A 72,089-nucleotide genomic window follows, 5' to 3' on the forward strand; every position below is an offset into this window, starting at 1 on the left:
TCTTAAAAAATGTATAACTAATAAAGATTACTTTAAAAAAAAGTATACATTCTTCAAAGAAGAAATGAAAACTGGAGTGGAGTGCACTAAACTTTGATCAGGTTTACCAATCTTTTTTTTAAAGCTTTAATTCTGATAGAATTTTTTAAAAAGTGATTGAGTGATGAAATGTTCCTAATGTCTTATCAAAATATGCTGTGCCATGAACAGAATTGTAATGCTGCATTTTGTATAGAGTTTATTCACCATTTTATTTGTAATACTTATTGCTGACTTGCAACAACAATGGTGGCACCAGCAAGATGAGAGAACTACATTTAACCAACATTGCTGACTTCAGTATCTTTCTTTCTTACATTTTGGCAAAGAAGAAATTTGTGTAGAAAAAGGGGAATCTACATCTTTCATTGCTCCAGAGAATTTTTCAAATATATTATAATGATAAAATAATTTTATTTTCATTTATTTTTATTATATTATGTTTAATTAAAATAATTACATTATAATTACCCAGTATACATACATAGATATATACAAAGGTTGATTTAACATACAATATACATCTCATAATTGCATATACAATTTTAGTAGAGTTTTCATTCGTTTTGCATAGGTAGATTTAACCCATGATTATATCAAACTTCATTTTTTTTTGCCATTTTTTAATTGAAAAGTTTGAAAAAAAAAACATTTACAAATGTTTACCTCCCTCCCCCTACCCTACCCCCCCAGCCCTCCCCCTCCGGCTTCCCAGAACCAATACAGGGTATAAATCTTTAACAAAGATATTCTAAGATAAACTTTAAAAAAAAGTTAGTATCATCTTTCATTTGAGCTTTAACTCCTCTTTGCTAGGCTAGCTCTAAACAGATTATATCATTCCTTGTTTCTTCAGTCATAAGCTATCTGGAATTTCTTAGTCCCATGTTTATTTTGAGTATAGTCAATCCATCTTCTCCACTCTCAAACTCAGTTTTTGTAAATAAGACAGTAAGCAAAAGAATCTGATCAAGCATTTCACATGGTGTAAACCAGTAGTTTGAAAAGTGTAGACAGTTCTGGGGATGGAGATAAGAGTGAAAAATTAATAAGGGGCCAGAGTTTGTGCAGATAAAAACTCCACATGCACCAAAATCTGAGGGAGCATTGAACACCAGCGATCAGAACACTTTTTCAAAGCATTGAATATTTAATAGCATTTTTGGGATCTCATCGTTTCTTCCAGCTCACTTTGGCATAAAGCTAACCTACTGTCCATTTTTAGAAGACATGACCTCATGACACAACCTTTGTCTTATTCCCAGTTCATTAGGAAGACAACCTAAATTTGTCTTCAGCTATTCCAATTTCAGGTAGTGTTTTTCATCTTCTCCCAACACAATTCTTGACCTACTAATTATCTACAAGACTGAATTCATAACCTTGGTCTTAATTCAGTCTGCACCTGGCATCTGCCAAGGACCTATTGGGTAAGTGAAGATGCTGTAGCCACAACGTTTGGACACAGGATGCTGCCCTTCATGCCCATTTTGGCCTGGGCTTCAGGAGAACCTGAGCATCGGGTTTGCACAGAAGCACCTGCCCTTCTAGGGCCTGACCTGCACTTGGCAATCTGCCTTTTGTTCTAATCTGTTTATTATTACGTATCTATTAGATTTTTATCCTGCCAAGGTGGCGAACATAGCTAATGTTCTTTCCTTCTATTTTCCCCACAATAATTGTGTGAGATGGGTTGGACTGAGAGGGAGTGACTGGCTCAAGTGATTGTTGCTTTGCCTTAATGTTTCCCTGCACTTGGCTTTAAAAAAATCAGAGCACCATTGTTCTTCCTTTACTTCTTCTTTTAGTTTTGGCCTAGCATCCAAGCTACATACAAGAATAATCTATACTGGTTAAAGGGAAAACATATGAAGTAAATGGAAGAAGTTAAAAGGCTTGAGACCCATTGGCTTAAACAAATATAAATAAGCTCATTCTCTTTAATCTTTTATTACTGAAGTTGTACAGATAGTGCTTGTTTGCTAACCACAATTGGGACTGGAAACTTGGTTCTTAAGTGAAGGAGTCCCTAGTGAAACTGTACTTGGGCTCGTGATCTTACTTTGGCTTTTTTTCCCCTTACAGACCTGCAAAGGTCATAAATATGAGAATGAGCCATAAAAGTACTTTTCTATTACCATCATAACTGCAAGTGAGCAATTCCGCACTTTAAAAATACCACATAATCTACTCATAACTATTCTATACTGTTAGGAGGGACCCGTTGTGCATCACACGTTTTTCGGAAGCTAAACGAACCCATTGCTTTTGCTGCTTGGCAATCTTTTCTGCCAAACATTTTATTACAATAGGATCCACTTTTGAGTCAAATTTGTTGGCGAACCAATGCCCGTGGTTGAGGAGCCATCTGAATTCTGCAGCTCCATAGATGCACACGCTGCGAAGATATGCACCAGTGCAGGGAGGGTAGAGCACATTCTCATAGTAGTACCATTTTACCAAACGGGTTTTGATCTGAAGATCTGTGATATCGTCAGCTTCTCTTGAAACCTGTCCAGGTACTCCAGGCATACGAAGAAGAGTTGCCCAGAAATGTTCATCCGGTGAATAAGTATCCTTTGACCATTCAAAAAAATCTTGAACTTGGGAATTGCCAAGAATATATTGTACAAAAGCTCGACATAAAATAAAGTACGCACTGCCTACAAAAATTTTTATATTGTGTGGAGGTGGACTCTTTGGAATATTAGTTTTCGCAGGCATCTTCATGGAGTGATAAAACTTTTTTTGAAGTTCATGGTGATAGGTAAATCTTTGTTTTTTACTACTGCTTGGTCTGACAGACTCCAACATGTTATCTCCATTAAGTCTCTTAAGTTCATCTACCAGCTCAAAGTTTGATCTCAGGGGAAAATCTTGGCCACACAAATTAATTACATACTTCCATGGAACTTCAGATTTCAATAAATCAGAAAAACAATTCAAGTCTGCCTGCACCCTTGAAATATGGGCATACTCAACCACTTCCAATTTGGATGCAATGAATATATTAGAGAAACATTTGGTCAGATTCTCCAAAGCCTGTTTGAAAGTGTTAGATGACTTTTGATCATAATGGATACAGTAGACATTCTGACTACTATAAATTGTATGAATGAGCCGCTCAACCATTATGGCATTTTTGTGAACAACCAGAGAATAAGCTAAAGGGAATTCTTCCTCTTCTGGAGAAACGGCCTTTAGGTGATATTCTCTAATTCTTCGGTATTGCTGGCAGTTACTGGTCATTGCTATAACATCTTCATCTTCTAAATCAATAATCTCTTTTCTCTTTATCGCTAAAGACTTTCCAATCTCCGTGGGATCTTGATCATAGATGTAGGAACAATTAATTGTATATTGGTCATATTGATTTACATGGCTGTACCTGTTTTTCACAAATGACGAGGTGCTTAAAAACAGTTCTACAAAGTACATATCTTGGTGAAAGAATAAAATCCAATCATCTTTGAACAGCCAGAGCAGCACAACCACTAAAAACAGTATTAAAATACGCCATCGTATTGGACAAATATGGAAGCATTTGCATTTCTTCATTCTGTGAAAAGAAAGAGTCAAAGGCAAATTAAAGACCATTCTATATGTTTATAAACAATAAAGATTTAGCAAAGTAACTATTTCAGTGATAACATAAATGCATTCCCTTGTATTTCTCTCCTACGATTGCCAGCAAGATCCTGTAAAATGTATGAACACCTTGTAAAGGTTTGTTTTCTTGATTCAAAATTGTCTTACCTCAGGAATGGGTCATAGATTATCTATTTGGCCAACTTCTTTCACTTGCTTTCTTGCCATACTTTCCCTAAGAATTGCTGATCAGAAATGCCTCTTCTCCATCCCATTCAGCAGAAGTGGCCTCTCTTCTTCCCTATCAGACAATGCCTCATTGATCCTACGAGAGTGGTGGTGGTGGTGGTGGTGGAATTTAGTTTGTTTGTATTACAGAATACACAGTTTTATAAAATCAATTTTGGAGGGAAACCTCCCTCCTCCAAATATTACAGAAAATAATGTTAGATGGACAGCCAAGAGATGCAGTTTGGTCTAGTGGTTTAAGGCACCAGATTGGAAAGTAGGAGACTGTGAGTTCACATCCTGCCTTAGCTATGGAAGCCAGCTGGGTGATCTTGGGCCAGTCACTTTCTCTCAGTCCAACCTACCTCACAAGGTTGTTGTTGGGGAAAGGGGCGGAGGAAGGTGTGCTAGCTTGAGTTATTTGTAAAGGCAGGATACAAAATAAATCAAGTGGAGTGTGCTATTCACTTTATGATGAATACTAGGATCTTGTTGATTGCTGCTAAGATGTCTTAATTGTTCAAAATAGACACAATTCCCAGCTTTTCATTCTGTCCTGTCCACCAATGGTAGAATCTCCTCAAACCTCTCAATGACTCTTATTGTAAGACAAGGAATAGTAATAGCATTTAGACATATACTGTTCCATAGTGCTTTACAGAACTCTCTGGTTTACAAACAGAGGTGGGTTCCTACCAGTTCGCACCTATTCGGTAAAACCGGTTCGTCAAATCTACCGAACCGATTAGAAGAGGTTCCACCAGTGGACCCAGAAAGCAGGTCACACCTACAGAAGAGGTTCCAAAAATTTTTGAAACCCACCACTGGTCCTTGGATATGATTATTCTACACTATCATGCTCATATTTATAAAACTCAGTGCCTCTATGAAAGGTAAGGATGACTACTGCGTTTGTGGTGCAATCAGAACATTGCGTGTGTTGAAGTTGTTTTAACGCAAACCAAAGATGCCTTTTAAAAAACAAGTTTACATCATATTCTTATGCATGCCAGTGCTGTGTGTGAGGTAATTTAAGGTGGTTCTGACAAGTGTTGTCGGTATTTTCATATCCGGTCACATGGGCGGCAAGCCACTCCCATCCGGTCACATGGGTGGCAAGCCACTCCCACAAAGGAGGCCACACCCACAGAGTAGGTTCAAACAATTTTTGAAACCCACCACTATTTACAAATATCAACATATTACCGCCAAATCTCTGTCCTAGTTTTATCTTGGAAGGTGGAGTCAACTTTGAGGCAGTCAGGATCAAACTCCTGGCTATGGGCAGAGTTTGCCTGCAATACTACATTCTAACTAGTGTGCCACCATGGTTCGAGAGAGGAAAAAAGGAAGAGAATAATCATGAATGAAGGTGAATAGATGTATCCCAGGATAATCCCAGGACAATCTCTCAGTAACTGACCCGGATTGGATCCTGCGGAATAAACAGTGTTTGTAATGAGACACAACTCTCATTATTCCTAACTACTAGGAATAATAATTCTCTAGCAACATGTTACTAGAGAGAGTAAATTGCAATCTAAAATGTCTCAAAGGCATTAGATTGAGGAAAGGTGGTTAAATTATCTTTTCCTTTATTTGTGATCTGCCAGTAAAAATAAACATTTATCTTTATTTCTTTGAAAAAAATGCAAACCATGATATGACATAAACACAGTACCTGGATGTGAGCTAAATGTATCACTTTGAGACACATCTAGGTATGATGTGAAGGATTTTGAAAATGCATAGGAAACTATTTATTTTTATTTATATGTCACATTTGGAGACTGCCCACAGAGCTACTGTGAATGAAACTTTGATAAAAATGGCCATTTCCTGACTAGTAGAAAGAAACACACAGCGCGGGGTTAATTCTTATTGTATCCACTCAACATCAGAGAAGACTGCAACTGCTGTTTGTGGGAAAATTTGTTTCCCTGTTGAATTTGCTTCTCAGTAGGTTGCAAAAGGAGATCATATGACCCACCCAGCAACTGTCATAAATATGAATCAGTTGCCAAGCATTTTGATCTTTTGACAATGGGGATGCCACAATGGTCATAAAGTGAATAAAACTGTCAAAAGCCATTTTTTTCTGTACAATTGTAATTTTGGATGGTCACTGAACAAATGGTTGTAAATCAAGGACTACCTATATTCTAGTATGTATGTATGTATGTATGTACAGTACGTATGTATGTATTTGTATTTCATATTTCTTAAATCTCTCTCAGATAGGGGCTCTATAGATACTATAATATTTTTCTAGTATCTTCCCTATTTTATTTTAACAAGGTGCCTTGTTTCCTACGAAAAAGGCTTAAGAAGAATAAAGTGGCCTAATACAAAGATGCCTGTAGAATAATGGCTAAGTATTAATTAATCTAAAATTGTGCTAATGCATTCTCTTCATTTTCTGAAAACCCATCGCTATAGATATAGGCTACAACATTTATATAAAAGATATATTATTTACTTGTGGCCCCAAGAAAACTTTCGTATGTAACCACAGACCCTGTACAATTGTGATTTTTAGTTTTCATAAAAGAAAGCTTCTTAAAGGCACAGTGGGGCAGTGGTTAGAGTGTAGTATCGCAGGCTACTTCTGCTGACTGCCTGCAGTTTTGGCAGTTCAAATCTCACCAGGCTCAAGGTTGACTCAGCCTTCCATCCTTTGGAGGTGTGTAAAATGAGGACCCAAATTGTTGGGGGCAATAGGCTGACTCTGTAAACTGCGTAGAGCGGGCTGTAAAAGCACTGTAAAGTGGTATATAAGTCTAAGTGCTTTTGTTGTGGGAAAATAACCATATTAAACATGGTTAAATTAATTTCCCCCCGTTTCTCATGTCAGGCATATCACTCAAAGGACAAGTGTAGATTTCAACCTGAAAAATGTTAGTTATTGCCATTGAAAAGATCTGTGGCAAACTAGTCCCAATTATATTACGTTTAGAAACAACTTTATAAAAAAAAGGGGGGAAAACCGACCATGCGCACATAGTCAGAATTCAATCCGATATTCCGCCTCTAATATAGTAAGTGCCTGCGCAAATGTTATCAAGAAGGACATGCAAACAACAGATCAGACTCTCTCTAATTTGTTGGAACAGACCGTTGTAAAACACACTGTCAGCAGAGGATACACATACATGGGAATTGGCAGTACAATGGCTTGTTCAGCAATGTTCAGAAAGAAAGTATTGTTCGGTTTTTATTCAAAATCTGCAACACGCTGAGCACTTTGACTCAGATATACTGATGAATGAATAAAAAGTAAACCAAGTTAATGTTTGACTGATTCTGGAATAAATGTTGAATAATACCATCATATGTTTGTTATAAAAACAAAGCAAAATTTGTGCTTTTTTGTTAAAGCACAAAAAGTCTGGATTTAACTGCAAGATACAGCATTTTAACCTTAGAAAGTAGGTAGAGACATCAGGACAGAATTCAAAGATGATGAGACATAGCTGATAGGTAACATCCATGGCCTTCAGATGTTCCTCAACTACAATTCCACTCATGACTTGCCACTAGTCATGCCAGCTAGATCTAGGTGATGGATTTCCAATTTTCCCGACCTTCCTCACTGTTTAGTGTTGCATTCTGCATGCTACACACAAGATTTAACTGCATTACAAGGAGTATAGAGGATGGATACCTGACAGTAAAATAAAGGGAGAAAGAATATATCTAGGTGGCCTGAAAAATGTATTAGGGAATAATATATTACAAGTAATCCTTAATTTACAGCCATTTATTTAGGGACTTTTTAAAGTTACAGCAATGCTGGAAAAAAGTGACATTATGACCACACTTACGATTGTTGTAATGTCCTCAGGGTCATGTAATCCAAATTTGGGTGATTGGCAACTGGCATGTATTTATGACAGTTTCAGTGTCCTGGGATCATTTACGACTTTCCCAGCTGGTTTCCAACAAGCAAAATCAATGTGGGAAGCTAAATTCACAATATTCATGTGATTCAATTCAGCAGAAGAAACTATTGGTTGCCCACTGACACCACTGGATGACATCGCCAGATCTCGCTGCTTTAGCAGAATAAGGAAGATACTCAGAGATAATTCACACCCCGGTCAGTGTCTCTTTGCACTTCTACCATCAGGCAGAAGACATCAAAGTATAGCCAGCCGAACAAACAGGTTTAAAGATAGTTTCTATCCTTGGGCTGTGAGAATTTTAAATACAACCACAATCACCCCATGCACACGCTAGTTTTTTTTCTTTTTCTTTCATTTTTCGTTTCTGTTATAATTTTGCACCAGTGAGGTTAAAGCCAATTTCGTTGTATTTAAGGACAATGACAATAAAGATTATACTTATACTTTAGAGAGGCCAGGGGCTGAAGATGATGCTGTCCCAAGCCCGTCAGGAATTGGGGGAGTTGGTCAACCAGACAGGGAGCTGCCTGCCTTCACAGACACAGGGGAGTATCAGCTGCTGACTGAACTCCAGCACGAGATCGAGATCGGCTCTGACAGACCTCTGATGAGGAAAAGCTGCCTCCTCCACTCAATCCAACGGCAAGGAGACCAGAGCACAGGCAAGCCAAGGGAAGGGCTGTGAGGCTACATGGGAGAAGATTGCCCCACCTCTCCTCACACCTGAACAGCTGGAGTGAATGATTTAAGGATAAGCCATGGGGAGTTAGTCTCTGCCAAGGACAATTGTTTGTTTTGTGTTACACTCCCCCGGCTTTGACCTGTGCCGTTTTTCCTTGCTTCCAGGGCAGCTTTTCACCTTTGCTTTGAGGACTGATGTTTTTCTTGCTGCAGTCTTGTGGACTGTTTTTGCCCTTTGCTTTGCTTTACCTTCAAAACTGCCTTGTTCCTAGTGCCTTATCTTTGTCCTGTAGATTGCCATTTGTCTTATGCCTGGACTTTGCCTTATGGACTTTCCTGGTAATATAATGGCTCTTGTTTGGGGGACTGAAGGTGGGTGGGGTGAAACCTTACTGGTCATTGGAGGGCCATTCACACTTCTTGAGGGAAATAAAGAGCTCTGTAAGGCATGCCTTGACCACCTGGGTCATAAGAAAACTAGAGAATGTTTCTTTGGTAAATATCTGCATTTAAAGGGAATTTAAATGAAATTTCTCCTTTTTTGGCATTCTTTTCTTCAAGAATCATTCCTTAATTCCTAAGGACTTATGGTAAAAATGTATGAAGGCATTTTCCTTCTCCATTTTTCCATGCTTTTAGAAAGTTTTCTTGTATGAATAAGTGGTAGAAAGGATCATTATAGCAACCAGTGAGTCATGTTACCAACTGCTATCAGATCACTCATATTTCGTAAGTGCAAGCACCTTTTTGTAAATTTTGCTCTGTTTTGACACTGTTCTAAATATGCAATCAACAAAGACCTCAATCTTCAGGCAGCATAACAAAGCTTAAAATGTTACAGAGTTCTCTCCACAGAAGTAACTTCTGGAAATGAAAAGCAACCCATATGATGTAGATACTACAGGTAGTCCTTGATTTACAACAGTTCATTTAATGACTCTTCAAAGTTACGGTGTCACTGAAAAAAGTGACTTATGACCGTTTTTCATGCTTCTCCATGGTCATATGATTCAGACGCTTGGCAACTGGTTCATATTTATGATGTTTGCAGTGTCCTGGGGTCATGTCAGGGGTGGGTTTCAACCGGTTCGCAGCGGTCCCTGCGAACTGGTTGGTCAGCGAACCCAGAAGTAAGTAACTTCCGGGAACGGCGAAGGGCCCACCCGCCCGCCCGCGCTCCTTACCCGGTTTTGACAAGTTCTGCGCTTCCACGCATGCGCAGGATGCATACAGCGCCTGCGCGATCCTCCAAAAGCAGCTGGAGCCTCGCACAGACGCTAGTACGCATGCGTGCACCGCGTGCGTGCACGAGGATGCCGCCGGCCCCGTTCCAACCGAACCAGTTGGAACGGGGTGAGAAACCCACCCCTGGGTCATGTGATCAGCTTTTGCAATCTTCTGACAAGCAAAGTCAATGGGAAATCTAGATTCATTTAACAACTGTGTTACTAACTTAACAATTGCAGTGATTCACTTAACAACTAACAACTATGGCAAGAAAAGTCATAAAGTGGGCCAAAAGTCACTGAGCAAATGCTTTGCTAAGCAACAGAAATTTTGGACTCAACTGTGGTCATAACTCATGGACTACCGGTATTTGCTCTATTAACTGAAATTTGGAAGTTTCAATTTTGTCCTGGCCTCTAACTTCCTATTTAATGTACTGACTAAACTTTTAACCACAGATCCATCAGATGTGTAGTGTAACGAAAGAAGTAACGTATTTTTGTGGCATTCTATATGTGAAATACATTTCCGTTCCCCACATCATCATCCAACTGTTACATTTTATGGACACCATGGACAGATTCTTTTCAGTGGTTGATCCATTCTTACTTTCTGTTATTGCTTGTAGAGTTTAAACAGACTCTAAAAAAACCTTTTACTTATAAAGTGGCCCCTATTTGGCATGTTTTAAATCCTGTCTATTCCAAACTAAATTCCAATTGTGTACTTCTTACTCAGAGGTTACCACCAGTAAACATAGTCCTTGTTTCTTAGAAGACATGCATACTTTTAAGCTTAAAAATTGCTTTTAAAAAATCCATCTATTCTTTTATATTCTCAGAGAAGTATGAAATGTGCTGCATAATGTAAAAGGCAACTGCACCTTTATTTTTTTCTGGACAAGAGGTGATAAATAACTTTAAAGTATTTTAATCACTTCATCTGAACCTTAAGCAAGTAATTGGTACTAAAACTTTTTTTCAATTTTTGCCCCCTAAATTTGAAAATACTGATCAGAGTAAATTAATTACAGTGTTGATGTATTCCATATCCATGCAAATAAATCTCTCATAACCACATTTTATTGCCTATGAATAACTTACTTGTAAGGACCATGTTTCTTTCAATTTAAAATCTTACACATATAATGGAGTACAATTCTGCAATTGATCATCATTTGTGCTTGTTAAATCATGCTATTTATTGGCAAAATCACTTGTTATTTCACTATGGTTTGCATAAATTTAAAGGTCTGATTCATAAAGTTTTTATTCCATGAATGGAAGACTTTAATATATTAAAGATACTTTAACATGCAGTCTACTGTTGAAAAATGCAACACTACTAGGTGTTACAATCAAATTCTGTTTCAAGGGACTAAAGAGCAGTGGTTGGTTTCAAATTTTTTTAGAACCTCTTCTGTAAGTGTGGCCTGCTTTGTGGGAGTGGCTTGCCAGCCATGTGACTGGGTGGGAGTGGCTTGGCAGTCAGGTGGCTGGGTGGGCATGGCCAACTTGTAAAATGTGAAACTCACTTAACAACGCTCTTGCTTAGCAACCAAAATGTTGGCTCAGGAACGCTGGCATTGAAGCACGCAAGTCTTAAAGCTGCCAAGTTAAAAGACCCTGGCACCCCTAACCCTTTTGAAAAAAAAACCCAGGGGTGTTCAAACTTGACAGCTTTAAGACTTGTGAACTTCACCTCCCAGAATTCCTCCCCTCGCTCTTCATCTTGATGATGTGTGGATGGGCGGGGGGAGGGAGCTGGAACCGGTTCTAAACGGCACTGCAGATTTGTGGAACCTCTTCTATAGAAGAGGTTAGAACTGGCAGGAACCCACCTCTGGACTAAAGTAACCAAAATTATTAAGATACATATTTCATTTATTAAGCTATGAGTGCATTAATGCTCTATGAGCTGCAGGACATGAAAACTTATCCCTTTTAATAAAATGTACTAGTTTGAAAAAGTGCTACCAGAACTGGATTGAACTGTGATTTTGGAGGGGGAAAAAACCCTGGGAAAAGTCCAAAACATCTTCTCCAAAGACAAAAATAGTTTTTATTTCTTTGTTTATTATACAGTAGAGTATCCAAGCTATGAAGTGTAAATTGTTTAAAAAATGTTTTAATTTTATTTACAAATTATAAAAACATGCCTAAGTACACTAAAATAATCCACATACTTAAAAATGTTTATTTTTAGAGGGAAAAGATTAATAGAACCTCCAAAAAAGGAAGAATATTTTTTTTAAAAAATCCCAAACTAAAAATGAAAAAAATCTACATTTTTCAGAAAGAAGGGATATGATCCTAATGGAACAATTTTACCTATGACTTCATTTGTCATCCAAACATATCCTATGGAAATGTGTGTACGCTCAACCTCATATACAATTTTAAAATTTACATTGTATTATTACTGTGTTTCAACCATATAAAGTATGTCCATACTTTAATTAAAATAAAGGCAATAATATTGTTTAATAATTTAAAAGATTGATTATACTATACAAATCTACATCTATAATACACTTATGTATAGTTATGTTTGCTAAAAAGTGCCATACACTACTATAATATGATGAGTACTAAGTATTATTGTAAAATATCACAAAATCTCTGCCATAGCAATGCATATACATTAACACACTAAAAGAAAAATAAAATGTGAAATGTAAAGTACATTTCAGCAAATTTTAAATTCAGATTTTTAAAAATCAGTTGGAATTTTCTTTACCTTTTCCTCCACTTTCTTTAATGTATTACAGGAAATTGTCCAGTCACCATCTGGTTTAGTGGATTATATCAGCATAGTGTTTTTACATCTTCCTGTTACTTGCACCAATACTATATTGTCAGATGTGTCTGATTAACAGTGCTTTATTAAATATGTAGCTATCTTACCTGAAGAAGACAGACATTTCTGACTGTGAAGAGAAAGAGAAAAAGAAAAAGAGGTTAAGATACTTTAAAGTATTTACAATTTCATTCTTGCTTTCCTATCTAAGCTCTTCTGAGCCAAACAAGAAATATTTTATATTTCTTTATGAGTGTCATTAGAGAGGTAGCATAAATGTAACTTTTTTATTTTGTGTAACATAATCATATTATTAGTATTCACTATAAATATGTAAATATATAACTTTATAAACATATGAATATATAAATATTCACCTTGATATTTTTTCTCAGCTGCCATATATATTAAATTTTGTACTACTCTCTAATTGTTTCTAATTGTTTTATGATTTTTCATCACCTAGGGCCTCTTGTTTGAGATGGGCGGATATAGATTTGAAGAAACAAAACGGCACATTGTAATATAAACAACAGAATTGAAGAACAGAAATTTTAAAACAGTTGTTTGAACAACAGAATTTATTTGCAAAGCTACTGAGCACAATTCATTTCAAATGCCCTGTATTTATCTTTTATTTCACTTTATTTGCACATGGCCTGTGGCAAGCAAATAAATCTTGTTAGTTCACTGGCGTTTTCACTTAATGGAGAAAACATGCCTGGAGATGAAAGTTATGACTATCAATTAGTAAAAAGAGGGTGGTTTCCAGTTTCTATCTTGTTTCAGGTATACACATGCATATATGTAAAATATTTGCTACACTATATCGCTACCATGATTATGAAAACCTATATCCCTGTATCCCTTTGTATATACTACATTATTTACCCATTGAAATGATGGGTAACACTATTTATGCCTGTTCAGTTGCTAAATATATAGTTGCTAAATATACAGTGAAACAATGGTTCTATGAGAAAAATATTTTCTATGGCATCACTATACTGATTCATACTATTCTATAAATCTGTATTTTAGACCAAAACATTTATCTCATACCCAAATAACAAGCCATAATAAATATTTTTCTTTTTAAATCACCCGAGAATTGTTATAATATTAAATATGCCAACCATTTCATTCAAAAGTAGCTCCCACAATTCTTGTCATACAAAGCTGATCATTTATCTGATTTTTGTAACATAACTGTCCTTTGAACTGAACAATGCAACCAAGACAGTGGTGGGTTTCAAAAATTTTTAGAACCTCTTCTTATGTAGGTGTGGCCTGCTTTGTGGGAGTGGCTTGCCGGCCATGTGACTGGGTGGGAATGGCTTGCCAGCCATGTGACTGGGTGGGCATGACCAACTTGTAAAATGTGGTGAAACTCACTTAACAACGCTCTTGCTTAGCAACCAAAATGTTGGCTCAGAAACTCTGACATTTGAAGCATGCCTTAAAACTGTCAAGTTACAAGACCCTGGCATCCCTAACCCTTTGGAAAAAAAACCCCAGGGGTGTTCAAACTTGACAGCTTTAAGACTTGTGGACTTCAACTCCCAGAATTCCTCCTCTCGCTCTTCATCTTGCAGGCAGGCGGGGGGAGGGAGCTGGAACCAGTTCTAAATGGCACTGTAGATTTGTGGAACCTCTTCTATAGAAGAGGTTAGAACTGGCAGGAACCCACCCCTGAACCAAGTTATAAGTAATCAAAGTTGAATCTGTTAACAACTAAGAATACATACTTTCATGCACGATAGATTTAAAGACTCAGACTTTTAATTTTTCTTCAGGACAATCTTGATCACAACAGACAGATCAAAATAAAAACTAAGATAATAATACAGGTAGTCCTCAACTTATGACCACAATTGAGCCTAAAATTTACGCTGCTAAGTGAGACATTTATTGTTTTTTACCCCATTTTATGACTTTTCAGGAAGTCGTAAAAGGGGATTACATGACCCCAGGACATTAGAGCTGTTGTAAATATAAGACAGTTGCTAAGTATCTGAATTTTGATCACATGATCTTGAGGTGTGAAAAACGGTCATACTTTTTTCAGTGTTGTAACTTTGAACAGTCACCAAATCAACTGTTGTAAGTCAAGTACTACCTGTAGATAACAACAGTAACTTCCTCTTTCAGTCTTTATGTTCTTTGTCATTATCAAACATTCTGCACAAAAATCTTTGCTGCTGTCTTTTTTCCTTGTGTTTTATATTAGTTAAACCTTTGAATTCCAAGATAGGCTACTCAAATTATTTGATTTTTTGATAGCTGCTATTATTCCAAATGCTTCCTGTTGTATTCTGAGCATGCGCTGACTAAGAGTTTAAGCGGGAAGCGCTCGACAGCTGATTGGCTGATCGTTTGACAGCTCCTGTATAAATAAGGAGCTGTCCAAACGAGCAGCGCGCGTTCCTATCTAAGCCGGTTCCGAACTGTTAGCTTGTACTTTGAGGGAATAAACTTGTTAGCCTTTATTCCTGTCTCCGCCTCAGTTCTTCTGGCTACCCACAGGTCCTTGGTACTCACCACTGGCGACGATGGTGGGATTGCCAAACTGAGGTGCGAGAAGCTGAAGTCATTTACTGCTGAAGTCACTCGCTGAGTCACTAGAACCGCGCTTAATTCTACCGCGATGAGACGTCGCTGGCTCTGACAAGAATGGCCACGTTAAATTTCGCACCATTCAACTATGGCTCTGAGACATGGGAGTCTTACACGGCTCGGTTTGAATGCTTTTTGGTCGCACACGACCTCACCGAGCTGACGGACGAGCGAAAATGCGCGTTTTTCTTGTCCGTCTGTGGCACAGACGTTTTCCACACCGCCAGGTGCTCCTGAGCCCATCAAGGCCGTTCCGTGGCCCGTGCTGATGGCAAAGTTGACAAGCCATTATGCTCCATCCCCATCCAAGATAGCCCGCCGGCACGCGTTTCACCAGCGGAGCCAAGCTGAGGGGGAGTCCGTCAGCGCCTACGTTGCAGCGCTACGATCGGCCACTCTCCACTGCGAGTTCCGGGATTTGGATGAGGCCCTCCTCGACCGTCTCGTGTGTGGCCTGAGGGACCTCAAACTGCAGAAACGACTGCTGACCAAAGCAGATCTCTCATTCCAAGCTGCTTTCGATGAGGTTCGGGCTTCCGAAATGGCCGCGGCATCCCTAGCTACCATCGCGAAGAGCCGGTCTGCCACTGCAGCGCAACCTGCCAATACGTTCAGTACAGCTACCGGCCTACCAGACTCTGAAAGCGAGGAGTCCGATCTTGAGGACCCTGAGGAGGACATTAACCGCCTTCACGAGGCGAACAAAAAGAGCCTCTCTCAGCGAAAGGGCTACCCTAAAGCTGCATGTAGTGGGTGCGGCGGCAACCACGAAAGAGCTGAGTGCAGATTTAGGCATGCCCTCTGTCAGCGATGTGGCAGGAAGGGCCACATCGCTCGGGTGTGCTGAGCCGCGCAGCCCATGTCCTCCTCCGAAGCTCAAGCCGATCGCTCCCGGCACACGAGGAATCGGATGGATGGCCACAAGAAGGCCAGGATGGACTGCCATGCCATCCTCCGCAATTCTACCCAGGATCTCTTGTGCCACCAGCTCCAAAAAAAAATACAGCTAACTGTAACTGTGGAGGGAAAACCATGCGAGATGGAGCTAGACACCGGCTCCGCAACCTCTATTGTGTCATGGAGCACAATTAAGCGCCTTTTGCCGCAGCTGTCAAAACGGCAACTACAAAACTGTAAACTGACATTACGGGACTATCAGGGAAACCTGATTCCAGTCATCGGCACCCGCAAGGTCAGAGTACAATTCAAGGGGTTCAACGGCCGCTTACCCCTCATCATAGTCGAAGGCCAGTTGCCCAGCCTTCTCGGCCTTGACTGGTTCCAGTCCCTCGGTCTGCAGATCAGCGGCATCCACAATCTCAGCGCATCTGCCCTCGATTGCCTGGTCAACGAATTCCCTACTGTGTTTGATGGCTCGCTAGGCAAATACACAGGCACGCCCGTGTCTTTCAATCTTGACCCGTCAGTGCAGCCGGTGCGATTGAAGCCACGCCGAGTTCCCATCACTCTCAAACCAAAGGTGGATGCCGAGCTGGACAAGCTAGTAGCTCAAGGCATCCTGGAACCAGTGGACCATGAGCTGTGGGAAACACCCATTGTGTTACCCATCAAACCAGACGGCAGCGTGAGAATTTGTGCTGACTACCGCTGCCCTATCAACCGCGCGTTGCCGTCCAACGCATACCCGGTGCCAGTGGTCCAGCACCTGCTACACACCTTGGGCGAGGGGACTGTTTTCGCGAAGCTCGACCTCGCCCAAGCTTATCAACAGCTGGTGGTGGACGATGAAGCAGCTGAGGCACAGACAATCATCACACACCGGGGCGCATTCCGTTGCCGCAGATTGCAGTTTGGGGTGAGCATTGCCCCAGGCCTGTTCCAGAGCTTGATGGAGCGTCTGCTCCATGGACTCCGAGGCGTCGTCCCCTATTTTGACGATGTCCTCGTCTCAGCCACATCAATGGAAGAACTGATGGGCCGTTTGCGTTTGGTCCTCCAGAGATTTCAACAGGTCGGACTTAAAGTCAAACGAGACAAGTGCCAAGTTGCGGTAGCCCAGATAGAATTCCTTGGTTTCCTCATTGATGGCAGTGGCATCCACCCCACGGCTGCCAAGACCAAAGCCATCGTGGAGGCCCCTGCCCCCACTAACAGAGCTGAATTACAGGCCTTTTTAGGCCTACTTAATTTCTATGCTGTATTTCTGCCCCACAAAGCATCAGTCGCAGAACCGCTCCATCGCCTCCTGGACTCAGGCGCGTCCTGGGTTTGGGGCCGTCGAGAGGCATCCGCTTTCCTAGCTATCAAGCATCTCCTCATCTCCAACGATGTCCTCGTACAATACAGCGAGCACTTGCCTCTCGTGCTCGCTTGTGACGCTTCCCCCTACGGGGTGGGCGCCGTCCTTTGCCACCAGTTACCCAGTGGAGCAGAGGTGCCAGTTGCGTATTTTTCCCGCACGCTCTCTGCCTCTGAACGTAACTATGCCCAAATTGACAAAGAGGCTCTTGCCATTGTGGCTGGGGTGCGCCGGTTCCACCATTACTTGTACGGCCGCCCATTCCAAATTGTCACCGATCACAAGCCCCTACTCGGGTTGCTGGCCGGAGATCGCCCTGCCCCTCAGGTCCTCTCCCCACGCATGACCCGCTGGTTTGTTTTCCTCACCTCCTATGACTACCAGTTGCACCACCGGCCGGGAAAGCAGATCGCCCACGCCGACGCCCTCAGCCGTTGCCCTCTGCCAGAGGCCCCGGAAGACCTTACTGCTGTAGCACCTGTGTTTCTTATAGACGACCTCAACCTTCCACTCTCTGCCGCCAACATCGCCCGGTTGTCCGCAAGGGATCAGGTAATATCCCGGGTATTAGACTGGGTTAGGCGAGGGTGGCCGAAAGACCCCGTGGACCCCGTTTTCCTTCCCTTCAAATCACGCCTGGCGGAGCTATCCGTCCAGCGCGGCTGCTTACTGTGGGGCCATAGGGTAGTCGTACCGGCCTCACTGAGGACTACCGTCCTGCAGCAGCTGCATCACGCTCACCCCGGAATTGTCCGGATGAAAGCCCTAGGTAGGAGCTACGTCTGGTGGCCCAAGCTCGACCAAGACATAGCCGACCATGTCGTTGGCTGCCCGCAATGCCAGTGCGCCCAGGCACTGCCGCCTAAAGCCGAGCCGCGAACGTGGGAGCCGCCATCCACTCCCTGGTCCCGGATCCACGTTGATTTTGCAGGCCCCATTCACGGCCGCATGCTATTCATTGCTGTGGACGCCTTCTCGAAATGGGTCGAGGTCGTCCACATGTCCTCCACCACAGCAGACGCGCTAATCGCGACCCTGCGCCACCTTTTTACCACCCATGGCCTACCCGACGTGTTGGTGTCCGATAACGGGCCTCAACTGACAGCTACCAAGTTTGAGGCATTCCTTGCTTCCCAGGGCATCCGACATGCCCTCACCTCCCCTTTCCACCCCTCTAGCAATGGCTTGGCGGAGCGCGCTGTGTGCTCCGTCAAAGAAGCTCTCTCCAAAATGGACCACCTTCCCTGGCAGGAACGCATTGACGCCTTCTTGCTAGCCCAGCACTCCACTCCCTCGCCAGAGTCCAATACGAGCCCAGCCAAGCGTCTCATGGGACGGCGGTTGCGGACAACCCTGGACCGTTTGCACCCTGCCTATTCCACCCCAACACCCTTGGATTCCCAGGGCGGGTCCCATTCCTTCGTCCAGGGGGAGGCAGTGTATGCCCGGAATTATGGAGGGCATCCCTTGTGGCTACCGGGCGTAGTAACTGACCAGACCGGGCCCTGCTCCTACAGGGTCAGGCTCCTCGACGGCAGAGTCTGGAAACGCCACTGCGACCAGTTGCGGAGCAGGCGCCAACCACCAACAAGCCAGCAGCCATCAACCGACCTGCCAACTCCGACAACTCCGACGGGCGATGCAGGGCCCAGAAACGAGGAGGCCAACAGAGGACAAGCAGCCGGAGCCCCAAACCGAAGTGGCGACTTACTTGGTGGGCCAGCACCGTCCTTCGCTCTTCGACGGCCCGGGCGATCTCCGTCCTCCGATGCAGAGTCCTCGGGCGAACATCCAGAGCCTCCAAGCGGTGCAGAAGGGCCTAGGGCATCCGGCCGCATTAGGTGGCGTCCAGCATACTTACAAGACTACGCTTGCGCAAACTTAGGGGGGAGGAGTGCTGTATTCTGAGCATGCGCTGACTAAGAGTTTAAGCGGGAAGCGCTCGACAGCTGATTGGCTGATCATTTGACAGCTCCTGTATAAATAAGGAGCTGTCCAAACGAGCAGCGCGCGTTCCTATCTAAGCCGGTTCCGAACTGTTAGCTTGTACTTTGAGGGAATAAACTTGTTAGCCTTTATTCCTGTCTCCGCCTCAGTTCTTCTGGCTACCCACAGGTCCTTGGTACTCACCACTTCCTATTATTTTTTTACTATAGTACTGCATTTTATTTTCTTATTATTTTCTTCATGCATAAAGATCGCTTCTTCTTTTTTTGCCTGGACCACATTTCTGCAATCAAATGAAATATTAATGGTGCAATGTTTCAGGATTGTATTCTAGCACATGCTTTATGTTGGATTTCCTTAATATTTTCTAAGAGAAGACCCAGAGCTGTGATCCACTACCACTGTATTCGCCGTAGGTTCAATCTGTTTCTTGTGTACATGATGAACAATTTTATAATTCTTCTTCTTGTGCCATATCCATCATCGGACGTTGGCGATCACGTTGGCAATCCTATTTTTGTCAACAGCCGCATGAAAAAGTGCTGCTGAGTTTTGTCCAAACTAGCCCCTTAGGTCTGGTTCTTCTTCTGTCTGGACCTCATTTGCCTTCAATTTTTCCCTGGAGGATTAAGTGAAGGATGCCGTATTTTTCTGGGTGTCGCAACAGATGTCTAAAATATTCTAACTTTTGCTTTTTAATGGCTTTGATGATTTCCCGTTGCTTTTCCAGGAGGCTTATCACCTCCTCATTTGTGATTTTGTCAACCCAGTTCATACGTAATAGCTGTCTGTAAATCCACATTTCAAATGCTTCTAGTTTCTTCAAATGGTTTTGTGTCAGAGACCAACTCTCTACTCCATAGAGCAGGATAGAAAAGATGTAGCATGTGACAAGTCTGATTTTCAGACTGCAATTTTATACTTAAATGTTATACTTAAATAAGTCTATTACACGGCTTGTTGGCATTTATGCATGTAAAACATATTCTGTTATTGAGCATAACAGTAATTCTGACTAATTCATATAAATCGATGGATTATAAAACTTGGAACCATATCAAAAAGCCACAATCGAAACCACATTTACTAGGCAACATGTCCCAGTACATACGTAATCATGAAGGTACATGTTTAAACTGCTCTTATAAATAAACAGATTTATAATGACTTAGTGTTGTAAATGTTTATTTACTCTGACTAAAAGAGCACATTACTGAAGGATCTGCCAATTATAGCTTCTATTTGGTCTGAACACACTTCTAAAAATGCTATGCACTTAAAGTTTGCATACCATGTACACTTTATGTGTTTTAAATACCAAGTATCTAGACTTGTCAGCTGAAACACACTGTATGTTTACTTTGAGTTTCATGTTGTCAGCTCGTCATTAGACTATGTTGATGGGATTAATGGAAATTGGGAAAGGCTGGATTACATTATTCAAGAAGGCTATTCAGTGATCTGGATTTGAAAAGATGATTGTGAAGGGTACGGGGACACATATTACATCCAAACATTTTCTCAGACTCATACTGATGCAGCACAATTGTGAGAAAACGGATGTTTGGATTAAGGAAGTGGCAACAGAAACAAAGTGTGCATCAACATGTGCTTTTCTTTTTTAATCCAGATTAATGCATACCCCTGCTATCTAAGTTAGCTTCTTCTTTTTTGTGAGCATAGTTGTTTGTATCTGACAGTTTTTAGATCAGAATTCACTTCTTCCATCACCATTTTCACTCTTATATTCCTACTATTTGAAAACTGATTGTTCTAATTTAATATTGCATTATTTAAAAACAGGATTTAAATGTATTGTTTAAAGGAATACAAAGAAAAAACATTACAAAATGCTATAAACAAAAACATTTTCTTCCAAATTGTCACAATTGTATTTCAAATATATATTGAGAATAGAATAGAATAGAATAGAATAGAATAGAATAGAATTCTTTATTGGCCAAGTGTGATTGGACACACAGGGAATTTGTCTTTGGTGCATATGCTCTCAGTGGACATTTTAAAAAAAGATACATTTGTCATGAATGCATGTAAATGTGATCAATAAGCTCATTTTAATACCTGGATTTGTTTAAGAAAAAATATATGAATAAGCATTCAAAAATAACTGCACTTTTCCAACGTAAATTAATTCACACTATGTACAGGGCGGGGCATAACCTTTTCCTAGGGGGTCACAGCAAGATCGACAGCAGTTTACAACTTCCGCGACACCTCATTTTAAAGCCCATAAAAAACTGAATTGAATGAGCTATTAAATGTTAAATTTGCTTTAAGAATGGCTGGAAAATTCGATTCGGAAGAACAAAGGATCATTGACAGAATAAAATGCATTGCCTTTCGAGAGGCTCGCGATGCTGGAGCGACGTTTATCAATCGAAAATGGATTGCAAACAAATTGAAACGTCATCCGGATTGGGTTACTGATAATTAGAACAAAACAGCCCAAGAATGTTTCACAAAATTTGGAGAAGGGCGTCCTCTGCAACTGTCCCAAGAAAGCAAAGCCATCATTGCAACTGGCAGTCGCAAACAACGAAAAGGAAACCGAAAAGTGGCCCAAGAAATCCTTCAAATTCGTGGAAAACGAGTTGATCAAAGGACAATCGGCCGATATCGAGAACGAGAAGGTTTGAAGCCATTCCACGTCATTTGCAAACCATTGAAAACTCAAACACACGTTCAAGATCGGCTTTGGTTGTGCGATTGGTTGTCTGAATGGACTGAGGAAGATTTTCTTCATTTGGCGCCATCTGACGAATTCTTCGTTTATGCCATTCGAAAACCGAATTTCCAGAACAATCGAATTTGGGCTAAAGACGTCGACGACATCGCCAAACATGAACGATATTGACAAATCGTTCGCAATCCGACTTGCATCGGGATTTTCGTCATTTTCACAGCCAAGAAACTGCATTGGGTTTTGAAGGATAAAGGGGAATCCTGGGATGGCAGTTATTTCCGTGAGAAAATTTTATTGGAGAATGTCATTCCATTTCTCAGTGATCCAGACAATGTCTTGGTGGTTGGTGAGGCTGTCTTTCTTCATGACAAAGCTCCTTGCATGCGTGCAAATGCGACTCAGCAATTGTTAAAGGAAAACAATGTCGAATTTTGGGGCAATGACGTCTGGCTGGGAAATTCGCCAGATCTCAATCCGGCAGAGAACATTGGGGCCATAATTAAGGATGAAGTGGAAGCTCTGATGATTCAGGAGCAAGGTCAAAATCGATATTCGGTTGAAACTTTGAGAATGAATTTGGAAACTGTGTTGAAAAATCTGGAAAATCGAACGGAACTGTTTGAAGATTTGTTGTGTTCTTATCCACCTCGTTTGAATGCTGTTCGAAGGGCTAATGGTGGTCATACTGACTATTAAATCGTGTCAATAAACTCAGTTTTTGATGGGCTTTCGAATGGTGTATGAATTATTTGTGTTGTTATTACAAGTGTTGCTGTGACCCCCTAGGAAAAGGTTATGCCCCGCCCTGTAGTTATTTTTGCTGAGCCAAGAATTCTGGAAAAAAGCCAGGCTTATTGGCTGTCGAAAGACCTGTAGGATCAGGGCCAGCTGTATATTGGGGAGGGGGTGGGGGCTACATCATTACAAAGAACAGGGGCTGCATGAAGAAGGCAGACCTCCTGAGTAATCACAAGGTGGCATTGTTTCAGAGAAGAGACCCAAAGTGAGTCCTCATTGTGGAACATGTGACATGGGGAAATACTGGGGTTAATATCCTCTCTTCTTTTGTGTACCTTTTTAATAGTCTTTTTTTAAATAAAAAAAAAGATGTGACAGTTTTTAAGTTTGTTTTTTAAATTAATTGTTGTATGCTGCACAGTCCCTTTCATCTGAGATGGAAGGCTATTAAAATACGTTAAATAAATAATGATTTTGAGTCTAGAAATGAAAGTTAAGCATAGTGAAAAACATGGAACTACAATTAAATATAAACAAAACCAGTCAAATGTAGAATATGTAGAACCACTAATTTCAGAATTGACATTGAAGAGGTGGATAACTTCTGCCTTCTAGGATCAATTATTGACAATAAAGAAACAAGCAATCAAGTAGGAGTTGGTATAGAAATCATGAAGGCCTTGGAAAGGGTATTCAGGTGCTGTGATATGTCACTATCTACAAAAAAAAATCAGAATTGTGGAAGCAATGGTATTTCCTGTGCTTTCCTCCATGGAAGCAAAGTTGGACTTTGAAAAAACAGGCAGAAGCAGTATTGGTGTTGTTGAACTTGGGCATTGGAGAAGACAAATAGATCATAGAGCAAGTCTACCCAGGGTTCATTCAAAGTGCAGATGACCAGGCTCAAATGATCCTAATTATCACATATTGTGTGAAGATCTAGCTCTCTGGAGAAGGCTATAATCTTGGGAAATGTGGAAGGAAAGAGAAGAGACTGACCAGCAGCAAGGTAGATGGGTTGTTACAGTTGTGATATGAGCACCACAGGAATATATGAAAGATCAGGTTATGGACAGATCATCACAAAGAAAATCTATGAGATCACTAAGAGGCAACATTGACTTGATGGCACATAATCATAGCATTTGTGATATCTACAGTGATGATGTAAATAGCAGAAATACAATCTGGTCTATTTCTACAAGAACTCATTCTATATTATAAACTGCAACTACTCTTAATAGACAAAGGCCACATACTAAACCAATGATTTACAAACACAAAAATCATTCTATTTAACCATGCTCAATAACTACACTACGAATAACATAAAAGCAATTCTAAGGAAACTAAAAATAATTAAACCTCCTTGCAGAACTTCTATGTCAGTGACTGTGTTCATACAAAATCCATAGCTTACTTAACCATTGTTCAGTCAGGACAATCAGTCACAATTGACCAGTTTCACATCCTACCAAACCATGAACTACAGTCTGAAAATAAAAGTGAGTGAGTTCTCATCACAATAAACCAAAATCAAAACAAACTCATTGGGTGCTCACTTCGGCAGCACATATACTAAAATTGGAACGATACAGAGAAGATTAGCATGGCCCCTGCGCAAGGATGACACGCAAATTCGTGAAGCGTTCCATATTTTTGGCTAAAATATCGGCATATCTCAAAGATCATTCAAATGAGATATATAAACGAGACCGGAAAAAATGGATTGACTATATACAAAATAAATACGGGACTAAGAAATTCCAGTTAGCCTATGCTTAAGATCAAAAATGATTTAAACTGTTAAAAGTCAGTTCAGTAAGAAGAAGCTAAGGTCAATCTAGAATGTCATTAATTTCTTTATTTCTTTTTTCTCAATAGATTTTAGACTGTGTTAGTTAAAAATCCATACCGTGTACGGGTTCTTGGAAGTCGGGGGGGGGAAAGAGGAGGGGGGGTGGGGGATGGCGGGCGGGAGGGGCACACACAACAAAAAAAAATTGTACTTCAATGTCTTAATGATTGACAAATGATGACATATTTGTGTTTTTTTTAAAGAAAAATAAAAAAGTTCTGTTTAAAAAAAAAAAAAGTAAAAAAAAAACTCATTGGGGCTTTGACAGACAGCCACCTGCTCCCTCCTCTCTTTTGTATTACAGGATCAATCAAATTAATCACATAATCCTAATCAAATTAATCACATAAAACAGGAACAGGCATAAATTCTCACTTTTGATAGCAATAAACCAGGAATCTGGAGTTGGCTATCATGCAAATCTTTACAGTTCTAGCTTGATGACTGTGTGAAGGGATTAAGAAAGAAGCTGTATACATCAGCATATGGCCTGCTTATCCTCTATCTAGGGGCTGTGGTGTCAGCTCCCAAATACTTTTCTGACAACATTTCAATATGATTTCAACATATTTAAGAACATATTTATTTCCGTCAAAGAGGCTTACCCTGGCCAGAGCAATACTATAAAATGCTATCCTTAACTAATACTTTATTGCTTATGGATTCTTTATATCATTGCATTTTTACTTAGTAATTTACATGAAACATGGATTTCTTGTTTAATTGAGGTTGTACTTTATTAGGTTGTAATGTTTTTATAATTTAGTTGTGTAAAAATTCATATTATCTAGTTGCTTTGGTTATTTTTAATTGATTACTCATTATAGATTTGTGAAAGCAATTAAATCATATATCATTTTGCACTAAGGAATAATTTCGTTGTTCAATCTCATTTTCCAAATATTTGTCTTCCAGGTATCTCCTTTGAAGATCTAACAATTACCTAGATTGTCTCTTGACTGTTTTGGAAAATAGGTTTGACAACACCATTGAGTGAGAAACTACTGCTCATATACATCATCATACTCAGCCAATCTTGGAAAGTCTCAACAAACACAATTACTTGATAAGATACTTGTAACGGACCTCGCATGTAACCAGTATAAACAAACTATTTTCTTACCTTTACCCTCCTTCTCTCATCTATATTTAAATTCCATACCAGTCTAGACTCTAGACCAGGGATGTCTAACTTGGGGCCCAGGGACCAGATCCAGCCCGCGGGGTGCTTAGATCTGGCCTGCTGGGCTGTCCTGGAAATAGTGAAGGACTGGCCCGCAGGGCCTCTGCCAGCAAAAATGGAGCTCGGGGGGGGGGGCTGTGTGTGGCCCTCCTGAGCTCTGTTTTCACTGGCAGAAGGTTGCAGGAGGCTATCACAGCCGAAAATGGAGCTCGCGAGGGCTGCACTGCCAAGCTCCATTTTCGCTGGCAGAGGTTTGCAGGAGGCCACTGCAGCTGGAACGGAGTGCAGGAGCCCGTTTTCGCTGGCCGAGCACTTGGGCCTCCACAGGCGCCCCCGACATGAGTGACGTAGAGCTGTTCACACCCACCCTGGCTATGCCCCCCCCAAGGTCAAACACAACTCTGATGTGGCCCTCAATGAAATAGAATTTGATACCCCTGCTCTAGACATACTACATGCCTGATGATGTGAGCTGCAGTTTACAAAAGCTAGTGCCTATTAATAAAAGATTGTTAGTTGAAAAAGGCACACCAGACTGCTTCTGATTTTTGCAACAAAAACCAACTCAGTTCTCTTCCTACAATGTCTAGCTAATTTTTAGTTTTATCTAACTGCTCTCAGAATCAAACATACATTCATTATAACCAGGCTCAATATGTCATTTTTCTTTACAGCATGAGAGCACATAAGCACATAGTAGGTACAAAGGGCAACCAAGCAATCCTAGGAAAAAATTGCGACTGTCTTCAAAAAGTTCAGGCAAATGTTCTGCTCATTTGCACACAAGTTCCAAAAGATCTTTTCCAAGTTATTTCTGAAGCACTGCACAGCCTTAATGTGCATATCATTACAGTGGCCTTTTCCAATTTGATATCATTCAGATATATTGGATCTTAATTTTAAGGCTGCCCAGATATGTTCATTGGATTCTCAGCAAATGTGGCTCTAGCATTGAAATTCTATTACAGATAGTCCTCAACTTACAACAGTTCATTTAGTGACTGTTCAAAGTTACAACGGTACTGAAAAAGTGACTTATGACCATTTTTCACACTTACGACCGCTACAACATCCCCATGGTCATGGGATCAAAATTCAGATACTTGGCAACTGACTTGTACTTATGACAGTTGCACTGCCCCAGGATCATGTGATCCCCTTTTGCAACCTTCTGACAAGCAAAGTCAATGGGAAAGCCAGATTCACTTAACAACCATGTTACTAACTTAACAACTGCAGTGGTTCACTTAACAACTGTGGTAAGAAAGATCTTAAAAGGGGACAAAACAACAAACGCCTCACTTAGCAACAGAAATTTTGGGCCAAATTATGGTTGTAAATCAAGGACTACCTGTAGTTGATTTTATCCTTTTAGTTTCGTTAAAAAAAACATTATTGGGAAAAATATGGGTGGTTTATTTCTCCTTCCAAGAAGAGCTGATTTTCCAAAGACAAACTTAATAATATTTAGTAGTATCTGGTATATCCAAAGTAAAACATTATTCCATTGATTTCTCATTATCATAATTCTGATTATATATACCTCAAGACCTACCTATAAAGTATATATAAGTGCTTTCCTGTAACTTAAACCCATCATTTCATAACCTGCAGAGGAGATCCTGATCTCTTTCAATGAGACATCACTGCAGAATTTATAGAACACCATATTTTCCTATCAATCTATTGAAGGCTAAATATGTACAGTTGTTTCACTCTCTCAGCATAAGACTTGGTTTCTTGCCCCTTAATCTTTCTTTTCTGACTCTGTTCCAAAGCACAGAATCCAGATTGGGTAAATCATTACTACTTCCTTAATGTTAATTTAATTAGTGATACAAATGTATTATTTTAGCTATGGTAATTGGGCACGTGTATTGGCCTGGCACTGCACACAAAAAATTGTTCCCCTACTCCTTATGTAGAGAGACAATGGGGGAGCATCACAAGGCAATAAGAATGTTGCAAAAATTGAGGCAACTGCTTGATGAAGCAAAGAGATATAGAAAATCCTCAACTTTTTACTGCCCTCTAGTCATCCCCTGCATTTTTACAATCCAGGTTTCACACCTTTGTCAGCAGGCTGGATATGACTACAGCCTGGATAATTTCCTTAAATGGTTCTTTCTGCCGACAAAACATCCTCAGAAGAACCCAATACCCTTAACTTGCCCTACAAGGCAACTACCACTGTATGTTAGGAGTGCACGTCAAGGACTACATGAGAAGAGGGCATGCTCATGCAACAACATGCTGAATTTGTATCCTGGCTGAGGATTAAGTGCTACATATGGTACATACCATGCAAAGCTATATAAAAACAAAACAAAACAAAAACAGCATGGTTGAATGTGATCTGATTTACAAACTATACTAAGATGATGGCTTATCCCAAGTAGTTGGTAACCATGGCTAATAACTTAGCTTGCAGTACAACCTGATACAGACCCCCATGAAGTAAAGTTATTTTGCAGGCACAACCTAGAAGGGAAAGGAAGGGAAGGGACAAGTATTTCTTCAGCCTGCTGTTATTCTAGCAGCCAATCTCCTAGAGCCAGACTCCCAGAAATGAAGCAAACTTAAATTATCTTGCATTGTAAAAACGGCGAGAATGCTGCAAAAGTCCCAAAGCCATGCTAAAATTAAATTCGGGAAATGGTCAGTCACATCCTCTGCAATCACGGGAAGCACCCAAGTACTGCCTGAGTTCCCGAAACCAAGTGCTGGAGAGCAAAAGCCAAGCCAATTCCAAACGGGGTGGGGTGGGGGAGAATAGGGCGGAAAGCATTTATATTACCGTCCTGAGGGAAATATTCCCAAGCAGGCAATCGAGGCTGGCCAACCTTGGTTTCTAAAGCGAACGGCTCTACTCTTCTTCCACCGGGGCGAAGACAGGCAGATGGAAACTTCTTTGCCCCTCTGAAAAGTGAACTCTACTTCGGAGCAGCGCCGCTGCGCCTCTCCGTCGAAGCGGGTTCTTACCTGGCTGCGCTCCGACGGAGAGAAGGGAGCAGGCAGGGCGTCCCGCTGGCCTGGCCGCTCGTGCACGTGGCCCGGTTCCCCCCGCCCTCACCTCCTGCCTTTTAGCCCGCGTGGTGCCTCTGAGGAAGGAAGCGCGAAGAAACAGTTGCCTTTGCAAGTGAAGCTTCTGTGACGCGGACGAAGGAGGAGGCGCGGCGGTAGTTCCTCCAAACCAAAAAGGGAGGAGCGCAACTGCAGCGGCACATTTCCCGACTCCGTCCCGGGCCGTCGCCAGCAGCAGCCCGAGAGAGCAGCTGCACGAGAGGTTTTGCGCGCCAGCGCTCCTGCGGGATCTGGTCGCCTCTACTCTGATTTCGTTTCGGAGGCAAAGTCCATCTTCTGCAGCCGGTGGTCTTCGAATCGCCGGCCCGCAGATCGTCCCGACCCGATTCGCTTCTTCGGCGGGAGCCAAACCTGCGCTCCGGGTTCATCCCGCAGTGCAACTGGCGTACACAGCCTTGCAGCCTCGGTGCCAAAGCGCCCGCCACTAAAACGCCTCACTCCCGATCGAATTGACCTAAATAGTATCTGTTTTCTGGACAGCGAGCTGGTTCTCAGTTTTGTCCCAACACGCCTTTTACTCCCAGACAAATTGGGGAAATCCTGCCGGACCAGATTTCTGGGATACTTTCAGCCTCTTAAAAAAAAAAAGTGGTGCGCTGGTCATCAGACCTGGAAGGAAGTGGAAGGGGGCTTAGAATGAAGAGGTTGGCGTTCTGAGCAGGTGCCCAGTTGCCCCTTCCACAAGGATTCATTAATGGGTTGTTTTTTCTCGATTTTCATTTCTGCAGGACCAGACTGGATCTGGCCCATTTTTTTTAACTTTGTCTTTCTTTTGTCCCCGTTTTCCCTATCTGACATAGTTTGGTTCAGACTTGGGAGAATCCCAGTTTCTTCACAGAATCTCTTTCCAACATTACATTTACAGTGGAAAGAACAAAAATGAAATGCAAAATTTCAGTTGTGCAACAGTTCTCACATTTCAAAATTTCTTTGGGACTTGGAGAATTACCAAAGTCCAGAGAGACTGCCCTCCTCTATTGTATTCGGCTCCTTGGAGGTCAATGGAATAGAAGGTTTACCTTGAGCAGCAGAGAAACTGGGCTTCTTATCTGCTCAAGCTAGGAAATTGCACAGTTAGGTACCAAAATTTAGGAAATCTATTAATTGTCACTCCATTTTTCTAGAGAGGCTAGAGCAGGGGTGTTTAACTCCAGGCCCGGAGGCTGGACCTGGTCCACAGGGTGCGTAGATTTGGCCTGTGGGGCCGCCCTGGAAACAGCAAAGGACTGGCCCACAGTGCCTCTGCCAGCAAAAAGGGAGCTCAGGCCCTCAGGAGGGGGAGTGGCTTGCCCGAGCTCCATTTTTATTGACAGTGGGTTGCAGGAGGCCATCCAAGCTGAAAATGGAGCTCGGGAGCCCTCTTTTGCTGGCAGAGGGCTTGGGCCCCCACAGGCATGAGTGATGTCAAGCTGACCACGCCCATCATCGCCACACACCCTACCAAGTCAAACAATCCAGATGTGGCCCTCAAATCAAGTTTGACACCCCTGGCCTAGAGAAAGGGATATAGAAAAGAAAGAACTGTTTGGAATTGCATAGTCTTCTGGAAATATACAGGAATGGACAAGGAGTCATCATCTCCAAATATGTTGTAAGTTTGGGTTCCTGCCCAAGAAGGATTCCAACCACACCTACAATGAGTGCAAACTCATTGCATTGCAGCTGGGCATGAAGATATGTTTGGCAATATAGAGACTCATCAAGGGAGATGATGAGCTTCTGGACTGACAGCAGAGAACCTAAACCAGGGGTGTCAAACTCGATTTCATTGAGGGCCACATCAGGGCTGTGTTTGACTTCGAGGGGCTGGGGACTACACGTGGCCAGGGGGTGTGGCTGAGGTGGGCATGGCCCGCTCGACATCACTCGTTGAGTTTTTGGCCACAATGGCCTCCTGCAACCCTCTGCCAGCAAAAATGGTGTCCAGAGAGGCCACGTGCCACCCTCCTGGCCTCTGTTTTCAGCCATAACGGGCTCCTGCAGCCCTCTGCTAACAAAAATGGAGCTCAGGGAGGCTGCATGCAGTCCCATGGGCTCCGTTTTTGTTGGCAGAGGCACCACAGGCTGGTCCTTCGCTGTTTCTAGGACACCCCCACGGGCTAGATTTAAGCTTCCCGTGGGCTGGATCTGGCCCACAGGCCTTGAATTTGCCCCCCCCCCCCCGACCTAAACAATCAAAAGGACTCCATCCCAATTTCCTAAAGAAGCTGCACAATCAGTTTCAGTGCTGAGAGGCAGTATATTGTTGCCCAGATAAAAATATCTGTGATGTGATAGAGAGCTGACTTGACTAAACAGATCTAATGACCATTATACTTTTCTTATTTCATGTTGGAGCAAAGATTACTTCCAAAAAGAACCTGAAAACCATATTGAAGGACTACAAAGAAAAGCCAGAAAGGCAAAAAGGTTTGGTGTAGAGATGATGTTTTTGTCCATCCTTCCAACTAAAAGCCATGGCCCAAGAAAGGTGCAGATTTTGAATTTGAACTGCTGGCTCAAGAAATAGTGTTACTCAGATGATGTTGAATTCCTAGACCATGGTTTTCACAGCATCTACAGAAAAGCTTTTGGTAAAAGATGGGCTGCACCTCACACAAGATATGTAAGCCTGTAAACTGGAGTGGAGAAGATGGATTGACTATACTCAAAATAAATATGGGACTAAGAAATTCCAGATAGTTTATGACTGAAGAAACAAGGAATGATATAATCTGTTTAGAGTTAGCCTAGCAAAGAGGAGTTAAAGCTCAAATGAAAGATGATACTAACTTTTTTTAAAGTTTATTTTAGAATATCTTTGTTAAAGATTTATATCCTGTATTGGTTCTGGAAAGTTGGGGGGGGGGAGGAGGTTGGGGGAGATTGGTTGGGGAGGGTAGGGGGAGGGAGGTAAACATATGTAAAAGTTTTTTTTCAAAAAATTTCAATAAAAAAGATATGTAAGCCTGTGTTTGGAAATGCAGAATCGCCTGTATTGAGTTTAACACTTAGCAATAGGAAGAAATGGTTGAGGAAATGGAAGTTGTGGGAAGTTTGGAAAATAGTGATCATGTGATTCTAGAATTCACTATATTGCAGGAAGGAAGAACTGAAGGTGGTTAGGTTAGTATTCTAGATTTCAAGAAAGCTGGCTTCAGTAAGCTAAGGGGAACTAGGAAGAATTCCAAAGGTAGACTTCCTGAAGGAAAAAAAGTTCAGGAAGGTTGAGAAATTCTGAAAAATAAGATAAACAAACACAAACAATGCCAAATAGAAAAAAAAATTGAGACAAACAATGTGACTAGTATGATTGCATAAAGACTTTTCTGACGATCTTACAAACAAAAAGGATAAATTTCAAAATATAGAAAGGGGGGCATATGACAAAAGCCCAACCTTAGGAAATGGCAAGGATGGAGTCAGGAATGAGCTGAGTGTTGCAGTGAACATCAAAATAACAAAAGGAAAAAGGCTTATGGAATTTGGATATGTGCAGAATAAAGGGTCAGTCTACTGGTTGGGAAACATGGCAAGGAGTGATAGCTCACAGGGAGAAGGTTGAACTGTTTAAGTTCTATGTTCATCTTCCTTTTCACGAAAAGAAAAAGTGGTCTAACCTGTCAGAAGATGTACCATAGGGGATAGAAGTCAAAAGTGGTAAGAATAAGACCTTGCTATTTTTAATGAATTCAAGTCATTGGAACCTGATGGGAACTTGAGTACAGGGAAATTGTCAGAATTTGGAGAAAACATTGTTCCAATCTTACAAAGGAGAGGCGGAGCCAGAACAATATATACCAGTCAGCTTGCTTGATATCAGTTCCTGGGAAACTCCTAGGGCATATCAAGCTGTGAGTTTGCCAGTGTTTAGAAAGGAACAAGGATTACTAGAATTACTTAACTCCTCCCACTTATGACTATAACCTTGTTGCTTGTATCTTTATGATTTATATTGTTTTGTTTCCTAGTATGATTTGATTGCTTATTAGTAACCTGTGACTAAGTGTTGTATGATTCTTGATGAATGTATTTTTTTTCTTTTTATGTATACTGAGAGCATATGCACCAAAGACAAATACCTTGTGTGTCCAATCATGCTTGGCCAATAAAGAATTCTATTCTATTCTATTCCGTTCTGTAATATTCTATTCTATTTGCCAGCATGGAATTGTTAAAAATGGGTGGTGCCAGACTAACTTACTTTTTTTTACAGAGACTAAATTAGTAGAGCAAGGGAATGCTTTGGGAGCAGTATACTTGGAGTTCAATAAGGCGTTTGATTAAGTTTACAATAGCTGCCTTCTTGATAAAATGGGACATTGTGAGATAGACGGTCTTCCACCACATTAAGTATGAACTACCAAACTTAACATGCATCCTTAATATATCTCTATCCACATGGAAAGTCATATGTAGTAGAAATACCTCTGGGTTCTGTCTTCGATCTAGCGTTTGTGATGTAATCCAGACAGGAAGCAGACTCAAATAACTAATTCTACTTTATGGTACGGCTATATATTAACAGAATCTTGCAAATCTGAAAGTACATTTCTTCCATTGCTTTTACAAAGCTTGAGGAACTAGGGAGAGTCCTTCTTGAGATGTCAAACATGCCCACATTCCTGCTGCAGGCTAAGCTGCCTCTTCCAACCACTCCCCTGGCTCTCCCTTTTCTTGATGTCTCCTAAGGTCACTCCCAGATGTTATTACAGTACTCTTCAACATTTTTTTATAAATGACATAGGAAAGAGAAAGGATGGCCAGCAAATTTACCGACAACCCCAAATAGGGATTCTTAACACTTTGGGAGAAAAGCTCAAGTTATAAAGGATCTTGAGAGACTTGAACCCTGGACTGTTTTCAACAAAATGCAGTTCAATGGTGAGAAATATGGATTCTGTAATGAGGTAGAAAAAAATCAGATATACAAGATAGATATTTAGGTGGCTCAGTAGTAGTACTTGTGAGAAGGATGATCCCCAAGGTGCTGCAGCTGCCAAAAGAGCCTTTAAATTGCATCAACAGAAGCAACATAATGTTGAGAGCATGTAAAATGATATTTCTGCTCTAATCTTCACTGCAACTAGTATATTTGTCACAACAATACAAGAAGAATATAGAGGGACTAAAGAGAAAAGCACCAAAGATGGTGAGGCATTCAGAGACTAGATCTTATCAAGAGTAGTTGAAAGAACTGGATATGTTTAACTGAAAGAAGAAAAGACTGAGGGGAGACATGATAGGAGACTTCCAATATTTAAAGGGCTCTCACAAGGAAAGGAGTGTGGATTTATTCTCTGTAATTCACAACTGAAAACAATGAATGGAAGATTTAAGGAAAGAGCTCCAAACTCAAAATAAGGAGTAATTTCTTAATTATGAGAGTTATTAAAAAGCAGAGCAGCCTACTCCTGGAGTTAATCCATCATGGAGATTTTCAAGAAAAGATTGGACAGCCATTTATCTAGGATGGTTTGAGGATTCCTGTCCAGGCAATGAGTTGGACCAAAAGACTTTGAAGATCCCTTTCAATTCTATGACTTCTAACTAAATTACAACAGGAAAGTGTGGTACTTTTAATAAAGGTATCAGGCATTGTTAGCAATGGGAGGCGTTTTTAAAGGAGTTAAATAAAGGATTTGTAATCTCTTTCACACAAACTTTAACTTATCCCCTGGAGAACTCTTATTCGTATTTAGTCAGAATGGCTGTTTACAATTTCATCAGTTTCCAGAATTGTAAAACCACATTTTGCAAAGCTGAAGTTTATCTGTAATAAAAGACAAAACTGCCAATAAGATGTGGTAAATTGTGAAAAGGGGAAATTGTAACGGTTTCTTCTATGTTGCAGTCATGAACAAATTCTGTGTTATGTGACTCCAATCTATAAATAGTATAGGTGCTGTTCTCAGATTTAAGTTATTTTTGCTAAATTTACAACTTTTTAAAAGAAATAAAATAATGCAGGTCTTAGTCGAAGATGGGGAAAATGTTTTTGTGGGATTTGAGGAAGCGAGTACAAAGATGTTATATAGGAGACAGTTTTGAGAAGTACAAAAAATGTTCTCAGTTGTGTCATCGGGCTATAAAATCCAGACTAATACTGGTGCCACCCTGTTTTCCCCCAAATTAGACCTCTCTGGATAAGCCCAGACTTTTGAGCACATGCGCTAAAAAATAAGCCCTCCCCCAAAATATTGCAACACAGCAGCAACCATGAGGCGACCATGCTCGCCGCCTCCTGCACCTCAAAAATAATAAGACCTTCCTGAAAATAAGGCCAAATGCTTATTTCAAGGGTCAAAGAAAATATTTTCAGGGAAACACGGTAGTAGCAGTGATTCACCCAGATTTTGGAATCGCCTGATGTCCAGATCCATTCTTCCCAGAAATCAGATTCTGACAGATTATACAGCACTAAACAGATTCTGTTTAGTGCTATGAACAGAATTTATGATGGACATTTTCTCTCTCGCAAGAAATCCACCATTCTCTGCAAACCTGTAATTTATAAGAGCAGTAGTTACCAACTTTATTAACCAGGCAGGATTCAGTTTGGCAAGAAGCCAAGCAGATTTATATTGATGTTTCTGTTCTGATTTAAGATCTAGTGGCCAAGACTTGTTTTATAGATGTGTCCTAGATGGCACCTTTACTCTCAAATGGAAGAGTCAGGTTTCGAATGGCAGGACATCTCATAGATAAGGAGGTCAGCATAATAGTGGAGACTACTGCTTTTGTGACATAAGCACATGCTGGGCCAGCTGTATGGCCTAAAAAAGGCACCTGGGATAATTAGCACATTTCTTTTAGTCCGTTTTGCTTCTGATGCTTAAGACTCCCTCTCCTAATTTGCTTGCCCTGAACCCTTTGCAGGTTCTACCTTGCCTTTATAGATTTCAGAATTATCATTCCTGATTATGTCCTGATTGACATTATACCTGAGAATGTATCTGTGGCCCTAATAAGAGTGAGACACTTCCTCAAATTATATAGGGCACACATTTTAATAATTAAGCATATGGATCCCAAATTGATTATCAATGCTGCTGATAGGATGTAATGACCTAATGCTTGTAGTATAATATCTAGTACTTTTCCTTTTCTCTCTCATGTGTATATACCTACCTTGGTGTCAGAGATGTTTGGGTATTAAGAATATGTATGTGTTCTGTTTAGTGCTATGAACATTTAATTTGTGTTCCAGCCACACACCTATCTGTTACAAGTGATATCATTCTAAAATATCTGTCCAATGGCTTACAGAAATCTTTTGAATTTTGGTATCTATTTCCAAGAATTCCTATCTGTAAATATCCATTTTGTTTCTTTGTAGATACTTAAAGTATTTTTATTTACTTCAACAAACTTTTTAATATTGAGTGAATTTTGCTTTTACAAAGCAATCTATTTTCTGCATACTTCAAAAGGAAAGCAATAAGGTAAGTTCCATCAAAAATTGAATCTCTAATAAAACAAAAAAAATGTTTTCTGTCCCATTTTTGGTTATTATATGTTAAAATTTAATAAAAATGTCATCAATCCTGCTATTATTTTTGTTATTAGACATTTTTACATACTAGCATTAGATTTGCTTTCTGTTTTGTTGTCTGTAAATACAATTTAAAAAACCGATTGAGTAGAATGTATGTTATGCTTTACAATGGTCTTCATTGTTTTTAAAGTTAATTGACTTATATCACATGCCATAGTCATATAATTTGTTCTAGAATAAATTAATAGCACATCCAAAATGACTAAATGATTTTATCAAGTACTGAAATTAATAGGTTTATTATATCTCAAATCCTCAAACGAATGTACATAGGAAGTTTTGAAAAGGACCAGTTATATCGGACATTTGTAAAAAAAAATCTGTTTTTTTTAAAATGTGTCATTAGGTGAGGTACAGTGAAAAAATATGCAACTAATGAGGCTGTATAACATTTCAGATTCAGTCTTAAAAAGGGGTTTCAGAGCACAAACAGAACACCTACCAGCCACACCTTAAATTATTTCTCCAGAATGTCACACCCGTATTTACTTAGTTAACTCAGATTTTACTGGGAAATATATCTCAATTATTAAAATAAGTCTTAATCTCGTGCATGCATAGCTTGAGTAGTGGAATAAATCTGCTGAAAGCTTATCTACGTTCCATATTTTCCTAAATATATTTATTTATTTAGCATATGGCTTCCTAAAAATAAATATGGCAATTTTTTTTCTTTAAACTGAATGATTTTTTTAAAAATGAAGTGTATATTATTTTTTCTGCCGCAAAGCATAATATACTACCAGCTCCTATAACTGTTACTAAAGAGTGATATTTGGGCACAAATCTAAGTAGTGCTCATAATAGAGTAGGATTGCAAAGGACACTATAATTAATTTAATGGGCTATGGGTAGGTTACAAGATGATTCATACAATACAAAAACCAAAAGAAAAAAGTAAACATATCAGAAGAATCTTCTGATCCAATTTGAACTGTGAGCCATCCAGAGTCATTTTCTGAGATGGATGGCTGTTCTGACTCCCTCTTCCGTCCAGTAACGAAAGCCGAGACGAGCTTAATTAGAATGTACTTTAATAACAAGACTAGAATCTCGGTGGCTGAAATCCAAGCAAACAAACAGATAAGGACCTTGGCAGCAAGTCCGACAAACCTTGGCAGCAATTCAGACAAACCTTGGCAGCAATCCAGCCTGCCAAGTTAGTTACGTTTTCTTTAGTCAATGCATTGTTCTGCAAGAAGGGCGTGTCACAAGCAATCTTTTTTATAGTCTGGAGAGGAGCCTAATGACCATCAGTTGAGCGCAATTACCTCCTGTAATTGCGTAATTGCTCCTGACGCCAAGTAGCTCTTCGATGGCGTGCATCCAGGAACAACTCACTGCTGGCTTCTGGATCACTCTCCCTTGTCTCCTTCCCCATTGGTCCAAGGCTCAGGCGCCACCTGGTGGCCAACCAGTGGCTCCTGAGCCTTGGACCAGTGGGGACCTGGTGGCCAACCAGTCTCTCTGCGCCCTGCTCGGAGTCAGACCCCTGTCCAGGGTCCTCCACCTCCTCCAGAGCCCACTCAGAGGGCCCCTCGCTGTCGGAGTCTGGTGGCAGCTTCAACGGCTCCTGCTGGGCCACAACAGGTGGGTATAGAATAAATGAAACAAACAAATAAAATTGCAACTAACCTTTGCATGAGATTGCTCTCAATCATGTGCATAGTTGTACATCCTGGTTCAAAGCCCCAAATCCCAACTGTTGCTTTAAAAGGAGCTGAGTGCCTGGGGTATTCATCAGGATCCTTTTGCTGTGCTAATTTGTTTTTGCTATCTCAACCATTGCTCAAATTGAAAATATAACAAACTAAATTATGTTTGTTACTTTTTGGTTTTTAATGTATACATGGTATGAATTCTTTGTTTCAATTATGAATACAGTGGGGCAAAGAAGTATTTAGTCAGCCACCAATTGTGCAAGTTCTCCCACTTAAAAAGATGAGAGAGACCTGTAATTGACATCATAAGTAGACCTCAACTATAAAAGACAAAATGAGAAATCAAATCCAGACAATCACATTGTTTGATTTGGAAAGAATTTTTTTGCAAATTATGGTGGAAAATAAGTATTTGGCCAATATCAAAAGTTCATCTCAATACTTTGTTATATATCCTTTGTTGGCAATGACAGAGGTCAAACGTTTTCTGTAAGTCTTCACAAGGTTGGCACACACTGTTGCTGGTATGTTGGCCCATTCCTCCATGCAGATCTCCTCTAGAGCAGTGATGTTTTGGGGCTGACGCTGGGCAACACGGACTTTCAACTCCCTCCAAAGGTTTTCTATGGAGATCTGGAGACTGGCTAGGCCACTCCAGGACCTTGAAATGCTTCTTACGTAGCCACTCCTTCGTTGCCTGGGCGGTGTGTTTGGGATCATTGTCATGCTGAAAGACCCAGCCACGTTTCATCTTCAATTCCCTTGCTGATGGAAGGTGGTTTGCACTCAAAATCTCACGATACATGGCCCCATTCATTCTTTCCTGTACATGGATCAGTCGTCCTGGTCCCTTTGCAGAGAAACAGCCTCAAAGCATGATGTTGCCACCCCCGTGCTTCACTTTAGTATGGTGATCGTTGGATGCAACTCAACATTCTCTTCCCTCCAAGCACAACGAGTTGTGTTTCTACCAAACAATTCTACTTTGGTTTCATCTGACTATATGACATTATCCCAATCCTCTTCTGGATCATCCAAATGCTCTCTAGCAAACTTCAGATGGGCCCGGACATGTACTGGCTTAAGCAGGGGGACCCGTCTGGCACTGCAGGATCTTAGTCCCTGGGCGGCGTAGTGTGTTACTGATGGTAGCCTTTGTTACGTTGGTCCCAGCTCTCTGCAGGTCATTCACCAGGTCCCCCCGTGTGGTTCTGGGATTTTTGCTCACCGTTCTTGTGATCATTTTGACTCCACGGGGTGAGATCCTGCGTGGAGCCCCAGATCGAGGGAGATTATCAGTGGTCTTGTATGTCTTCTGTTTTCTAATTATTGCTCCCACAGTTGATTTCTTCACACCAAGCTGCTTGCCTATTGCAGATTCAGTCTTCCCAGCCTGGTGTAGGTCTACAATTTTGTTTCTGGTCTCCTTAGACAGCTCTTTGATGTTCACCATAGTGGAGTTTGGAGTGTGACTGGAGTGTGAGGTTGTGGACAGGTGTCTTTTATACTGCTAACAAGCTCAAACAGGTGCCATTAATTACAGGTAATGAGTAGAGGACAGAGGAGCCTCTTAAAGAAGAAGTTACAGATCTGTGAGAGCCAGAAATCTTGCTTGTTTGTAGGTGACCAAATACTTATTTTCCACCATAATTTGCAAAAAAATTCTTTCCAAATCAGACAATGTGATTGTCTGGATTTGTTTTCTCTTTTTGTCTCTCATAGTTGAGGTCTACCTATGATGTCAATTACAGTCCTCTCTCATCTTTTTAAGTGGGAGAACTTGCACAATTGGTGGCTGACTAAATACTTTTTTGCCCGTATGTATGTATGTATGTATGTATGTCTGTATGTATGTATGTATGTATGTATGTATTTCAATTGTTTGTTTGTTTTTTAGAAAATTGTACCTTTTCATCCAATGTATTTTGGACTTTCTCCTTGAATTGCAATCCCTAAGAAAAACAGCAGTCACTATGCTAGGCAGTTTTGTACTGATACATTTTGCAGAAAGTATTATAGATTTTGCCTTCAAGAAAAGATACTAAAATCAATGTTTATACTTTAGTAAGACCAAATACAGATAAAATAGGAATTTACAAAGGATCTCTCCCATTTGTAGTACCCAAAAGTAAATTCCTACTTATTACTCTGGATCATGATGCTATGTTCATTTATAAGACGAAACTTAATTCAAAATGTTCCAAAAATCCTGATTGCTGAAATATTGCTGATTTATTAAATGTTCTGAGTTTAACAAACAAAACAGGATAAACAATTACTCGTAAATGGTAAAATAAAGTGTTTGTACATTTAAAGTTCTGTACATATAAAACTTGAATATGAACTAATCCTGAACTGTCAATAAATCTTTTCATTCTGTTTCTTGTCACAAAAGAAAAACACAATTACAGCACAACAGGGTTCAAAGTGGAATGCAATAAGCCCTGTTTAATCTTACTCCTCATCCAAATGTTTTCTTTAATTTCATGACAATATTGGCATTTGAGTTAGAGTTACTTCCAACAATTTCAGCACAAAACATCTTCACTCCTTCCTACATTTTTTTTAACTTCTGTGATATCTGATGTTATGTTGTTGCCTAAGCCAACAATCAATCACTTCAGTACTGCTATTTTAGCCACCATCATAGCAAGCTGTTGAAAGACGACTATGAAATATTCTGCATCATATTGTTGACCTCTTTAGAAGCTGGAGTTCATCTGTATCTTCATTTAACAACTTTAATGTTTTGTTTAATCCAAGGAATGTACATATGCAAAACTACAGATATTCTAGGAAACAAAAGCAATTGTAACACATGTGCAGTCCTTTCGGTGGCTGATACATAGCATAATACTGCTGATATGTTATATAGCTAATACTATACTTAATTCAAGAAGGTTATTCTATCTGAAAAAATGTGTTTTGCTTGGTAAATGTTCATAGGAAAGTTTGAACAAAATACTGATAATTAAGTATCCCTCTTTGTGGACTTAAGAACAGCTATTGGAAAATACATTCCATTTTATCTCACTAAAGTCTTGATTAATGGTGAGATGGGCAGCATATAAATTTAATTAATACATAAAAAACAACAGATAGTATTTAATTATCAGAAAGAGTGAATGGATCATAATTCTTCCCACTGGGTTTCCCTTCTTAAATATTAAATATATTGCCCTTAATGAGTGTGTTAAAGAGCAAGCAAGTATGTCCGGTAGGACTGTCTTGTTGTAAAGATAAATAGCTTAAAAAATAAGCACTTTTGAGATTCAAAAATGTGCATAATGCTCAGGTAACTGGATCTCAAAACTACATACTAAAAATAATAGCAAGCATCACTGACAATATATAAGCATCTCCATTATAAAACAATGCAGCCAACTTTTTTCCACCTTAAGCAATAACTAATTACTCCAGATATGAATCAAAGTGTTTATCTTTACTTTCTCATATCTGACAAAGTGAAACAGTTTTATTCTGCTACTAATTGGTTTCTATGATCAAATTAAATTGAAGATTTAAAAAAATCCCACAAGAAACTTTATTAATTAAAGCTAATCAGTCTTATTAGTTAATATGCATGGGTACATAGAGAAAATTGAGTGTATATATAACTAACACCTGAAAACTACACCTCCTCTCTTTGAATATTCATTTTGTTAATTTTCCTTTAAAATCTCAGGTGAAAACTGAACCATACATTATTACACTGAACAGTTAATTAAAATTGTATTTTCTTGATGACCTAGAAGATAGAGCTCATATGAAGAAAAATCCCACACCAGCCTGTGCTTTAAAGTCTTCATTTACATTTACTGATAGATATGTAAAAAGAGAAAAAGTAGCTATATCTACTTCTATTAGGGTTACTATTTTCTTATAAATTACTGGTTTCTTCAAAAATAAAAAAGTAAAATTTCATTTTCACCATATTTATTGACATCATTGTTGCAGCTCCTGTCTCCCACAGACCATAGTCACAAAAGTTCACTTACATTTTAGAAAAGAGTTATTAAATATATTTTTATAAATTAAAATATGAATAAAACTATTTTAAAAACCTAATGCACAAAATGTTACTTACTGTGGAAAAGGAAATGTACTGGTATATAAGGTTGCACTTTAAAATCCAAAATTTTCACATTTGACATAAAAGTCCCAGTACTGTTCTCCTGCATGCCATGGCAAAAATTCTTCATCTGTTATTAACATTATTTTGTTGAATTGTAGAAAGCAGGGTGTTTTTGAGGAATTCGTCTGATAGGAAGAGTCTATTAAAAACATGAAACACATACTAAATTAATCTATCAAGCCCCAAATTTAAAATGTCCATAAGAGATCCCTTTCCTGCAGTGAGCAAGAGAAGACAAATTTGCAGTCAGTTCTATAGTCTCTATAGTCAGTTCTATAATCTCTACATAAAATACATAAGTTTCAACCAGAAGTCTATTAATCATATTCATTTATCCTTATTACACTAAGTCCACCATATTCAAGGTGAAGGGATTAGGTTATATGGTCATTTTCTTAAAATGCATACAAATTTTATGAAAATTTATTTAATTTCTTAGTAAATATTGAATAGTTCTATAAAATAGAATAGACTGTGACATAATGCTAACCCAAAATGCTTAATAAACAGATATACACATTTTTATCCAAATCTCATTTTGCATTAATGGTTCCTTTCAGACAGACCATTAAATTATGGCATTTGTATAATATGTTTACCCATATTAACTAGTCTAGGGTTTCTTTTATTTCTTTCCTTTTTTTAATTCAAAAATATTTCATTCTAGGAGACTGCCTGGACAAGGTCCTGCAGCTTAGTGAACTTAGTTAACTCAACTCAATTACTGTGTTAACATGCTCTTGGGGAGAAAAGCTATGGCAAATCTAGACAGCATATTAAAAAGCAGAGACATCACCCTGCCAACAAAAGTGCGTATAGTTTTTCCAGTTGCAATGTATGGCTGTGAAGGTTGGACCATAAGAAAGGCTGAGTGCCAAAGAACTGAGGCCTTTGAACTATGGTGCTGGAGAAGACTCCTGCAAGTCCCTTGGACTGCAAGGCAACCAAACCAGTCACTCCTAGAGTAGATCAACTGTGACTGCTCTTTAGAAGATCAGATCCTGAAGAAAAAACTCAAATACTTTGCCTCCCTAATGAGAAGGAAGGTTTCACTGGAGAAGAGCCTAATGCTGGGAAAGATTGAGGGCAAAAGAGGAAGGGGACGACAGAGAATGAGGTGGCTGGATTGAGTCACCGAAGCAATAGGTGTGAGCTTAAATGGACTTCAAAGTATGGTAGAAGACAGGAAGGCCTGGAGGAACATTGTCCATGGGGTTGCGATGGGTCGGAAACGACTTTGCCACTAACAACAACATGCACACTGAACTATCCAATATCTAATGTATAAGGTTCATTATGATAATGTCAGAAAGCATGCAGAGTTACTTCCTATTTCTCTCAACAATGACCATTATCACCAACTCTTGCCCTTCGTTTCCTAGGCCAAGGGCATCAATCAAGTCTTTCTTCTATTAGTAATGGTAATACATTAAAGCAGAATGTTTCAAAACATCTGTCTGTCTGTCCTCCATCCATCCGTCCATCGATCTTTACTGGGTTTTCTTGATGCTTTCCAATATTCTGCTTCTTTGAAATATATTGCCTCATTAAATATGTTACCCACTCTGGATTTTGGACATCAGATGGAATCTTCCAACAGATTTTATCCATCTAATTAAATGGAAACTAAGTGATGATTCTATCAGGTATATTCATTATGATTATGTCAAAAAAACAGTTTATCAATCTGACATCATGTCAAACTGGAAGTGGGATTCAAGTAAAGTGCTACAGTGTTGGCCAATATTTTTCTATAATTTAAGACATAAACTTAAGTAAAAAGGGAATCCAACTTTGGGTCATCCATAAAAAGCAGATGACACAAATATCACAGCAGAGGCTATAAAATACTTTTGATAGAAAATGGGGCAACATTCCATAAAGACAAACGCAATAAAATGTATCAACCATCAAATTAACAAATGCAGGATGAGATCTAACTGGCATTTCAATACTATACAGAAAGTTCTTGACTTATAATGGCAATTGGAACCAGATTTGAACTTTCACTTCACTGACTAGAAAATTCTGGAAATTAAATCCATACATCTTAAAGTTGCCAAGTTTGAAAAACATTGGTCCATATTCTACAAGGAAATGGCTTTGTGGCTAAAATAGTACTAATCTTGTCCAGATCCACATAGAATTTGTTCCTTGATGAAAAGCCAGTGAAAGTATATACTTGAGGTACAAAGATTTTATGCTATCCAACCACTAGTCCAAATAACTTGTTTTGAATAATACCTCAGGGTATGGGCCTATCAATTTATTCTGACTTACTGTCCATCAAATGCAGTTGCAAGAAAAAGTATGTGAACCTCTTGGGATTGCGTGGAGTTTTGCATGAATTGGTCATAAAATGTGCTCTGAACTTCATCTAAGTCACAACAATAGAAAAACACAGTCTACTGAAAATAATACTACACAAACATTAGATGTTGCCATGGTTTAATTGCACATTCACAGTACAGGGAGGAAAAAGTATGTGAACCATAGATCTTCTGAGAGCTCTTTTCAGCGAGGCATGGTTCACATCAGACAGTGCTTCTTGAAACCAGTAAATCCAAAACAGGTGTGTGTTTCTAAAGCGCAGAACAGCTGTCAGCAACACATCCAATATCATCACACTGATTGGAGTCAAGGTTGGCTCACTCCTGGCTCCAATTAGCTCTCGGAGAAGTCATTAGGCTAGGGGCTCACATACTTTCTCCTCCCTGCACTGTGAATGTTTACATGTTATGTGCAATTAAACCATAGCAACATCTAATGTTTGTGTAGTATTATTTTCAGCAGACTGTTTTTTTATATTGTTGTGACTTAGATGAAGTTCAGAGCACATTTTATGACCAATTCATGCAAAACTCCACGTAATCCCAAGGGGTTCACAACTTTTTCTTGCAACTGTACTATATGTTTCTGGGTCTGAAGCATTAATCCTTCATTCCATATTGATTGGAAGGGATCTACTTGGGTTGCTTAACAGAATATCTGAAACAAGCTTTAGCCTATTCTCCTAATGTTCTAAAAAAAAGTTTTTCTCTCTTGGCTGCATTTATAGCTATTTGTTTGGGAAACTGCTTCTGCATGTTTTTGTTTCATAGATCTGATAGTATCAATTTTACTTAGAGGAAGTTGCTAGATAAGCTACTTATAGCTTAGATTTATATGAGCTATTTACAGAAAGAGGAAAAAGTCAATTCAGAGAGATTTTTGAAGGCATTATGAAATGCACTAGAAGGGATTAAGATTTAGTTTGCTGCAAAAATCAGTTTAGGAAATTAGGGAAACTGCAAAGTGCCAAAGAAAGGCAGGAATGCCCTGGTCTTTTCTTTATTTCTTTCCGTACTTCTTTGGTAGACAAGAAAGCACAATTTATTTCATCTCTCTCTTTTTATCTTAAAACTAGCACACAGGACCAATCAACAATGACTAAAATATATGAAGGTTTGGAGAATGACTATATGTCAGCAAAATAATGCCTGGCTGTCTTATTTCTCCTTTAGTTACAAATTACTGTACTGCCTTGCCTCACATATAAAAAAGATATTCCAGTATAGATCCTGACACGTCTTAGTTTCTAATATTTCTTTGCTATGACAAGATCTCCTATCTCAGTGTTGGTTACATGCCTCGCTATAGCAAGTCATGAAACTGAGTTTTGATTTTAATCCTTTGATCATAACGAATGCAGAAAATGAGAAACAACTTTGCTCTTGTTCTTGTGTGGTGAAGGCAAACAGGATGCTCAAACCAAGAGAAAGGGTAGTATTTAAAAAGATAGAGGGTTTTTTTTGGCTGGAAGCACAGAAGAAAAGAACAGGTAATCCTTGACTTACAATTATAATTGAGCACAAAATTTATGTTACTAAACAAATCAGTTGTTATGTTTTACCCCATTTTGCCACAGTTGTTAAGTGGATCACTGCAGTTAACTTAGTAATACTGTTGTTTATATCACAAAACATGATTGAGATAGTCTGATATTAAATAATCTGTTAGCAGGATACTATATACCTAAGAGAAATATAAATACTATCTATATTTTCAGTGAAGCATGAATTTACAAGCAAAAATAAAGAAAAATTACCTAAATAAAATCAATTATTTTTTTATCTGGTTTTAATGATTGGGTACAATTAGGGACATTATACAGGTGGAATAAACAGAGTCCTCGACTTACAACAATTCATTTAGTGACCATTCAATGTTACAATGGCACTGAAAAAAGTGACTTATGACTGTTTTTCACCATTACAACCTTTGAAGCATCCCCATATTCAAGTGACCAAAATTTGGTTGCTTGGCAACTGGTTCATACTTATGACTATTTCTGTGTCCTGAGGTCATGTGATCACCTTTTTGGACCTTCTAACAAGCAAAACCAATGGGGAAGTCAGACTCACTTAACAACCTTGTGATTAATTCAACAACTGCACTGGTTCACTTATCAACTGTGGTAAGAAAAGTCATAAAATGAGACAAAATTCACAACTAATTTCTCACTTAACGACTGAAATTTTGGACTCAATTTTGGTCATAAGTCCAGGACTACCAGGACTATTGCTTTTATATATTACTATACATTTTTAAAATTAGTTTTAACTAAGAATTGCAAATTATTATCTCTTCTAAAACCAATGACCTTCTTAAAGGTAGCCTTATGAATTCAGTAAGACTTACTATAAGTATATATGATTGCCCTGATAGTGCTACAACTTCTACTTCTGGGCATACAAAATCAAAACAGGCAATTGAAGAACAGCAGGGAATAGAGATCCACATCTAAGTAACTCCTTGTGATAAATCAGAGATAGATGGAGACGGCTTCATCTTTTGTCAGTGACCATAGACAGGAAAAGCAAGTAAAAGGGTGTGGAATATGGATCTTAGAGGGCTTGCTTGGTTGCTAATGGGCAGGTGTGAGTCAGCAGAAGCAAAGAACAAGAAGGACAGAAGCTCAGGTATGGTGGTGGAATACAACTGTGCTGACACAAGGACTCTTGAGCATGAACAATCCTGCTAGCCAGGACAGTTGTGGGGCAGATGTAGGCAGCCTTCCCATTGGTCAAGCTTTCTATATTCTGTTGGTATTGGGGATTAGAGCCCTGGAGGTGAAAATACTTCAGTTCACTCATGAAAGAGAATGAGAAAGAGGAGAGAAAAAGAGAGACACATTACTGTGTTTTAGCAAATATTGCAGAATATGCTTTTGGAAAGACTATGTTAGAAAATCTAGTAAGTGTGTGGGATACTTTGTCTGTGCTGTTACAAATTACTGCCCCCAGGAGAGAGATGAGAATGAAGTCACTGACTTTTTTTATTTGCATTTTTATCGTATTGGAAATAGTACTTCAATCAATACATACCGAGCAGATTTTTTTGTTGCAACAATACTTCTGGTTCCTTAGGATCATTCATTTCATTAACAATTGTTGATAATGGCCTTCCACAGTATGTGACCTGAAAATAGGAGACAATATATTAGTCATCTGAGCTGAAAAAAGCTCTCGCAAAAATGTTTCACAATGAGCAGGAGTGTGAATAAAATGTCTCTTGGAATAGCTGCATCTTTTGCAACATTCATATACTGTAACTGCCTTCAAGATACATCCAGCTAAGGACAGGCTCAGTTATAAGTTTGAAAACTGGTCCAAAGTCACTTTTTTCACTGCTGCTGCATCTTCAAATAGTCACTAAACAAATGGTTGTAAGTCAAGGACTACCTGTACAAGCTTTGCAAAATATTGTGGTAATTTTAAAAATATGAAAAGAGATTCTTCATTCACAATTCTGTGGGTTTCAAGGCATTTTTTTCAAGACTTTCACATTACAATTAGTCATTGAGGGTTTTATAGGTCTTTTATGATAAATCAAGAAACATTAAATTTTCCAAAATTATAGACATATTTTGTACATTTCCTGCAAGACAAGTATAAAAAAATAAAATGCCAGCATCAAATATAGAAAGTGATAGTGTATGCATTTATTTATTTAATCACATTTGTTTAGGTGCCTGTCTCACATAGTGGCAGGCACCTGCAATCATCCATCTGGATTCTGTGTGGAGTACATCATAAAACAGCCAAAATGCACACAAAAAATCATTAAAACGATAAATGTAAATGAAAAATAAAACAAAAATAAATGAAAACTAGAATGTTGTCCAAACATACAAAGAGTATATACCACTAGTAAATGTCATACAACCATCTAGCAGGCTCCGTTCTGTCATGAGATTCCCAAACTAGAACCGAGTTTTAAGGGCCTTCTGAGAGGCCAAGAGAATTGGGGCCAGCCTTGTCTTGTGGGCAGTAATATGGTATAGTGGCCACGGCAGAGGTGGTTTTTCTCCTAGGCTCCACTCTACCAAACTCCCTGTCTCACAGAACCCATAACACGCACCTCCTGCCAGACCTAACGGTATGGGTGGGTATAACTGAGGAGCGGCAGTCCCTCAAAATCACAGCTGATGCCAGGTAAGGCTTTATAGGTTATAACCAGCATCTTAAATTGGATCTGGAAGCAAACTGGCAATCAATGCAGCTCACATCTGCAGATCTTTAACCATACATTACTGACTGCACTACTGTACTTCGTACCAGTGGAAGCTCCCAGTTACTCTTCAAGGGCATTCCCATATAGAAGTTCATTTAGGATTTGACCAGGGCTTGTGTGGATAAGAATCAAACTGCAGCAATTCTTTTCTGATTTGAGTCAATGATCCGAAAAATTCCATTTGAACAATATGTTCTTTATACTGTATAACAGAATATGCTTTTTTATGCACCAGTAGAGCCTAAACCAATTTTGTTGTACGCATGATGTAGAATGACAATAAAGGTTTTGAACTTGAACTTTATATATACTAAAATATACATTTCCCATTTGAGCTTTATGATACGTTTAGTGTTTCTTTTCCATTTGTCAAGCGTTATTTTGAAGCCCAGCTACACAGCCCACTTCTTAAATTAATGCTATCCACGTTTGCTGAATGCATGCTGATTTTCACAGCAAGAGTAAGTGGGAACAAATGATTAAGTAAGTATCACAATGGATATTCTGATCTTTAATATGTGCACTGTGATGTTACACACATTTGCACAAGGAATAGAACTTTCACAATAACAAGATAATGTTAGTTTTCTGTCATTCTGACAAAATCTTTGGACTCTGCCAAAGCTTTTGCAGGTGAGGTTGTGTTACACTTGTGGCATACTATCTAGTGGTTTTCTTCACATACTAATTAGCTCACCTCTCTTCTGAAACCTCAATATATCAATCTTTTAATGTCTGGGCTACAAGAGCGCAAATGTACCTTTATTCTATTTTGTTGTCATCTAAGATGGCAAATCCTCCTGCTACCAACCAAGTCTTGACCTTCACCCAAGCAACTAGTCTCCTTTGAATAGTGTGAAAATATGGTTTATTTTTATGTGTTCATTGATTGCTGTGAATTCTGTTTTAATAATCACAAATGAGACATTCCAGACCAAAATACTTTTTTAACATTACTGTAATACTCTAGTACACGGGTGTCAAACTTGCAGTGTTATGTTGCAATCAACATTTCCCCTTTGCGGATCTGGGGTGAGCATGGCATGCACATGACACATCCAGCCTGCAGGCCACTAGTTTGACACTCCTGCCCTAATACATTGAAGTTTTCATTTTATAGGAATGTAAAACATTTAATCAAAAATCTATTGAAATTGATAACTTGAGCAGTAGATTATACCATTATTATCATCATTATTATCATCATACCATCATCATCGTACCTTATTATATACATATTTCCAGCTTACACAAATGTCATTTCCTAATATTGCCTTAATCCATTGAACTGGATTTTGATAAACTGAATTGCTTCCTGTTTGGACTTTTCCATTTCCAAGAAGGCTAGCTTTATGTTTGGAATCCTGAAAGAAAAATAAAACAGAAGCAAATGAAAGAATTATAAATTGCCTAAATTTAGCAATAACAATAGCACTTAGATTAACACTTATTGCTCCATAGAACTTTACAGCATTCTCTGATTGACTTACAATGCAAGCATATTGCCCCCACCAATCTGGGTCCTCATTTTACCAACCTAATTTAAGGGGAAATATACAAATATTTATTTTTAATAAAAATATTTTAAAAGTGATATAATAGATTAATCAAAATAAAATAACTAGTGTATAGTTGATTAACCTAAAGGCTCCTGTAAGCAAAATGAATCCAAAATCCACAGTTCCATGAGTTCCTTCCTCTCTTATCTGTATTTAAAATTCTGTAGTTTAGTACAATTACTAATATTTTGCTTCCTTGGCTTTGGATTAGTTAAACTCAGGATTCAAAAAGATCTTGAAAAACTTGAACAATGGCCTCTTATCCAGCAAAATGAATTTTAATTGTGCAGAAAAGCAAAGCTTTACATTTAGGTAGGAAAAAACAAAGTTGTAAGTATAGATGAAGTGACCCCTGGCTCAAAAACAATAACTGTGAGAGGGACCTTAAAGTCCTAGTGGATGATCACTTGAATATGAGCCAGCAGCATGCAGCAGCAGCCAAAACAGTTAATCCTGGATTGTATAAACAGGCATAGAATCAAGATCACATGAAGTATTAGTGCCGCTTTACAAAGCCCTAGTAACACCACACCTGGAATACTGCAACCAATTTTGGTCACCATACTACAAAAAAGATGTGAGACTTTGGAAAAAAATTCAGAGAAGAGCAACAAAGATGATTAAAGGCCTGGAGACTAAACCATATGATGAATGGCTACAGGTTTTGGTCTCCCTAGTCTAAAGAAAAGAAGAATTAGAGGTGACATTATAGCAGTATTCCAGTTTTGTTTTCTCTGGCAGAGGGTTACAGGAGGCTATTGCAGCCAAAAACGTACCTCAGGAACCCATTTAGCTGACAGAGTGTTCGGGCCACCACAAGTGCCCCACTCACCTGAGTCTTGAACTAGCCATACCCACCCCGACCCCCCTGAAGTCAAACACAACCCTGATGTGGCCCTCAATGAAATCGAGTTTGACACCCCTGCTTTACAGCATTCTCTGGGTGGTTTATAATGTAAGCATATTTCCCCCAATGATCTGAGTCCTCATTTCTCTGAAGGGTGGAAGGCTGAGTGAACTTTAAGCCTGTCAGGATTGAATTCTAGGCTGTGGACAGAGTTAGCTAGCAGTACTGCATTCTAACAACTACACCACCAGGGCTCATTCTTCTGTAAAAACTGAAGGTTATTTTCTGTAATATGTATGTAGAGAACTTAATCATTAAGTTAAACTATTATAATTATATAGAGCTTTGGTAGAATGCAATATTTATTAAGATTTTAAACTGTGCATTAATATGCAATTATATTACTTTGAAAATGAATTATTTACCTGTAGTGTGAATTCTAAAACATCATCTCCTGGCTTAATTTTTCCCAGTTCAAGCAGATCTAATAGTTGAATTTTTTTCTTCCTATTTTTCTTGAAATATAGGTCTCTTTCATAATCTTGATTCTTCAAATACTGGGAAGTATTCTGACTAATCATGTTTTGTGGTACATGAGAAAATTGCCCTGGAGATTCTAAATTAACATTAAGTAAGATTCTTTTACTTGGGGCCATGTTATCCTGATCAGTACTAATAAAGCGACATATGGATTCTAACTCTACAGTAGGTTGTATTGAGGAAGCATTGTTCATATTTGAGTTTTGTGACAAAAGCATGTTCATGCAAACATTTTGAGTGTCAGTAGATGGCTGACAGATATTATCACCAACAGATGTTGAGTTATCAAGTATCTGCAATCTTGATGTGGCACTTAGGTTCTGGGTTTCTTGTGGTATCACCAATATACAATCAATTTCTTTTAATTGTTGAGTAGAACAGATGACAGAGTTTAGAAGGAATGGTGCTGAATCTGTCGCATCAGAGGACTCTGAATTTATTACTTCTGCAGTGTTATACTTTTGCACATTGTTTTCAAATACCAAAAGCTGTGGACCATCTTTCTTCTGACTATTAATTTCTCCATTTTCTCCTGATGTATCTTGAATTCTGTTTGGATGGTCTTGATTTAAAGAGCTATTTTCCATCCCACAGATGTTCTCATGGCCCATAATTATGTTAAGACATGGAGCTGTTTCATCAGAAATTCTGTTTTTTGTATTGCCGTTTTCATAAGAGTCAAATGTATCTGGGACTTGATTTACTAACTGTAAAGCCTCTTTTTTTGCATTTTTAAAATTCTGTATTTTTTTCCATAATTCTTTCTGTTTTCGTGCCATAAGCAAGAGGTTCTTTTGTCTGGCTGCAAGGTTTATTAGCTTTTCTCTCAGCACTCCCTGTTTAAAAGATTCTACAGAAGCTCTAAAATCAAATTTTAAAATGTTAATTGAGTTAACCAAGAATACAAGATGTACTGGCATAAATAATTAACCGATATATGGAAAGGAAATAAACAATAATTTTAAATGCAATGAAGTTTTTAAAAAATTCTAAATGTTTTATTTATTTTTTTAAAACAAGTCTTAAGTAATGATCACAGTAGCTAAAATCATTATCTAGATGCTTATCTAGCATAACTCTTCAATACTTTTTCTGGGAACAGGACAAAGTATATAAATACAATATTTATTATAGATGAATGGTTTTATTTTTTATTTCATAGTTACAGATGTTTTCTTTTATATAATAGGTATAATATAGCACAACATTCAAAAATATATTTTTTCTTCCACTTACCTATATTTCTTAGCAAGCTCATCTCGTTCCGATTTCTGTCTGGCAAGTACAGTATTCAAAGAGTTCTGAGTCTCAGAAAAGTCTTGGATGTACAAATCTATTCAAAAATTATATAATTTAAAAAATGGATATGATTTTTTTATCATTTGCAGCAAATATAGTATAATGCTACAACAACAGAAACAAGTTGCAAAAAACTCAATATTCTAAACACCACAATGGTTTTAGCCCATTTTTATTATATAATTTTCCTTACAACTTGATATTTATTTGCTACTTTGAATTCAATGTTTAAAAATAAAAAGATAAAGATATTAACAACAATTGTTCAAATTATACATATAATTTCTCTTTTGCAAAAGAGCTATAAATTGACTTCAGTGAGGCTTATTTCTGAATAAATATGTATGAGATTGTGGTATTATTTATTAGAGTTAAACAGCATTTTGGATTCAGTACAAAAAGGTACTGCGAAAAATAATGGTAACACCAGTGGTGGGTTTCAAAAAATTTTGGAACCTCTTCTGTAGGTGTAGCCTGCTTTCCGGGTCCATTGGTGGAACCTCTTCTAACCAGTTCGGTAGATTTAATGAACTGGTTCTACCGAACTGATGCGAACCGGTAGGAACCCACCTCTAAGTAACACAAATATAGGATATAGCTACATAGCTCCTTAAAGCAACTATATCTTTGACCATGATACCTTGGATTTCAAAAGTATTTGTTAAACGCTGATGGAAGCTACCTCAGATCAAATGGCCTTAAATTCTGGAGAAAAGTGCCCTACAAAGTTGGGAACTCCTACAAAATCAGATGTTGAATGTACAGTTACAAAAATTCCAACTAAGGGAAAAATGAGAGACATCTGAATGACCAGTGTGGATACATACAGAACTTTCTAAAGTTCTAAACTTTCTGAAAATAAAAAATGAGAGTAGGTAAGGTAGGAAGATGTTTTCAGGTGTATTTATCCATGTGCTGGAGGAGGAAATCACTGAAAATCTGCAGCGCCTAAGACTTGTTTCTGCTGGCACAGCATTTGATCAATGTAATTCTCATCAATCACTGTAACTAAACAGCTTTCCGAAAGGGGGAAAACTTTTTTTGCATTCTGCAAACCTCCCAAAAACGGCCCGTTTTTCACAAAAACAGGCCATTTTTTTTTAAAGGCACAAATAGCTTTGGAGGGGGCTTGCAGAGCACTCCGGGGGGCAAAAATGAGCAAAAAAAGCCCATTTTTCACTAAAACAGGCCTACTTTTTGTCAAACAAATTGCATGCATAGCCTTATGGAAGCTTATAGAGTGCTGCTGGGGGTTGGGGGGGGGAACGGCCCATGTTTTGCTCATTTCTGTCCTCCCTAGCCCCCAGGAGCTCTCTGAAAGCCTCCATAAGGATATGCAGGGCCATTTTGGTGAAGGAGTGGGGCTTCGGAAGGCAAACAAAAATGCTGTATTTGATGTATAAGACGCACCCAGATTTTCAGCCTCTTTTTTGAGGAAAAAAGGTGCGTGTTTTAGTCCAAAAAATACGGTATGTGATTAAGATGTCATATGACTGTTTTGTTCAATGACTACAATCTCAACACTCCCTGCTGTGGTCATCAAGTAAGAACTGTAGGTTGTTAAATGGAGTCCCAGATAAGGAGTATAGGGTGCTTCAAGGGGATGGGGGAGGCCTGGGAAGACCAAGTGCATATCATGTACAAGTATCCATGGTATGGGAACTCTCAGCTCCCCACTCTACAGGGATGCTGCAATTCCCCCAACTGTGAATCTTCCCCTCACCCCCCCACCCCAATCTATATCCTTTTAGTCATTCTGCACAGTGACATTCATCCATGACAGCACTGGAACTGTAGAGGCCTGGGGCCTTCAGCAGTTTCAGCCAGCTGCCACAATCCCCAAGTTTTACTTCAGCTCCAACTCCAGCACTCTCACTGCCACTATATATGTCATTTCAAGCTCATACTGCTGCCTTTTGCTGTTCTCCAAGCTGGCCTCTCATTCCTTCTACAAGCCATGTATCTCATATCTTCTTCAAGCCAAGCCTTTTATCATCATGCATATTTCATTATTTGCCCTCCTATTCTTTTACAGAGGAACAAAGGACAACCATGTGTTAGGTTGTGAGTATAAAGTTGTATCTTTTGTCAAATGACTTAATGTCACTGTCAGCTGTTACAGATGACAGCGGCTATTGCTAAAAGAGATTTTTTTTAGAGTGCTTTGAACATTAGGTGATGTTATCGCCCTTTATTTTGGATGGCACAACATTCTAGGTTGATCCTACAATTCATGTCTGAAATATTCCCGATGAACAGTAGCAAAATTCTAAAATTAAATGTGGTATGTGCCTGTCTTATATGGGTCTCTGATTCCATAGCTCTATAACTTTGATCTGTTTTTAATGTCCATGAGCTAAGCAATCTTCTTCCTGTGTTCTTGGAAAGCTCAGAGGAAAAGCTTTCTAACAATACAGAAAAATAATAGGAACAAAACATAGCCTCCACAGCCAACAAATAGCATACAACTTAATCAATCACACAGACAAATCTAAAGGATGCTGAATTGGTCAAGTGGCACACTGTTTCCAACACCTTTTCACCACAACACCTTGCTAATATTCCCCATCATTAACATCATTTGCTACATCAGTCTCTATAATGTGAGGTCCAGCAGCTGTTTTGCTAAGGTAAAACTCTGATTTACTACAATGTAACTAATCTATCATCAGTTTATGGAAGACAATTTTTTCATAAGTTAACTGAGATTCATCTCTACCTGCATCTCTTTGGCATTTTAATTCAAACAGCAACAATTTCTCCTGCTTATTTTCTATATCCAGCAATGCTTTGTTGATTAATTCATGCTGTCAAAAGCAAGCCATAGTTAACTTTAATAAAGACAGTTTGCAACTGAATTTAAAAAAAAATACAAATACACACTCCTGATTTGAAGGTAAGCAACCCTTTGGTTATCAAGGACATTAATATAGCACCTGTTTGAAACTTTTTAAGGAATCCAAGCAAACTCAACATATATAAATTCTGATTATAAGAGTACAATTAAAATGAAAATGTTAGGAAACAAATAGATTCCAAACACCTCCTCAGCAATCAACACCCAGATGAGCAGAGATTAACACTAACACAAATACTGATGATGTTACTTAGTTTGGTGATGAAACATCTACAATAAAACAACCAAACTCAGGTATTACCAAGGATCCTCCATCAGCATATTTTACACTCCCAAAAGCTGTTCTCAAGCATAAACAAGCTTCTTATGAACTACAATTGTGCCCTTTTGAGAAAGATGCATTGACTAAAGACTAAAAGATTTAAAGAATGGTTGCTTGAATTGGATATGTTTAGTTTAATGAAAGGAGGGACCAGGGGTGACATGATAGCAATATCATGGGGCTGCCACAAAGAAGAGGGAATCAAACTATTCTCCAAAGCACCTTAGGGCAGGAAAGAAGCAATGGACAGAAACAGATCAAGGGGAGAAGCAACCTAAAACTAAGAAGAAATTTCCTGACAGAATAATTAATCAGTGAAACAACTTGTCTCCAGAAATTGTGAATGCTCCAACACAGGAATTTTTTAAGATGACATTGGATAACCATTTGTCTGAAATGATAGGGTTTCCTGCCTAAGTAGGGGTTAGAAGACCTCCAAGGTCCCTTCCAACTCTATTCTAAATTATAGCCTATATTCTGTTATACTGTCTTTCTGTGAGACCTCTTTCATAACTTCATTTAATGAAATTATACCAACTAATTCTTGTCAAACCAGTTCCTTTAAATATAGCAAAATATTGTTATACTGTTTGTAATATTTGACACATCTCGATGCCCAGAATAATTTAGTTATACTTTTAGATTTTTATTTTATTTTACTTGGAACAGAAACTGTTTAATTACTTCGTTAAACTGCCGAATTCTGATCAGTGACCATAATAAAGACTAAATTAAACTACCTAACTTAATTTTTAACTTTGGATCTCATGGGATTGTTGTTTTATCTGAAGACTGCTTAGATAAATATGTATTCCTATTTCTGCCTCTATTACTGGGACCTAACAAGCTTCTTATAATTCCTTCTCTTCTTATAATGAGTTGCTTTGCAATAATGGCTATCTTTAGCAGCTGTTTAAGGAACTGCGATTCTCTTGGGAAATAGCAACTCTATTCCTGCTGTCTTTTAATACTTGAGAGGCAAAAAACCCCACAAATCTTTGCTTTAGCAAAGAGAGTAGTGTTTGTTCAAGTTGAACCTTATTTAAAATTATATTCTTATTGATTAACTAAATCTTGTAGTACTGTTAATCTTTGTGTCTTTTAGAAGAGATAGGTTGAAAGGTAGCTTAGTAACATATTACACAATCTTTGTGCTAATTCAGGATCCTCTGGTATAACAAAAGTAACGTGGTTCTACTATACTGTACACTACTGAGATATTATACTTACTGTGATATATTTTTGTCCAGCTAAACTGGACTGTGAAACCAGATCCTCCTTTTCTTGGCAACCATAACAAATAGATTTTCTCCTAAGCCTTGATCTGCACAGCTCTTTTTTTCCTAAATTAAGAATCCATCATCACAATAACAAAACACATAGAAATTATTTAAGCCAAATCAATATATCTGGCCTTTCAATCAACTTCAGATTTATAGCACAAATTATTTTTCTGTTGTTAGAATTCAAGAGAATTCTCTTATCTTATTGCTTATCTTGTGCCACAAATGCCACATGAAACCATAAAGTGTGAAAGAAGATAAAACAGGATAACCATCTGAACGTCTAGGAAAATTAGAGGTCCTTAATGCTAGAATATGTAAAGTACCTAGGAAAATATTCATCTTGTGAGTATGTATGGGAAACAATGATTGGTCTTATCACTAAATATAACTTTTTGATAACTAAATGAACATATAGGCTATTTACCACATCCTGTTCAATCGGCAAGCCATTCCTAACACGCTATGGACCAGTGGTGGGTTGCAGGCAGTCCGCTCTGGTACGGGCGTACTGGATCCTGCCCGGAGCACTGAGGACCGTTCCAGTACGGTATTCCGGAGGGCCCGCCCGTGCTACTTACTGTGTTTTAAAGCTGTCAGCATTTCCGCACATGTGCATGGCGCATACAGCGCCTGCGCAAAGCTCCACTGAGCAGCTGGAGTGTTGCGGAAGCTTACAGAAGCGTCATTTGATGCTACAATGCATACGCACATGCATGTAGGTGACACTGGGGCCATTCCAACCGTACCAACTGGAACGGAATCTGCAACCCACCACTGCTATGGAAATAACCTGGTTGTCCTTTGATTAGTCCTCAATTAAATTAAAACGTTTATATATTGTAAACATTTTCAGTAGTTTATCACTGCAGGATTAATGAGCATGAAATGTGAACTAAGAGATAAAGACATGGCAAATAAACAGTATTTTCAATTTTAAAAAGTCAAGGACAAATAAATATACTGAAATGCACTTTATATCTAATGGGGAGTAACAGCAGAACAAAATATGACCTTTTTGCCCAATGTTGCATAGCAGCCTGCACTTTCTGCTATTTGTAGTTCATTAGCACTGGTTTGCAACTCAGGCTGTATGACTGACATATGTACAATAGTAGATAGTTTGATAGTTTCCTTTATTTTGAAGAAATTAAATAAATTAAATTAAAATTAATTAAATAGTTACAATAAATAAATTAAAATAATTATGGAACTCTGGAAAACAAATATTTTAAAAGATCATCTTTAAAATATTGTAAAGAGCACAACAATTTACAATTTGTATGACAATAACATACCAGCATCATCAGCCATCAAAACAGTCTCTTTAACTTTAGTAGCATCATAAGACTTAAGAAGCTCTTTAATTTGGTCACAAGTAGCTTCATCCAGGGCATTTTGCCCATTGTTGTTTCTTTCATTGGGGTTTGCACCATGGAGCAACAGCAACTGTACTGCCTGCAATGTATTTCTTAACAATTTATTCTGTCAGCTAGTTGGCTGAAAAACTGCTAAGGTTATAAGTACATTACTACATTTACAGTACGTTATCTTATACCATTCTAGATTTTGGCTATGTTCTCACTACCACAAATCAGCAAGAATATATTAGCCTAATGCGTCTACTCAGTTCACATTTATTATTTAATATGTACTGGGAACACAAATAATTAGGTTAAGTAAACTACAATTAATCATTAATAAATGTGTTATAGAAATAGCGAAGTCAACATTCAATCTTTAGGTTCCTACTTGGGTTGTGAGCCGCCCTGAGTACCCCCAGGGAAAAGGGCGGCATATAAATAAACTTCAAACTCAAACTTTGTGCAAGGTGATAGATTGCTCACTATCATGTATTAAATACCATTTTTTTAGACAAGGAAGCAAATTGCTGAGAGGCAGAGGCCAAAGGCTGGGGGCTGGCAGGTGGGCGGGGCTTCGGCAACATTCGCCACATAAGACGCACAGACATTTCCACCCACTTTGTTGGGGGGAGTACGTCTTATAGTTTGAAAAATATGGTAACCAAAAATTGGTTTGCACAACACACCATATCCTAAATTATGGTTCAAAACTACTGTGCTGGTTTCATACATTGTTTGATTTTTACTTTCATGCAGTGAGAATCCAGGCAATATACTTATACATGAATATTGTGAACTAAAATTTTTGTTTAATTAAAACAAATCAAATTATGTGGCAACACTGAAGGAATTGAGGAGGAATATTAATGGTGACAGTTGAATTGAATGATAGAACTAATAGTGTAGTAATAAATGATCCAAATCTCAAAATTAAGTTGAATTCTGTCTCAAAATATCTTACTTTTTTGCTCTAAGAAGTCTTTCCCAGGCATTAGAAATCAAGACCTTGTGTACTTGGTTATGAATCATTTATACATACCATCTGCTACAATTTTCCCCACACTACTTTTGTTAAGTCAAAGTCCTTCTTAAAATGGAATGAAACTAGGGTCTGAAACCAAATAGCAAATCCTGCATTAAGTCAAAGTCTTGTTAGCACCATATTACCTCAAAATGGTTGCCTGAAACGGCATCATGAATGGGCAAAACACCATCCAAGCTTTTACTGTTTACATCAGCACCGGATTTTAGTAATTCTGCAATAATCTCAGTAAATCCCCCGTTAGAAGCTTCATGAATTGGGGTCCAACCTAGTAAAAGCAAATTCAGGAATGACACTGACTTTATGCTTTCAATCACATCTTTTTCCACACATATATGTAACCATTACATAGATAATATTTTAAAAATTGTATCATATATTAGCCTGAACTCGAAGAACTGCATAACCTGTTCTGAGATTATAGAATTTGTAGCAGGATGAAAATTAGAAGACAATGTGTGGTCTAGTCTTAAGAAAAAACAATATCATTCAAAGTAATTGTGTGAATATTAAGGACTTTGTGAATACTGTATGAATAGTAGTCCAGTCTTCACTTACTGATCTCACTTGGGATCAGCAACTCCACCACCCAGCAACATGGTCATTAAGTGAGATATGACTGCAAGTTGTGATTTAAGTGCTGGGTTCTAATTGACTTTGCTTGTAGGAAGCTGGCTGCGAAGCTCCCAAATGGTGAACATGAAGATGTCTCAACAGCCGTAAACCAGTTCAAAAACCAGTCATAAAATCACTTTTTCAGGACATCTAAGAGATGCATGACAATCTGAAGACATCCACAAAATCAAGCTCATGACCTTGGCAAAGACTTTTAAAAAATAGCATCTCGTGGGAACCATTATCTTGCTTCAAAAGATAAGCAACTTTATGCTTTTAGAAACTGGACATTAGAGGATATATTTTTTCCTTTTAAGTAGAAGGAAAAAAAATCCAAGCTAACTTTTGGTGTAAAACTTACATCAAACTTGCAAAATGACGTAAAATGTTATAACACTGGAAGGTTTTTTTTGTTTTTGTTTTTTTGAAAACTGGAACCAAAAATTAGTAGTTGAGTGTTAGGAATGTCACTAATTATGTTCATGCAGTAGTTGTACTTGTATATTAGCAGTGTCAGTAATGATGTCTATGATGGATTATGTGTAAAAGGTATCAATGAAAGAATGACAGATGTGAAGCAAATTTTATCTGACAAAACAGAGAAAATACCAAAAGTGGATCTATAAGCTGTAGGCCTATAGAATGATTTGGAAAAAGATGCTTTATTGGATATACAAAAAAACCTGACTATTTTTTAAGTTTATAAAATTATAATTTTAAAAAATTAAAGGGGAATTGCAAATGTCAAACCAAGAGAATGGCCTGGAGAATGTTTTCTTGTTCTATCTATAGAAAAATGTTTGTTAAAGTCTTTATGATGAAATCTATTAATCTGCATGATGGAATAAAGAAGAATTGAAAAGAAATCATACTCTTCGTAAATATTGGAATGAATTAAAGATTAACTGCTACAATAAAAGGAAGGAATATAGTTAGTCCTTGACTTACAATGGTTCATTTAGTGACCTTTCAGAGTCACAACAGCACTGAAAGTGACTTATGACCATTTTTCACACTTATGATGGTTACAATATCCCTGGTCATGTGATTTATATTTGGATGCTTGACAACTGACTCACTTATGATGGTTGCAGTGTCTTGGAGTCATGTGAGCCTTTTGCGACCTTCTGACAAACAAAGTCAGTGGGGAAACAGCCGAGTTACTAATTTAAGAATTGCACTTAACAAATGTAGCAAGAAAATGGAACAAAACTCAGCATATATTTTGGGCTCTATTGTGCGGTTCTTAAGTTGAAGATTACCTGTATAAAATTAATTTATTTGATCATGATTAAAATAAGACATTTGTTTGCAAAGTTCTAGCAATGCTTTATAGACTTTTTGCTGACACTAGGATTGAAAAATTAATATTGTATGGATTTGCTTATAGATAAAGGATGAAGTATGGGTTGAATAGATATCTATAATCTTACAGGGGATGAAGAGTTCCTAAATTTGTCTATACTTGTAATGAAAGTTTCAAAATCAATGTTTATAAATTTATTTTCTTTATCTTATTCTTTTTTCTTGTTTTCCTTCTACTTTTTTTTGTTTCTCATTTGTCAGGCGCAAACAACCAGACCCATACATATAGAGTTCAAACTAGCTACTTTAGCGTTCTCTGCCTATAATACCCAGCCTGGTAGCTTTCTACTGGGAAAGACTAGATAAAGCTCTAAGGGATTCCAGAGAAGGTCAGAGCTAGCCCTCTTGTGTTTATGTACTGAGTCTAGGCTGATCCCTCGCTTGAGCCCTCCTTCCATTTCACCCACCTTGGAAGGATGGAAGGCTGAGTCAACCTTGAGTCGGTGAGATTAGAACCGCTGAACTGCAGATAACAGTCAGCTGAAGTGGCCTGCAGTACTGCACCCTAACCACTGCGCCACCTCGGCTCTTCCATCCTTCTGAGGTTGGTAAAATGAGGACCCCAAATTTTGGGGGCAATATTCTGACATTTGTAAATCTCTCAGAATGTGCCATAAAGCATTACTGAACAATATATAAGTCCAAGTGCTATTGCTATTAGTTCTTATTATTATAATAAAAATATTTAATAAACACTACAGAACAAAAGTTACTTTTTCAGTGCCATTTGTGCCAGTGCCAGTAACTTTGAAACTCACAAAACATGGAGTAATTAATCAAACTCTCTTTTCATTCAAATATATTGCTCAAATAAATATAACAACAGAGCTCCACATTAACTAATTATACTGTTAGACATTGTTTAACTAAGTAGATAGCAGCAAAGAAAAGCAGCTGCAATTAAAAATAGGTTACGTCATTTCTGGGCTTTTTCTAGTAGAAAAAGTTTAAATTGGCAGTTAAAAAAACCAGACCTGCATTATCTTTTTGATTTACACATGCTCCAGATGCTATCAAAGATTTCACTAAAGATAATTTTCCTTTTTTGCAAGCTAAATGCAAATGTGTTTCTCCTTTAGCATTTCTCTTGTTTATTGTAGTTGTTGTAGTACTTTGCAGATAACTAGTAATTGTTTTAGTCTTTTTCCTAGGTTGTGAAGAATCTGAAATAAAAGAAATATTAAATGGTTACCAGAAGCTATGCAAAGAATTTTCATAGATGTACTGCATGAAATGTCCCCAATCTTTTTGAACTGTATTCATGTTTAAAATTTCGAGAGCTTAGACAACTCTGAGAAATGATGGTCATGGAGGAAACTTGTCCATTCACAAAATGAATCTTTTAAACCTATCCACTAGAATACAAATCAACGAAGGCCTGCTATTTCCTTTGACCTCTAAGGATGCTGCTTTCCAGCAATTTGTCATAATATTTTTTCAGTAAATTTTCCATGCTCTGAAAAAAGAAAAGCTGACTGAGGAATGTGTGACAATATTCTTCACATGCTGAAATAACTGTACATAGGAGATTAAGATCTCCTCTCTTAGAGTCCATAACAGAAATAAATGGATTTTAGTTTCAAGAATTGAAGCATTTTCCAATTGAATATTAGAAGAAATGTCCTATCAATAAAACACTTCAGAGTAGTGATGGGGTCCCCTTTATTGGATTTGTTCAACTGGAAACTACTCAGCCATCAATCTGGTATGCTTTAATTTACACACTTTACAAATTAAACAAATTAAAATGTGTGGAGAAAAGTCTTTCAGTTAACAAAATGGTGGGTAACATTATATTGAAGGTAAGGATGTATCATGGAGATGATTCTAAAATGATCACACGCATAAAACTGAGAAGTGTTATTCCATCGATTATCAAAGTGATAAACCATGAAGACTTTTATAAGTCAAAACTAGCACTTTCAATTGGGCTCAGAAATTAACTGGGAACCAGTCCAAGCAGGGCAGGAGTGATGTAATATGATTAAATCAACACTTAACAATTCTTGATGCATTATTTTGCATCAGCTTTAGTTTCCAAAATGTTTTTAGTGGCAATCTGATTTACAGCGCATTACAGTAATCCAGATGGTAAGTAATTGAACATAGATTATTGCAGTCAAGTATCCAAGAACAACAGCTGAAGCCCAGCTTAGGTTGGTAAAAGGTGCTCCATGTCACAGAAATCATCTGAATCTTTATTATAAAAGACTGTTTCATGGCTAATCCTCAAGCTATAAATTTAGTCCTCTGACAAAATACAATGTCCTCCAGAAAAGCTGACTCTATTTTTGTGAACTGAGTATCATTAATAAATAAAGGTTAAAGCTAGATAAATTAATCAAGTTAAATTAATAGTAGCCATGTTTTCTTTAGCTTAAATGTTGGTTTGTTCATCTTTCATGTATTTATTAACTGCTTACCTAGGATTTGTGGTATTTGTTGTTCTTCAATTGGAATGAAATGTGTACACCTTGAAGAAACATTCTTCACATTATTGTCAGAACCCAAATCAGCATATTGACAATTTCCATTATACTTCGTCTGAACAGTTTTTAATGCAACTGATTGGAAAGGTATATCTGATGTATAGTTTTCTTTTTCTTTTGCCACGTTGCAACGTATTTCCAGATTCTCTGTTTTCAATATTTATTAAATTAAAAAGTGAATTATTATGCTTTTCTCAAAATAAACAAACTATATAGTACTATATGGTATATTATAATGAACACAAATATTTCTAAAATATTTATAAATTCTGAGATTAAGCACTAGATAATACCTCTAAAAAGGTATTAAATTTTCTCCTGCCTTCCCTGAAAAGAAAAAAAATAATTTTGAAATATTCAGTGAACTGGTGAAATATAATAAAAACAAATTTTGGGATAATAATAACTTTATGGATTTAATTCTTATTTTATTGGAATCTTCCCTACAGTATTCCTCTTATCAATTCACAGAGAAAATGAGGGGGCGGGGGAGAGAGAGAATCATAGTAAATATGTAAAGACAGCCAGTTTTGTGTGGTGGTTTAGACATTAGGCTAGAAACCTGGAGACTGTGAGCTCATCTCTCTCTTGGGCACAAAGCCAACTGGATAATCTTGGGCCACTCAATCTTTTTGTTGCAGAAAAGAGGCAAGTGCAAAACTCTTCTGAAATCTTTCCAAGAAAACTGTAGGAAGTAGTCCAGGCAGGTGCTGGCTTTGTTTCAGTAAGTGGAATGATTGGTTGTGTGGTTGTATCATGATTGGTAGATTGGTGCTGATTGGTGCTGGTTGTGTATCCATTGTTGTTTTGTGTTGTAACGGCCTGGGTGGTGGGTAAGGCTCGTTTGTTAACTAGGGCTGGTTTCCAGATGTCTGGTAGGCAATCGTCAAGTTTATTCATGTTGTGGGGGTGTTTCTCTATTTCGATAGCTTCCATAATTATTCTCTTGCTGAAGTGTTCTGTTTTGGAGATTAACCTGGTTCCTTCAAAATTAATTTCATGTCCTGTAGCTTTAAGGTGCTGGAAAAGGGAGGAAGTTTTTTCTTTTTTTCGTATTGGCTATTTGTTGGCTAGTTTTTGGTCAGTATTGAAGGCTGTCTTGATATTGTGTTTGTGGAGAATTTTGCTGATTTTATCTGGGGTGCTATTGATATAAGGGAGGAGGGCAATGCCATTGTCCTGTTGTGTGTCTTGGTTTTTGGGGGGAGTCTCCCTTTGGATTAGGTTGGTAATTGTTTTTCTTTGGAATCCGTTGGAGATTAATACGTTTGTGAGAGTGTGTAATTCAGTTTTCAGGTGGTCTTTGTTGGCTAGGCATTTGGTTCTGGAGATGAGGGTCTACAGAGTTGATCTGTGCAGGGTGGTGATGGGATTGTACATTTAAGTAGCGGTTGGTGTGTGTGTTTTTCCAGTAGATGGTGTGTCCTAGGGAGCCATTGGGGTTTTTGTAGATTAGAATATCCAGAAAGGGAAGTTGGTTGTTTGCTTCTATTTCCATGGTGAACTGTATTTTGGGGTGTAGGCTGTTGAGATGTGTGAGGAAGTTGTCCAGTTTTTCTTTCCCGTGTGCCAAATCATGAAAGTGTCATCAACATATCTAAGCCAGAGTTTGGGTTTGTGTTCAGATTTATCTAAGGCATTAGTTTCAAAATGTTCCATGTATAAGTTTTCAATGATGGGTGAGAGGGGTGATCCCAGGGTGCTCCTTCTATCTGTTTGTATCTTTGTCCATTATGGATGAAGTATGTGTTGGTTAGGCAGTGGTTGGTCAAGTCCAGGATGTTTTTAGGGGGGTTGTGTTTGTTCTGGATAGCTGCCAAGGCTTCTTTTATAGGCACTTGGGTGAAGAGGGATATGAAATCAGAAGAATATTATTCTTTATCTTACTATCATTTTTTGTTCTCTCAAAAACATTTTTTCATCCTCTTGTACGTATCATTGCATTCTCATGTATAACAAGAGTGTAAAGTCTTACCATGACTTTTCATTGGAGTTGTGAATGTCAGGGCTTTCAGAAATTTCACCTCTATTAATATCCTGAGAAAATGTACTAGTTAAAGATATTTCCATGCTAATTTGAGCTGTTTGTTCATGATAAATTCCAACAGCTTTTGAGGTATTTTTATCTGGGTTTTGGGCTGCATTTAAAATATATCGTTCTAAAAGAATTCTACAGTCTGAATCTCCCACACGTGCAATTCCTTGTACCACTAAAATGGTTGTGCTTTTTGACTGTAGTAAATTTTATTTTAAATAAAAACTTTTTTTTCAGTTGTAAACATTCTTTCAGAGCCTGCTCATTTATGTTTTTATGGCAGTATACAGTCATATCCGTACAAGCTAAAGAATGCATGTATTTTTCTGGTAATCTATTTTTTCATTAGTAGATTTTTTACTTCTCTATCTCTCCAAGCAAGACAACTTTTTAACACGTCTGAATGTTGTCATTTATAGTAGCAGCTTTAACGTGACCACAGGATGCTATGACAGTCATAAATACAGGCTGGCTAGCAAGTGCCTGGATTTTGATACTTAACAGCAGGGATACCATAACAGTTATTACACGTGAGAACCTGTTGTAAGTTTTTTTTTTCAAAAATGTTTTTATTAAACTTTAAAAATACAAACATAAAAATTAATGCAAAGAAAAATATAAAAATAAAAAGTGCAGAGAGAAAAAGACAGGAGGAAAAAATATAAAGAAAAAAAATCTGCAAGGAGCCTCAGGAACTGTGTACTGGAGCAGCTGGTGAGCCATTCAGCTGGAGGATGGCTGAAAAAGCAGCTGTTTTGGAATTTAGTTTTCAAACTGGCAATAATTTGTGCCTTTAATTTATTAATCATTTTATGGGATTATTATTTACTAGCTAAAACTGCTTCTTTCTAGTCACAGTTGAATGAAGCCGTGAGTGCATGCACGATGCTTGCAGTAATAGTAGCAACCCCACAGCACTCGCAGCTTCGATAGTGGCGTCCGTGGCAACAGTAGTGGCCATTCAGTGACAGTAGCACCAGCGGGGGATGAGCGCACATATACACGTGTGCACTGGCCAGTAACTCATGTGGACCGATGGCCCACAGGTTGGGGAACCTTGATGTAGAGAACTTAACTACATCTTTGGAATACAGATCTAACACCAATCTTTATGATGATGATGGTTTAAATACAATCCTCTCAGTGAAACAAGAGCTCCAAGCAAATCTACAATTCAAGACAAGTGTCAGCTTCTGCCTTGCTGTTGCTTCAGCTGCCATGAAACGGGGAGGGAGGGCTGGTATTTGGGAGGGGTTAATTGATGTGCTGGAGGAATGTTCTAGGATGTACAAGATGCTTGGATAGCGCATGCGTGAGTGCTTCCCGCCTAGACCAACGGCCTCGACATTCCATCTTCGTGATGTCTTTTTGAAGTTATCTCACACCTGACATTTGAAGGACTTATGATTGGCCTGAAGCTATGATCCTAAGGGGTGGGGAATGGACTATTCTATATATCAATCGCTTTCGTGCCTAATTAAGTAGACTTTGCTTCGCAACTGCTCGCTTACCATTTATAATTAGTAAAAGTACTTTTGATTTCCAACCCATGGAATCTCTTAGTCTTTCTTTCCTAATTATGTAATGGAGTGATGCTGACAACAAGTTTGGGACTTTTTCTTCATGGATACTAACAAGGTTGAGAATTCTTTGAGAAAAATAGATTTTTTAATTAGATAGGCATTTCAGAGATTTTATTCTATGAGGATGAGGATAAGGTGAAGGTAATGACTTAAATTTAATGAGTTAATTGGAGTTAGGACGGATTTTTACAAGTCTGATATACAGTATGTAATTTAAAGAAAGCTCTAATGTAGTCTTCTGCTTATAAACGGGTCTGAAAATGTTTATATACACACATACACACACAATTCTTGAGTCATTCTTACAGTTTGTAAAATATTATTGAATTATGTTCAATTGATTTTAGAAATATTTTAAAGAAAAGTCTTAAAATGGATATTAAAAAAGGTTGTCCCCTTTAAGGTTAAAAAACCTGAGAGAGTGTAGTTAAATTTGTTAATATAAATGACGACAGTATATAAAGACTAATAAGTACAAACATAAATATATATTATTTCCCACAAAAAGAAAAGAAGTAGAGATGTTTAAATTGATTGCTTTATTTAAAACAAAAGAACATACCTAATTTTGTTTCTATTTGGAAATCACTTTAGAACGACTGTTGACTTACCTGAACGGTCCTTCTATGTGTGCTGCGAGGGGAATCCAAGCATGGGTTAACTTTGTCCATTAGCCTAGAGACTGAGTTACGTAATTGTTGACCACGCCTCCTCTGACTGGGATAGTTCAGTTTTGTACGAAGGCTCAGCCGATCCAAGAGAAGCAAGAGAATCAGCAGACAAGAAGGTAAGTACGTAAGTGAACACAATGTGTGTGTGTGAGATTGAGACAGTGCCAGTGCCCGGACCAGCCAAAGCCAAGAGTGGGTTTGGATTCCCCTCACAGCGCACATAGAAGGACCGTTCAGGTAAGTCAACGGTCATTCTCCTGTGCGCTGTTTGGGGAATCCAAGCATGGGACATGCCAAAACAATGAGTTTCAAGGGCGGAACGTAGGCTGGTCAGGGGCCGTGGATGATGATACAACCCTCTGTAAGACACGTTGCCCAAAGGAAGCCTCCGCTGAGGCATACATGTCCACTTTGTAATGACGGATGAAGGGCGACAGTGATGACCAGGTCACCGCCCTACATATGTCCTCTACCCAGGCTTGTGTCGCCCATGCTGCTGTGGTGGCCGCACTCCTGTGGAATGGGGAGTGATGCACCTTAGTGTCAGTCAAAATTGGGATTCGTATGCAAGTGCAATACACACTTTCAACCAGCGCCCAAAGGTGTTTGAGGACACCTTCTGTCCCATGGATGCTGTCTGGAAAGACACAAAAAGCGCCTCTGCTCTCCTGAATGGCGCCGTGCGTTTCACATAGCGACAGAGCACCCTGTGCCACTTCCATTCCTGAGGGTGTGACGGATGAGGGCAAAAGTCTGGAAGAATAAGTTCTTGCGTCCTGTGAAACAAGGAGTTAACTTTTGGCAGGAATGCCGGGTCCAATAGTAAGATGACTCTGTTTTGATAGAATATGCAGAGATCCTCCCGTACTGAAAGTGCCGCCAGTTCTGAGACTCTTCTAGCGGATGTAATTACCACTAAAAAGACGATTTTGAGGGTCAACAATCTAAGACTGATGGTACGAATGGGCTCGAAAGGCTCAGCTGTGAGAGCTCTAAATACTAGGGACAAATCCCATGTAGGGTAACGGTGGACTACCGGTGGGTTGAGGTTAGCTATGCCCTTCAGGAAGGACCGGACCCTCGGATGGTGAGTGAGGAAACAGCCTTGGGCGCCTCCAACCACAGTCGACAATGCTGCAATCTGCCTACGTAGAGTGCTGGACATTAGCACTTTGTCCAAACCCAATTGTAAAAAGTCTAAAACTCGTGGAATGGAAGGCGTAAGCGGGTCCACGGATACTGTCCAGCACCACCTGCAGAAGGCCTGCCAGGTAGCCTCATAAATCCACGTGGTGGATGGATGGTGAGCAGCTTCGATTGTGGCGATGATCTTGTCAGAGAAGTGCTGATGGATCAGGATCGCCCGCTCATATGGCTAATTGTAGTAGCTGGGGGTTCGGAGAGAGAGTTATCCGGTCATCTGGGATTTTTCATGGTCGGGAAATTGAAAGATGGACCAGGTCGGTGTACCAAGGGCATCTGGGCCACATTGGCGCGACCAGGAGAACTTCCGCCTGCTCCAACAGAATCTTCTGGATGACCAGCGGTACGAGTGGGAGAGGTGGAAAGGCGTATAGGAGACCCTCCGGCTAGGGGCTGCGAAGACAGTCGGTGCCTTCCGCTTCCGGAACGTAATACCTGGTGAAGAATTTCGACAGGTGTGCATTGTGCGGTTGAGCAAAATGATCCACCTGGGGCCAGCCGAAGCAGCGAGACAGTTCCTGGAATAGAGTCGGATGGAGCTGCCATTCCGTCTGGTCTACTGCGGTTCTGCTCAACCAATCTACTTGTACATTGGCTGTCCCCGAAATGTGCTCCACCCGAAGTGATAACAGGTGAGTCTCCACCCAATGGTGAAGACATTCCACTTCCAGCATCAAGGCCCGGGACCTGGTGCCTCCCTGGCGGTTGACATGCGCCTTGGAAGCAACATTGTCCGTGAGAACAACATATAGTTGGCTGTCACCAGGTCCCAAAAGTCGCTAAGAGCTAGGCAGATCGCTCAAAGCTCTAGCCAGTTGATGCTGTTCCGCAATTTCTGGGCAATCCAGCAACCCTGCATCACTCTACCCAAGGCATGGGCTCCCCATCCGAATAGACTCAGGTCTGTTGTTACTACAATGCGGTCTGGCTCCTTGTCAAATATTTATTTTATTTCTTTAAAAAAAACACACAAATATTTCGTCATTTGTCAATCATTAAGACGTTGAAGTACAATTTTTTGTGTGTGTGCCCCTCCCTCCCTCCACCCCCCCAACCCCCCTCCTCCTTCCCCCCCCCGACTTCCCAGAACCCGTACACGGTATGGATTTTTAACTAACACAGTCTAAAATCTATTGAGAAAAAAGAGATAAAGAAATTAATGACATTCTACATTGACCTTAGCTTCTTCTTACTGAACTAACTTTTAACAGTTTAAATCATTTCTGCTTAACCTTTTGGCAGGTCCACCATATATGATAATATGTAGCATCGAGAAAACCACACCTCCCTTCCTTAACCTTTGTATCGTCTGGGTTCATTGTTAACTCCAGCTCTTTTCTCTTAATTTCCTCTTCCAGTTCTGTTCGTTTTAACCCTTGCTTATTTCTATGTGTTTTATTTATATTCATCAAGACTCCTCTCATATACGCTTAGCTTACATCCCATACAAATTCCATAGATGTACCCTTATTCATATTCGAAACAAAATATTCAGATAGTAATTTTTTACAATCATTAATATACTTTCCATATCTAAATAAGTTTTCATACAATCTCCAAGACCTTCTTGCCTGCACTACCCTTCCCAACTCCATCCAAACTGGGTTATGGTCCGAAAGGACCCTAGCCGCAATCTTTGTCTTCTTGACCCTAGAAAGCAAATCATTAGTGGTTAGAATAAAATCAATCCTTGAAAGGGATTCATAGGAAGTCATATTCCTCTGCATTTCTTTCTCGCCAAATATCTCTCAATTCAAAGTCATCCATAATGTCAAAGAAAGGTTTGGGTAACTTTGCTCGCATCTTAGTATTGAGGCGGGAAATCTTCTTATCTCTCTTAGTATCTATCACTCCATTCCAGTCACCCAATAGTATACAGCTTTCATATCTTTTCTTAAGTATACAACTATACCATTCTTCTTTTCCATAGCGGAAGCTACAAAATGTTGACCAAGTTTTGAGTTGATCAAATATTTTTGATCAGTTGACTTGATATGAATTTCTTGCAAACAAATTACATTGTTCTTAAACTGTTTGAGATAATGAAATATTTTCTTCCTCTTCTGTGGAGAATTCAGTCCGTTGACATTCCATGTTAAAATCTTAGTTGTCATCTTTGGTTGGTTGAAGCATTTTTAGAGATTCCTGCATGGCCTATTTAACCTTAGATCTAGCTCCTCCCACTGCTTCCAGATTTGTTATTGTAGTTCCTTGATCGATGGCCGATGATTGTTGATGCTGTTGCTTTTTAGCTTGTTTCTCCATGCGTC

General features: G+C 38.8%; 1 protein-coding gene and 1 non-coding gene across 2 annotated transcripts; one reads left to right on the forward strand and one right to left on the reverse strand.

Annotated features, from left to right (window-relative positions):
* Positions 1 to 895: 895 nt before the first annotated feature.
* GCNT4 (glucosaminyl (N-acetyl) transferase 4) lies at positions 896 to 28,826 on the reverse strand. Its single transcript, XM_032214018.1, has 3 exons — positions 28,756 to 28,826; positions 12,575 to 12,597; positions 896 to 3,598 (listed from the first exon to the last, which is right to left on the reverse strand). The coding sequence occupies exons 2-3, from the start codon at positions 12,589 to 12,591 to the stop codon at positions 2,242 to 2,244; spliced, it is 1,374 nt and encodes a 457-aa protein (XP_032069909.1). The 5' UTR covers positions 12,592 to 12,597; positions 28,756 to 28,826; the 3' UTR covers positions 896 to 2,241.
* Positions 24,287 to 24,393, forward strand: LOC116506860. Its single transcript, XR_004255076.1, has one exon. It is a non-coding gene; the product is annotated as a U6 spliceosomal RNA (small nuclear RNA).
* Positions 28,827 to 72,089: the final 43,263 nt, after the last annotated feature.

Source organism: Thamnophis elegans, chromosome 3, assembly GCF_009769535.1.
Source record: "Thamnophis elegans isolate rThaEle1 chromosome 3, rThaEle1.pri, whole genome shotgun sequence".
Lineage (NCBI taxonomy): Eukaryota > Metazoa > Chordata > Lepidosauria > Squamata > Colubridae > Thamnophis > Thamnophis elegans.